General features: G+C 35.7%; 1 protein-coding gene across 1 annotated transcript; it reads right to left on the bottom strand.

Annotated features, from left to right (window-relative positions):
- Positions 1-22,808: 22,808 nt before the first annotated feature.
- LOC121424985 (NK1 transcription factor-related protein 2-like) lies at positions 22,809-41,297 on the bottom strand. The gene is made up of 2 exons (XM_041620898.1): positions 40,302-41,297; positions 22,809-24,444 (listed from the first exon to the last, which is right to left on the bottom strand). The coding sequence occupies exons 1-2, from the start codon at positions 40,939-40,941 to the stop codon at positions 23,777-23,779; spliced, it is 1,308 nt and encodes a 435-aa protein (XP_041476832.1). The 5' UTR covers positions 40,942-41,297; the 3' UTR covers positions 22,809-23,776.
- Positions 41,298-72,089: the final 30,792 nt, after the last annotated feature.

The raw sequence follows: 72,089 nt of genomic DNA, 5'->3' as shown, positions 1-72,089 counted from the left end.
AGAACAAATGCGTAAGCTCTTGGCTTATTGAGTTTCTTATGATTAGAAAAAAAAATACATTCCACATTTATGGCAAAACTCTAAAATAAAGAAATAGTTTCGAGATAAGAAAATTTAATTGCTTTTATATAGCCCTTAATGCATTGAAATGACTCGAACGCTCAACAATATTGCCACAAAATTCCTTTATAGGTAACTTTATACATGCAAGCATTGCAGCATTGATTGTTCTGAGTTTCAGTGTGGTTAAATGACAGAAAACACGAAATAGAATTTTAAACGAATGAAATTTGCAAGTATAGGAAACAGTAAAATTATTTACGAGGATAATCGACATCAATGGAAGCCTACCATTAAAATGAAAAGCACACTGATAATGCTTAAGATGAAATAAAGAAATATTAAAACCAAACAATAAAACATGATGTAAGAGATAACTGCTTTTAGAAGGATTCTCTTTGGAAAAAAAGTGCACGAATATGGGGCACGAGAATGAATTTGAAATATACTTAAAGAGAGAAAATGAGAGAAGATAGATAAAGAGATTTATTGGATATAGGAAAAGAGATAAGGAGAGAGAAAGAAAAAAGGAGAATCAAACACTTGCTTTATGTCAATGCCTTATAACATGTAGTTTCACAAATGAAATGCGTAATTTAGACGATATCGCGCTATTACATTGATAATGCATGATATAGGTATCCAAAAGATGATGAAAGAATCTAAAAATTTATCAATAATGATATCAAAGTCTGTAATATGATTTATATATGTTAAATATTGTAATGTGACTTGGACAAACTTATACACCCAATGATATCATACACCAACAATTGAAAAAATTGAAGATTTGTCATCTTACAATTGAATTCATCCGCTAATGATTTAGTATACATTCCGTAATTCACAGACGATATGAACAATAGATGACCGCGATAAGTATTAAGATCGTTGAGTTATATAGCTTTGCATCAGTGCAGTTGAAATTTAATAAGATATTCTGCATAATAACCTGTGCGCAATATATAGTGGATTTCCCAAATCACCTGTTTTTTATCCGGTCCAATGAAACACAAGCAGTAAATACACACACATACACACCACACACACACATCCTAAATCAGCCTCTCTCGAACAAACAACACACCTACACATACGCACTCCCTCATGCCAATGAGACAAAAAAATTACAAAATAATTAAAATGTTGATAAATTCACAGAGAAGTATTCAAAAGATTTTGAAATACCAAAGGTAATTTCATCAGTTCAGTTTGACCTTTTTTTATCAAACAGTCATTAAAAAACAAAGAACAAAACGATAGCTATATAGCTGCATTGTTTCAACGAGGCCAATGAACCACACTCATCCTTTTAATCGTCGTTTGGTGATTAGGACCTGGTCTCTTTATGGAGTCCCTAGTCCTCCCGAGAGTACAACTTCAAACAGAACTACTATACGAGTCTCGGTTTAAATCAGAATAATATCCTAAAATCATTGTAATGACATGAATGGCAGTATATTTCGTGAGTTAAAAATCATTAAAAGAAGGCGACAAAATTTCTTTTAGGACATGTAGAATTGCATCCATAAATTATTTGTTCCTGATTTTGGAGGCACGATATTGTATTCTCGACTTATCATGGTTAACATCATTTTGGATATATCAATTAAATTCAATTCTTTATTCATTCAAATTCAAATAGGTTTAAAAATATATATGTACAAGGCAAACCATTAGAAATGCATAAAATAATACAGAGTAAAACATATCATGAATAAACAAAACATATGCACAGTATATTTCGGCATATTTCTGTATATTCTCATATTTGCGAATACATTTTAATGTATATTTTTGTCGTATACATAGAAAACGCGGTTTAAAATTTTATACAACGCAATTTATGAACCAGCAAAAACAACCATACTTACTCTATTGAGAATTAAAAATTGAAATGTGTTTAAGATTTTTAATACTTGTTTCAGCCGTTTAACAGTTTGAATAACTTTTACAGTAAACAGTGTTGTTTAAAGAAATTTAAAAACTGTTTTACTGTGTACTCGGCATACAACACCGTACTACATACTTAAATGTTGCACTCTAAAAACATTGCATAAAATTTTACCCAATATAGGGTAGAAAGGGAACATGCATGTTTGTTGGGTATTTCTTTTTACCCCATATTGGACTATTTCAACGCAACATTGGGTAAAATTTACAAAATATTTCTTACCCAACCAACATGTATGTTCCCATTTTACCCAACACTGGGTAAACCTTTTTTTTAGAGTGAAAGGAAACACAAGTAGTGTGCTTTTATTCATTACAAATGTTAAGCATGTTTTTTTTTTCGAAACTAGAACTTCTAGGACCCCAAGGAAGAACAGCAGTATTTTGCAAATACAGCTGAATTGGGTGATCCTCCTTTATTGTATGTATCTCTCTTGTATATTGTATATATTTTTTATCTAATTTCGGAAATAAAACAAACAAACAAACATCAATTTAAAATGGAAAAGGGCGTACGCCACATGGCCCAGTCCCCATATCTCAAATCCGGTGATGGATATGTTGTGTGTGTTTGTCTACCCTCTAAACATGTTGGATATAAATCCATGGTCTAAAAAAGAAATAGAAAATGAGCCTGTGTTATAATGAAGTTAGATATAATAGCATCACGGTAGTTTTTGCATCTTTATGAATAAATGAATATCTTGGACTCTTACCGTATGTTTCATCGCCGTTTTTTATTTTCTCACTGCGATGTATAGTAGGGAGAGTCTTTCCCCAAACCCCATTAGCCGTTTAATGTAGATCGGGGCTTTGAAATCACTAACTCATCCATGTCCTATGAATATCATCTCACTTTTAGTCTATGAAAATATGGGAATAATTTACGCAATTTGCTCCAGGGCTGATTTAGTACACATATGTGTGGCATGCTTACCAATTCAGGCAAAAACCTTGCCAACCCCATACTCTTAATACTCATCTTATACCACTCCTACTCTCCAATCTCCTTGCTCATTTTCTCTCCATCTACTTATCTAATCCTATGCTGCCATCATTACCATGAACATTCGTTCAGCACCATTCCCCTTCTCCCTTTCTTTCTCTCTTCACTTACACACACACAAGCACTCGCACAAATTCATCCCACACACACTCTCTCTGTTTCCCCTACATGAGATTTATCATTATATAATTGTTCTACTATATAGTTAAGACTGTTAGATGCGTGTGACAAAATATTCTACTCTCTTGATCTGGTCAACTTGAAAACGACAAGAGCAACGGCAATGCTACCGCGGCAAAATATACCATCTATTTACCATGTCTGCGCACAGCTTGCCAAAAACGGCATAGCAACTACAAAAGGGCCAGACCGTCAGCAAAATACATAAAAATCCCTTTACGAATGCACAATTCTCTCAAAAGGTGAAGGGTATGTGGGAAAATTAAAAAGCAAGATTGATACAAAAAATAAAAATGCATCAAAGTTGGCAATCTACATGTAATATTTCTAGATGTAATATTTGTATATGGGTCTGAATGGTGTGCTTACCAAGTGTGAGTAAAGATTAATCTGAAAATTTTCAAGACCTTCTAAAACAGTTACAGCCCTTCTGCAGAGGTCGACAACCTGGATATTTGATATTTGTTTTTTTTCTGCATTTAGATAATCACGATAATTGTACAATGCTTGCACTAAATCTGTTTGTATATACGATGCTTCGTTATGAACAGGGATGTCCAAAATACAGTTAACTATTCATGTCACTACACTCAAGGTGTCCTATAGAGGACCACACATCCAAATGTGTTACAGTTTACCAATGAGTGTAAAATTGACAACCAACGGTGTTGTATTAACACCCATTGCTGCTAACTAACACCGCAAATCTAACTCCGAATTGAAATGCCTATTGTGGTCGTCTATGTATTAAAACCACAGTTATGGCTGTGTTGTGAGAGAGGACAGGGATGGCAAATTAAATTCATTCCGATTGATATTCCTAGCAAACTCGCAATTTCCTTGCAAACTTCTCCTCATCAACAACAACAAAAAAAGAGAAAAAGAATATCATTGCCGAGAAGAATATCACCAATAAAATAGGATTGTCTTCAAAAGAAAAAAAAAGAATCATAATTCCAGGCTCAAAATGTGATGAAAGAATACCGCAAACATTACCAGATATCTAAATGTAAATCTCTCTTCAAAATGCCAGAACAATTACTGGATTTTGATGAACGCTGAATATAACTGTATTTCGTCGGCGTAGGATTTGTAAGCTATACAGGACATTAAAGCAAATCCTATGATGAAGCTCAACAAGTCGGATAAAAGGAAAGTATTAGCTATTGTTTTTAGAGTCTTTACCATTGTGAAAGGGAAAGTAATACCCTGAGGCATCAACGCATATAACTTGACTATCGTGTGTAACAGATGACATGCTTGTCATTTGAGATCCATTTTAACACTTTATAAGTAGATTTGGAAATAATCATTATTATTCGTGACTCTTTTATTCCAATGACGATATCTGTTCTATGAAAAACTTATCTTTTTTGTTGTTTTACTTTTGTATAACTTTACAAATCAACGATTTGTTTTATCTTTGTGTTTTATTTGACAAATCCACATTGAATGTTTATAGGGTATCACTTTGGTTTACAATGCGTTGGAAGTTTTTTTTATTCAATTCAATTCAATTCTTTTATTTCATTTCCATTCAAAACATAATACAGAGTAATATAAAGTAATACAAATCAAGTACAATTTTTCAGAAGGGCATTCTTACTTCGTAAAAAAAAAAACCCCAGTATAATATAGAGTATAAACGGAAATGAGGGGGATCCACTAAAAAGCAAAGCTTGTAAAGTGTAGATCCCCCTTGGACTCATGAAGAAAGTATAGTCGACTTATCCTTATATGCGTACATGTATGTATTACAGGAAAGAAAAAGAGAACAAAAGAAATCATTTTGATGCAAACATAATTACTAAACAAATGCAAAGCTTTTCACACACAGATATTCATAGATATTTGCTGGGAATAACACTTGCCCATTGGCTTGAATTGATTTGACCGTATCTATTTCATCTCAGTATGCATATAAAAAATCAAATTCAACTGAAAGATACAATTTGCTAAATTACGTTTCGAATATACCGACCTTCAGTTTCCAAGTTCATGAATATATATCTTATATAACGAGACATCGAAATTTAACTAAAACCGGCGTAAAAATCGAACAGAGTAGAACAGTGGACTGATTTCAATCAGTTGTGTAATCATTCAAAATTTTGAGGGGCCAAATATGACGAAAGGAGCAAAATCTCCGAAATGATACGAGCAAGTGAAGCGAGAGAGCATATTTTTCTTAATACAAAATTCTAGTTTTTAAATAGATTTCGACATGATCTTCATAGAATATTAATATTCTCTCTTTTCCTTTCCATTTCTTTCTTTCCATGTTTTTTTCATGGTCTTGAGACTTAGGGGGGGGGGTGTATGGCTCCCAAGAGCCAAGCCCCCTGTCTGTACGCCAGTGATGCCCCTTAGGGTCATAAGTTAAATCTTTGTCGAATTTCATCATGTCCAACGTACATCTATTTAAGACTTACTTCGTGGTTTAAATATTGCAATGTGGAACGGTTATACGCCACAATTAACAACACTGCTAATACATGTAAGTTGACTACAGATAAAGTTTACTACTAACCGCTGCTATAAAAACCTGAGCACGTGATATATTTCAGCCAATCACTTGATGAGGACCATATCAATATTCATATTGTGAAACACAGCTTGCATTATACCTGTCACATCTTTTATTAGTCTGTGAGATATTTTATGAATGGAAATGCAAATATTTGCGCAAAATCTACTATTAACATCTCGTTTGGGTCATAGCAGCATAATGAGGGATTTTAATGCATGAGTAAAGTGCAAAGTTCCGTATTTCGTGAAACATAAAATATACAGAATTTAGATAAATGAAAAAAGACATAAACATGCAAGTGTTTATGACGGAATATTATAGATGTAACGTAATATAACATTTCTTTTAAATTCAAGCTGTAGTATAGGCTACACTTGCACAAAAGTTTAGAGGTCAGATAACTTGTAAACCTGCCCCCCCCCTGTAAAATTAGTGAGAGTCAAATAAAACTGGTAAAATAGCGCACAAAAAGGAGTCGAATGACGTATTGAACACTTTGACACACCGATCAAGTCACAATTTGGGGGCGATTTTACTAATATTAATCATAGAATTAAAGGGTCACGTGGCGGACAAATTATTAATTACATAATCAAGTGTGTAACTTGACCTGTGAGAGTTATTATGTGTTGTTTTCTATGCATGTTTGCATTATAAACGTATTTATAAGAAGATAAATTAACGTTTTAGCTCTCTGGCCTCTTATCATAGATTATACAGTTATTTGAAATATCATGGACTTGGATAAACATAGTCTAGTACATTAGAAGAATGATAAGGTAATATCGACAATATGATTTCTGCTTAGACACGACCAACCCAGACTTAATGCCTATAATGTCGACATTTTCAACTTCAGACAGAAAACCCCTCCCACCCCTCCCCGTCTCACTTCTAGCTTGAAGCCTATCACTATATATTAGTCTTCCTCCAGGTAAAATGGCCTCTCACTACTATGATCAGTCTGTCGACAAATGTGGTTTGAATATGATTTCTGGTTATTTCAAGTTGATTGTTGATACGGAGCGTTGTGGCCCAGTGGATTAGTCTTCGGACTTTGAAACAGAGGGTCGTGGGTTCGAATCCCAGCCATGGCGTAATTTCCTTCGGCAAGAAACTGATCCACAATGTACTGCACTCAACCCAGGTGAGGTAAATGGGTACCGGTTGGAAGTGATTCCTTAAAAAACTGTGTGCGCTATGAACGCCTACCATAGCCGGGTAATATAGGAGCGCCTTGAGCACCTAACAAGGTGGATATGTGCGCAATATAAATACCCTATATTATTATTATTATTATTATAACAGAAAAACATGTTACGATTAACTATATCATTTATCTTCCTCTTGCTATTTCTAGCAACCAACAGCAGTACTTATATGCATTACATCTTTATTTAATGTTTCTACGGTACGACATCCATCGAACAAGAAATAAGGAAATTTTGAAACTACGGGTGGGTGCCCTGATGGAAGTTAAGTGAGTCATAATTTGGGGCTTAGTTTTATCTTGACATGCATTAACAGATTAATGTATTGTCCTAATCCTGATCAAGCTATACCGCTAATGGAATATTTAGCGTAGGGAAATTGGAAGACTTTGCGACTGTTTTGCCTGCGGTCAGACACTTCAAAATCCCTATAGGTATTATGTGATGACAACTATGACAACCGATGATGATGATAATGATGATGATGAAGATGGGGATGATGATGATGATGAGGATTATGATGGTAATGATAATGATAAAGAAGAAGAAGGAGAAGAAGAAGATAAAGAAGAAGAAGAAGATGAAGAAGGAGATGGTGATTAAATTCATTCGGCAAAAGTTAAGTTTCAAATTACACACAATCGCTGATGGCGTTTTTAATGATATTCATAGCATAAATATTGGACACGTGACTTGGAAACGAAGTAATGTTGATGAAATATCCTAAATGCAAATTTACGATTTTAAATGGATGACGATGCTAATGTAATTTTGTTTTTCGGGTTTCAAACTTTAATTGATTTTATTTCCTGATCATTCACTCCTTAATTTCTTTTAAGATTAATGCCGGGAAGTCGGTGAGATTTATATGAAAAGTTAAACTGTAAAAAAAAATCATCGATATCACGTTTGAATTATAGATTTAAAATAGTTTTAACTACACCAAGAAATAAAAATATCACCAACAGGCTAAAGAAATACCAAATCTTGCCTAAATGTCAAGTCTATTCTCAACACACACACAAAAATAAATGTCAAAGTTTATTATCTTACATTCGATTTTGATGAAATTTTCAACCTCATTCTCATCGATTTGTCTGTACTTATGCAAATAATTTTTAGGGTTGGTCTTGACCTTTATCATACCAAGTTTCTAAGAAATGGACATGTTACCTGAAATCACACTTTAATGACTTTATTTAATGTTAAAATGAGTTTACTTTGTTCTAGGGACATAAACAGCTTAAAGAAATCAATAGCCCCTATGAGAAACTTGAGAAATCGAAGATATAGAAATAAACGAAATACATGTATAATGATGGAAATAAAAGAAAAAATAATGCTGACAGAGTTCTGAACATTAAGGAGTTTATCAATTATTGATGAAAAGCTTCAACATGTTCAAAGGTGATTTTTAGCTGGGGAAAGCCCCCACATTGTCACCAAAGGATTATTTGAATCACCATGGCTTTCTAAAACATCACGACATTTTCAAAAATATGGTGACAAAGATAACTTTTTACCACCTTGACAGGATAAGAAATCCATACTGAAATCCGATTCTAACCGATGAATTAATTAACCACCCCTCTCCTTTCGAATAGCTTATCATATGATACAAAAAGTTCGATTTTTAGTATTAATTGCCGAATTAAATCAATGATATTTAAGTTTTCCTTTTTAATAATGATTTATCAGATCCCCGAAATACTTGCTGAAGAGACACGTGACAAACCCAAGATGGAAGATGATTAGAGCATTCGCAAGAAGAAAAAAAAAACACCGAAAAACAATTAAAAATCTATTGTGTTGGGAGGAATACGAGGCAGGCATACTCCTCTGTCTCTTGGGAGCTAACATCAAAGGATTTGAATAACTGCGAACGTTTAAAAGACACTTAAAATAAACAATAGCATTAAGAGTCTTTTGCGCTGGGAGAGGATTTCTTCTTTACAGTCGATAGCGCACGGTTTTGTGTAAAATCCATCAGTGTTTATTAGCCCGGCAAAGCGAGAAGTAAGACTTCAATAAATAAGAAAGAAACGTATTCGTAGTTAATCCGACACTTTGTAATCGAAGGAATAGAACTAATGAAGGTTGGTCTTTTTAACCATCTTTACGGTCAATAGTGGCAGTTGAAGCAAGGCATATATCTCCACGTTGGTCATACTTCTCGGTGAACAAAAATCGATGGTATTCCCGAATTCATGACTTTCAAGGAATGGCACTTTGGTATACTCCACTGCAAGGCTCGTCTTTTTAAACAATCTTACATGCAAACAAACTTTTATATTAGATGAATCATACATTTATTAAAAAGTATTGGTGTGGTTTATTTAATATTTCCACAATTGCAAACATTTTTTTTATCAGTTTAACCTATTCCATTCCTTGATTTCCTTTTCTTCTCATAATCTTCACTCCAGATTTTCATGGCTGGGGAAAGTTTATAATAAAATACAAGTTGATGAATGTTATCTAATAATGTGCAGATCTGTAGTGCGGTTAAAGTAGGTCAGGGATTAGCTCAAATCAGTTATAAGAATTGACAAGAAACCCTTTTTGAATATGCGTTTGTCTACCGGGCAAATCCCATAGACTAAAAGAAAATTCTTCCCTTCTAAAAATGTTATGTTTTAGCCTATTTATTCAGACTGCGCTGGGCCGCTGCAGCAAAGACATAAATCCGTTAAATACAGACAAAGTGGATCGGTTCGTCTTTTACCAGCATATTAGTTCAACAAAACTCTCAAAATACTTGTTAAAATGATACAATGAGAGTAATTATGCATGCAATTCGGCGGGTATTCGTCATTGTGCAATGTTTTCACCAAAATTGTATTTCCAACTCTTAAGGATTACTGTACATTTCTGACCTAAATTGGATATTATGTATTGAAGTTCAGCTCCCTCGAAAGGCGGAATTCATGGCAGTTTTTTTTTTGTTCAGGCCTGTTTCCAGTAGGCCCTATTCAGACTTTGAAAACATGAACCAGGTCCAGCACGTTACCCTTGCTGTTATGCTTCGATCGCCGAAGTTACAAAACACACATACACACACACCCTCACACACATTATTTTAGTAAAATGATTACAATTTCCTACCATTTTCATCGTGGCCAATTCCGATTCCAATTCATCGTCGGTATTGTTTGCCCAAAGGGGACATAGACATTTCGCTATTTATCGCTAAATCATGCCTATAGCCAAAATTGCTGAAAATATATTTTGTATATATATATATATATATATATATATATATATAACACACACACACACACACAACACACACACACACATAATTTAGTTACTGACAAATAAAATGTAATCCTTAGCCTTTTGAAGTGTGTTAAACCCTAAACGCTAACAATGACTGAATAGCCAAAATAAAAATAAAAATCTTACAATGCCAGCTTCAATAACCTTCTAATGAGTTTATAATTGCTTAGGATACCCCCTTGTCGGCCTTCGAAACATTCGGTCAAGTTTTTGAAAAGTTCAGAAGACCAAATATCTCAGGTTGTCATCTACACTGAGAATTCGACTTCTTGAAACCATTTTTTCTATAACAATTTATCAATACATGTACATAGAATAACTAGCCAAAGAATGCATTTGATATTGAAGTCATTATACGTTTCAATTACATTTAAGCCAACACATAGACTTGATTAAACTATTTTTGCATAAGTCTCATACTACATGTAAGATTATTTTCTTTATTCCCTTGTTTGTACATCTCATGAATGACTGTTTTTCTAAAACACTTCCTCTTTCCATAATTCATCTTTATCTCTCTTCCATATCGCAAATCAATCTTCTCTTCTCGTAATCATCAAAATCGCTCAAATTTGTCCCCTATGATTTGGGTTTTGATGTAAATAGAAGGCTTAATGTCAAGGTACATGTCAATGCAGTCATCCGAAGTTTATGTAGTATGAAATTGGAAGGGACTTGGGTTACAAGGCGTAATAACTACAATGAGGAAAGAACGATAGAGGGGGCAGAGATGCCAAAACATGTGTAAAACGGTGGTGACATGTTCCGGAAGTAATAAGAAAATATTAGGAATAAACCCTTAAACTGTTCAAAGGGCACCGGAAAGAGTTTTTAAGGTACGCTATATGGTAAAATGTACATTATGTAGAGAAAAAAAAAATCAGGTATGTATGTACACTTTTAACATTTAAGAAAATAATTTCCTTAAAAATACATAGATGAATAATGCTGAGCCAGTATGTATGCGTAAATATTCTATATTTTTTTTCTCTCAATTCATAGTACTGTGAAAATATTCAGTAATGTTTACAATCAAGTTGATAATGTGACTTTGTGTAGTTATCATTGGTAAAATCGTATTACAAAATGATATAAGTGCTATCTCGTTTTCAAACGATTTATATCAGTTCGTGATAAGCATTTTGTTTTGGGGTTTTGTCAATAGTGTTTTTCGGTCCTTAGAAAGTCTGATCCTGTCAAATTTTATCTACAATAATTCATAAGTAATCCCTTATAAAATTGACGAAATAATTTTCACCTTTATGTCAAAATGACGTTCGTATAATGCATTGTACATGTGCAGTGGTAGTGTATATGCATACTCAAGCGTTGGCGAATTAATGTGTGTGTGTGTGTACGCGCGTGTGTGTGCGTGTGTTCGCATATATTTGTTTGCGTGCGTGAGGGATGTGGGTGTGAGTTTGCGTTTCAACCATTTTTATAACTGATTTCATTGTTTCTCCTTTAAGTTATATATGATTTATGCTTGTATTAAGTTAGTGAAAAAAGTCCAAATATGAAATGTGAAATATTATGTGTTTTGAAATGTTAAATTGAAATGTTATATATTTTTGTTCATGGAATCAGAATAAAACAATATGAAAAAAAAAGTGTATGTGCGACTTGCACAACAAGAAAGAGAAAATGTTCCTTAGTATAGTTAATTTGCTCTTAATTACATTAAAACGCACATTTCTCTTTGGCTTTTATAGCCAATATCATCGCTTTCAATCCGTCCTCCTTTATTCAACATTTTCCTGCCGCCACCAGACTATATGTCAATTTCTTTTACAAAAATCATTCTTTCATCCACGACTAGAAAATTGTGGTGTTGTCAAGAGAGCAACCCTGTTTTCATCATCTCCCTTGTAGAAAGTTTCTTTTCCAAAGTACTCTGGTGTTTTGGGGACCAGTTTAGCTGACAGACAGATGAAGAGATATTTGATGATAAGGTATTCATACGCACCCCGTCCTCTTTCCTCGTCGTACTCATTTTCAAAATGGTGACAGATTTTCTTTGTAAATAAATGTCTGACAGTTGTTTCCTGTTCAAATGGCTTAAAGGTATTATAGTAACGATAGTAACAAGAATGATGATTATAATAACAATTATACTATTAAGAATAAGAAGAAGAATTTACAACTATACAACAATGCTTGTTATCATGATAATGATAATAAAGATGATTAAACAATAGTATCAATAAGTGAAAGAGAATTATAGAACATAAGGCAGATGAATTATTTGGTGTGACTATGCACTTTATATATAAAACTCTATATACATGTATAAAAAGATCAGAAAGTGTAGGAGAATGCCATGAAGTGGTGAAATGTCTTTAATGATTTAATAATGCATCGCATGAATCTAATTACATCAGCTTTTAAGGATATCATCATTAGTTGTCATTTCAACCGTTTATGTTGAAAAAATGGCAACACACACTTAAACTTCCCCATTTATCTAAAAATGGACCAATTTTCTAAAAATATATTCATTTTGAATTTTGTAGTAATATAAAACTGTACGTCTTCGGATGGGATTTTACGAAAAACAGGAAACAGAAATGATTATCTGATTTGTCGTATTTATAGAAGGAAAAAAGGGTAATTTCATATAAAGAAGCAATTATCATTCTGTTTAGTACTTATATTTACAATTTCAGTCGGAACAAATCTAAAAGATAAGGAGTGCTCTGATCAAAGGGATTTCACATGTAGAGATTTTTGCAATTATCGTAGGGGGAATTTGCATGCCATTAAAAGGGGTTTGCTTTATAACTTTATTTCCCACTCTTAGATCCTCTCACTAACAGATATGATGAAAATCAATCGTAGTTATGAGTTAAGCAATAAAGATTATCACATTTTGACGGCTTCTTCTGTTTAAAAATGAGAAAATGTTACGGATTAAAAATAAATCAATTTTTACGAATATTTATGTACTGCAAACTGACACATTTCACGCATTTAATGACTTCATATTGAAACAAAAATTAAAACCGCACGTACTGATCAAATAAGGATTTCAATTTTTTTTAGCAGACATGGTTTCGGTAAATGATTCGTTTTACAGCTTTTCCCCTCCCCAAGTCGCCTTTATCCTGGTAAAGATTGTCAATGAATATTTACAGCGCTTACTGACTATCGCAAAAGAATCGAAATTGGTGTTATTATCGCAGTAACACAATGCAGACGATGCATTCTATCGTGCTCCCGACACCTATCGCCATAATCACTTAATTTATACCACCACAAAGTTGGCGCCTTTTCTGACAGGGATTTTGCTGGTGAGAAGGTGATTTGAATAGATGGGCTTATAGGATGTCAAACTGTTATCAGAAAAAAGAAAAGCAGGATGGAAAATGAAGGCGACAGGAAGAAAGTTTCATAATAATACTTTGGCAAGGAGAAACAGTTTCCTCTTTATACCTGACGACCTTCTAGGATCATTTTCGCTTCTTTATACCGCCTTTGGCATAAGCCATGTCAGGAATAAGCAACTCAGTGCAGATATTATAGAGATCAATTACCCAAAACTTGTCACATTTGTCAGCCGTTCTATTCTTAAGCGGGCATTCAAATCAATTTCATTTAATGATATCTGTAGGATGGACGTCACAATGGGTGGATTAGTCCAGCTCAAGCCCTTCTACTCTATTCACACAATCGGTCCTTCCCTTATGGAAAAAATAATAATAAACCCCCTCACACAAATGTGATTTATCACCGCACGTCATGACCAGCCAACCAACAGTTGACCATTCATAGGCCAAGCAAAATAATCGATTTTAAAGTGACAGTTTGATTGGGGGTTAATGAATGTGGGTTTTTGAAAAAGTTCCGAACATTTTCACCAACATTCATTGTATTGATCAGTATTAATGTTAAGATAACGAGTTGATTCTCGGTCAATTGTTGGATTCGCGAGTATACTGACTGGAAAGCTGAGGGTACTTAAGATGTATGATCGATAAGGTAGACAAAATCTTAGGGTGAAGAACCTCTGGGACTTTGGTCAGAGTTTACTTCGGCGAAAGCGATTATGATAACATTTCATATGAATACAAAGTTCGCTAACAATAAGTTTCAATTTTCAAGCAATCATTCTTTACCACAATCCACATGGATAGTGTTAAACACTTAATTATCAATATCCCTTATTATAGAAACGCCTATAATTTTTCAAGGATCGCTCATGAAACAAGAGCTTTGTTGAATACTTCTGGAAGTAAAGTAGAAAAAATGAAATCCAACAAATGATATCCTTGCAAAATACAGATTGAGAACTGCAGAAGGACTGATAACGATTCTGATCAAATAATTGGTAGAGTATATAGTGTGTATGTCATCAGACATTTATTTTATTCAACGCACAATTGTACTTATATGACCCTTAATTTCCGGAGAAAAAAATGAAGTGTTATAAGTGGTCATTTATCGAGATAAGCCTCCCCCTCCCCCCGTGATTTTTTTAATACTTTTTTTTGTAATTTAATAAACTGTGATGCTTTTCTGTTTTACGTCTTTGTGGAAGCATTCATAAAATAATGAATGAAGCTTTTCATTATGATAATGAAAAGCTTTTATTCCGAGATATCATTTCTGATCACGATGACTTTTAAAAAATGACTTTATAATAATGAAAAAAAACTATTATTCCGAGATGTTATTTCTGATCATGGCATCGGGATGGGTAGTATTTTAAAATGATAACCAATAATTCGGAAAATAAAATAATATACATCGAAGTAATATAAGTTTGAATATGACTTAGCATATTTTATAACTAATATTTCATCCATAATATAACATATTATAATATGTATATATATATATATATGTGTGTGTATGTGTGTGTGTGTGGGTGTGTGTGGGTGTTGTGTGTGTGTATATATATGTATACATAACGATATCACATAGATGATGTTAATGTGGTAAAGTGGTAATGCATTGTACTTAGTTCCAACTGAGTTTATTTCAGTTTTTGTCACTGTGAGCTTTCTTGTATCCATGAAGAAGACGTGTGTTTAACGTCAAAAATTTGGACTTCAAAATAAACTCAGTTGGAACTATGTACAATACATATTATATATATATATATATATATATATATATATATATATATTTAGAATACATACATATTTAACCAATCATAATGTAACATGCAATAAAAGAATATGGATCATGGTGTAACGAGCGCGTTTTTTTATTGGCCTTTTGAAAAAAGAGTGAGATGGAGAAACAGAAAAATTGAAAAAAAAAAATAAAAGAGGGCGGTCAAGCTAAAGAAGCACAAGGAACCTTCCTCTAATTAACCTTTATAATAATCTTTTCTTCTTTTTTTAAATTCTTGTACAATTATCATGTGCAAAAGAGATTATTTCTATTCTGTTCAATATTTTGTCGATTGATATGGGGTTTTTCCCTCTGCTTTCACATTGTTATAGAAGAGAAATTTTGCAGTTTAACTTCATTTGTAATCATTCTAAAAATATTTGTAATCTCATTGATATTGATATATTTATTTGGTTGTTTATTGATTGTATACATGCAAAGAATCTTTATTAATATGAATTGTGATTGTGAAATTATTAATTTGAAAGAGGAAGAAAGAAAATAAAATATTATTTTAAAAAAGGTAGAGCGAGGTAAAGATTTAAAGAGCGAGATAAATTGACACTGGTTAATCATGTTAATGTTCCTCTCTCATTGGTAGATTATAATTTTACACTTTAGTATCAAATTGTAGTCGGTAAGAAATCAAATATTTGAAGTATGTCTTCCATCCATGTTGTGCTTTCAAAGCATGTTTTATATACCGCATTCTGCGGAAGAACCAACGTGACTTGTACAGCGTAGGAATATACTGATCATCATGCTGCCAGAAGCCACACAGAGCGCGTTCGGCGCGGCGCCACAACCCGATGGAGCAATGTACTGTCCGAAATGATCGGAAAGCTATTTTACAGTCGTGTAGCCCTATATAAACTCCTCTTCTAGATTAGGAAACCAAAATATTCCATTGCAAATTACTGTTTTATGTAATTTTGTTAACTTTGTGGGCCTTTTAATTCAGTTCAAATATTGAACAGAGAATAAAGAAAAAGAAATGCATGTTAATGTTTTACTTTGGGGATTGATTATACAAAAATGTATGTTAACATGCAATGTGGCTTTATCTTTATGTTTGTTGAGGGATATAAAACTAGTCCATTTTAACTCTTTAGTAAATAGTTTGTAATAAAATGAAATTGGTTTTGTATAATGTTGCATGGCAGATATACATTGAATAGACTCCTTGATCATTAACTACAATAACCGTCATTATATTGGTAATGATCATGTAAACGGAACTTGTTTTGTTTCGTTAGTTTGATTTTTTTTACCAAGTTTTGTAAACTTATGTAGATCAATCGTATATTTGGCGAATAATGCAATATGTTCTGACCGTTTGTCTTTCTGGCCAAACTTTTACTTTTGAACGGTTTATATATATTATTCTTTTTACATCTAAACTCTGTCGCTTACATCCACATACAGTTTGAGTGGAAAGAAAAGTAATGTTTATATGAAATGAACGAAATAAATAAATTATATCAGCTTAATTTCCAATTTCCAAGATGTCACTTTTTTCTAAAATGTATTCGATTTTCATCGTAATATTTAGTATTAGATAAAAAAAAATTACAAAAAACCTTGTTTCGGAACTTAAAAAATAATAAACTGACCATTCAATACAATCGGGTATGTTGAAGGCTGAAATCATTTTGGCAGTTATTAGACACTATGAAATAATTTTACTTGATTTGCATCTCGTAATTACTGAAGACCCCCCCCCCCTCTTAAATAAAGAATTTGTTATAAAATCTGCCACTCTTAGCCTATGTTCTACTTAAACATATGAAAAGCGACGATCAAAATTGATGCCATTTTATGTTACTCTCTAAAATAGAGATTAAATTATGTAACTAGTGACCCCTCGACCCTTAATCTTTAGGTTATTCACCTCATGTTTCGAATACTTATCTATGCATCTAATGATCATACTTCGTTCCTTTACATTTTCTCCCCCTTTATCTTTTTTCCCTCAAGTCTACTTATCTCCAGATCAAAATGATCTGCCTTTACAAACTATTCTCCTCCTTTGAAATGAACATTAAACCATGCACATGCTTACAATCCAAATCAGGGCAAATCGAGGCGAGTACAAAACCCCCCCCCCCCTTTCCCCCTTTTCTTTTCCCTGTGTCACGTGACGCGGTAAATAAATTAAACTGACAACCAGCAACTGCTCACTTCGGTGCAGAAAGTCGATTTGATTGGATGATTGTATATACGGCATTCATTTTACCATTAATGGGTTACCCAATGTGCAGAGGTCATACACCCGCAAACTTTTACAATGCCTATTCAGCTCCCCTAAGAGAAACGCATCAATACATAGAAATTGAAACTTACTCGAACAAAGCGAAAGCGACGAGCTAAATTGCTTTTTACAAAGCCTTTTGTTAACGCTGTAAGGGATGAGGCCGTCGACGCATCACGTGGATTGGAATAAAAACATAATTGACGATTTTGAGACAATTCCAGGGCGATTCAATCGCTGTACTTACTTCACAGTGTAATGAACGCGGATACAGCCGTGCAATCGACAATTCGATAGTCACTTTTATTAATGGGTGGTCTATTAAATCGCGATAAATTACAAGAGACTTGTCAGATGAAGAGGGAAAAAAATCCGAAAATCGCAGGAGTGAGGTAATTTTGTTGATCGCTATTTTGTACAAAGAAGAAAGAAAATTGTGGAACAAATTCTTGAGGCTCACTGAGCTGCTCGTATAAGCAACCGTTATTAACTCGGTAATATCACAATAATCAGAAATTCCATAGGTATATCATATAAAACCAACACTGTCGATAATAATACTCACCTGCCTGTGTGTTATTAGCTTGAAAATACCTATTTCTTTCAATGCTATTGAATCTACTCTTCGGGGGGGGGAGGGTATTGTGCTTTTAAGGAAAAAGCAAATTGTTCAGGGATATATAGTTTACACTCTAAAAACAGAGAGTAAGAATTTACCCAATATTGGGTAGAAAGGAACATGCATGTTTGCTGGATCCCGCCCCCCCCCCCCCAATATTGGACAAAATGCATGTTTGAATGATAGAGTTCAACGCAACATTGCTAAAAATTTACAAAATATTTTGTATCTTTTTATCCGTCAAACATGCATATTCCCATTTTACACAATATAGGGTTAACCGTTTTTTTACAGTGCAACAATATAGTCCTATTATGTTATCATGATTCGTTATAGGAAGCCTATCGTTTTCGAGAGATATTATTGGAAAGTTGGAAAGAATTTGGTAACTGTTAGCTATTTTATTTATTTTAAAAACATGCAAATTTAAAAAAATTCAAATTAAAAAAAATCGGGAACATAAGCTTCTTGAATAAACGCCACTATTTTTTTTCAACCTCGATCATGGTGATTTTGTAGCCTACATCTTAATAATAACACTAGAGGTTGGGGATAGTTTCTTTTAATCACTATATTAATAATAATAATAATAATAGACAGTTCTTGTATAGCGCATAACACATTATAAATAACGTCTCTATGCGCTTCCAAATGACTTGGATATTATTACCCTGGATTTAGCCCCGCAGCCTTTTACAGCGCTGGGGCATTTCAAGGAATAAATTCCTGCCAGGTACCCATTCACCTCACCTGGGTTGAGTGCAGCACAATGTGGATGAATTTCTTGCTGAAGGAAACTACGCCATGGCTGGGATTTGAACCCACGACCCTCTGTTTCAAAGTCCGGAGACTAATCCACTGGGCCGCAACGCTCCACATATTAGTTTGGGGTTTACTGCTTTTCTCATGCTCAAGGGTAAGGATTCTTCGGGATTTATTTTCAAAGTTTTATCTGAAAATATTACATGTCTTTGCCATTTTTCATAGAATGTAGTGTACATTATAAAGTTACCCAAATCCCCAACCTCACTCCCTCTCTCCCTCACCCTCCTTCACATCCCTCATTCTCCCCCCTCTTCTCCTTTGTCCCTCTCTCATTCTCTCTCTCCCCATGCCCCTATCCACATAAGTGCTGGAAAATAATAAAGAAAACTCGCCGCAAACGCACCCTTTATTGGCTATAACTTTTGTTTTATATTTTTGAACGATCGAAAAGAAGTAAATTGTGAAGAAATATTTCACAGAGGTACCCCGAACTTGTTGAAAGTTTGATGACTATATTTTTTGCATGCATGCATGAAGCACCCATCATGTCCATGCATCCATAATGGCGTTCCTTTCCGTTACCACAAAATATCATTCACACATTAGCCAAGTTTTCAATAATAAACGGTCACGAGGAATCATTACAAAGCGAACAAAATCTAGTGAATTTTCATCATCATTTTATTAAACACGTACAACTTTCATGTGTTATACACACCGGTGGATTTAAAAGATATAGCACACAAGCTTGATTTAATAAACAATGCATGTATAACATATTACATGGATATTACAATATTCATTTAAGTTTCAACATTTATAGCAGTGATAGTAACATGACTTTCACAATGAAATGAAAAATAAGTACACGAGGCATATAAATAATGTATGTCAAAGGTTTAAGGTGTAACATCCATAACGCGTAACACCAACACCGAAATAATACACCGGTGTTTAAGTGATGAGCGGTGAAGCTAAAATAGATCTGGGCCCCGTCTTACAAAGAGTTGCGTTTGATCCGATCAACCACAACTATGGAAAGCCAGCTACGTCAATATCTAACAGTGCAGGTATATTCAAAATATTTTCTAGACCTTATGTATTTCATACATTCATCATTTTCTTGAATTTTCAATGTGCTTCTCCGTGTTCACAAAGTACATTGTGTGCAAATTTCCTGTAGGAGAAAATTCTGACAACGATGGATTTCCATATAGTTGAGGTTGATCGAATAAATCCTAATTCTTTGTACGACGGGCCTGAGGTGAGAGAGAACAGTACTTATATATGTGATAGTACTATGATTTTGACACCAAGCTAAAACACCTTCCATCATTACATAAATAAAAAATAATGATAATAAAATGCTGATACTCGAGCTAGGAGTCAACACCCTCACACATCTTTGTGTTTAAAAAATTGTAGTTTTTGTCTTGTTTGTCAACCAAGAGTTTGGCTGAACTTTGCTCAATATTTGGTATGCTAGAGTTTCACAATTTCCCTCTGCAGGTCATGCAGATGATTAAATATTTGTTTAGTCGCATGACACAATTCTATTCAATAAGAACAAAATCATAGGGAAATGGTTTGTATAAGTACTTTTCCAAAACAATAACTTAAACTTATTTAATCTGATAAAAGTAGTACCGATGTCAGTTGCAAAAAAGAGATATATTTAGGCCTAACTCTGAAATCAAACTCAAATGGATTTTAACCAATTAAGAGTCTGTATTACAAAGTCAGTACAAGTTAGACGGACCATCACAAAGTTCGAAACGCATAATATATACCAAGTTAATGGATCGAGTACTGCAGGATAAAGTTTGTGTTATATTTTGATTCCATTAATTCTGTAATATACACGTTTTCGGTGAAATAAAGAAGATTTAAGGTGATCATTGTGACCTCAACTTGTTTCTGTAGAGAAATAATGAAATTAAATGAGATACAACGAATCTTTGTTAACGCAGTACATGGTAAATTAAATAACAATAATCAGGCTTTTTTAAAACTAGTTTGCGATCTAATGAACCATTCCACGAATTGAGGTGAATTTGTCGAAATGTATGTTTGAATAAGAAGTTATTCTATTCATAAGGTATTTTAAAATGTATTATACGCATTGCTTTTTACATTAAGACGGCACTGAAAATGTCATTCCCCAGTGTATTCAATTTCCCAAGCGTGTCTTGAATAGAGGGACCATGATATTAAATAGGCTTCGTCTTCTCGTATTCATTAAGTCGATCAGACGATTAAATATATCCTTCATATGACATTCCCTACACAATACACTGTATTACGTCGTGTCTGAAATTCTTGGGCTACATACAAGCTTCCTGAAACCTACTTAACTCCAACTGAATGGATAAGAAAATGGCAAAGCGTAACTATAACATGAAATGTCCAGTTAGACTCGTTCGTTAAATGCAAACCTATCTTTCAAAGATATAAATCAAATTAATTTCAGGAAGAGGTATCTTTGCCTGCTCCGGCAATTTGAAGAACTTGAATTTCCTCTGCATTAATGTATGAATTACATATGCCTCTATTTACAGTGCTTATCTCTTCTTTATCACTCATTCACATTTGCATTTAATTATATTCATCTCTTTCCTGTGCATATCACGCAATGATAATGATGTAGACTAATTCTTAGAATGAGTAAATTGATTACTCATTATTAAGTGCGTTTATGGGTCTGTCCTATTTCATTTATTGATATTACCATAATCAACTATCTTTTGTAATATTTTTTATGAGAGAGAAGGCAATGACAGGTAAAGGTTTATTCCACTTCTAAATCACTTCGCCTTGTAGAATTCAGGACATCAATTCAATCCAAATTGTCATTATCAATTACATGGAATCTAATCTCCCCCTTCTCGAAAGCTATCCAAGTTTAGACAATCGTTTTAACTACCGTAACACCTGTTCCAAAAGCATGACAAAAGGGTAATGGTGTGATTGAATAAGGCAAACTATACACTTATGAGTCAAAAACCATCCTAAACATTAAGCATCAGTGGAAAACAATCTCTATGTATATATAGGCCTACTAAGAATTCAATATCCATTTAAAGGTCAAGTCCACCTCAGAAAACTTTTGATTTGATTCAATAGAGAAAAATCAGACAAGCACAATGCTGAAAATTTCATCAAAATCGGATGTAAAATAAGAAAGTTATAACATTTCAAAGTTTCGCTTATTTTCAACAAAATAGTTATATGAACGAGCCAGTTACATCCATATGAGAGAGTCGATGATGTCACTCACTCACTATTTCTTTTGTTTTTTATTGTTTGAATTATACAATATTTCAATTTTTACAAATTTGACGATTAGGACCTCCTTGCCTGAAGCACAAAATGTTAAAACAATGGAATTCCACGTGTTCAGGGAGGGAATGAAACTTCATTTCACATGACAATGACGAGAAAATAAAAATATTTCATATTTCATATAATAAAATACAAAAGAAATAGTGAGTGATGTCATCAACTCTCTCATTTGGATGTAACTGGCTCGTTCATAAAACTATTTTGTTGAAAATAAGCGAAACTTTAAAATGCCATAACTTTCTTATTTTACATCCGATTTTAAAGAAATTTTTAGTGTTATGCTTGTTGAATTTTTCTCTTTTTATTTAAATCAATTTTTTGTTGGGGTGGACTTGTCCTTTAAATGATTACAGATTTGAACACAAGTGTCGTATAATAATAAAACTTGACCAACCCCATGAAATGTCAATCCCCCTAAAATACTACGTTTCCATTGGAAATTTTAATATCAAATGATATCAAAGAAGTGTTTGAACATTCAAAATTCATATCGCCTATTTTTTAGCATGGGAATTACAACCAAATTCAACGTAAAAACGAGAAAAAATAAACAAAGAGATTGTTTGGTGGGACATTATTTGAGAAAAGCACCCAATATATTTTGGATACAATAGTACGTATGTCAGTACCAAGACAAAGAGGGCAGAGTTTTTGAAACTTGAAACTGTCTTGGGTATAACTTCAGGAAGTCTATTCGGGGAAATCATTGAAAATAATGTAAACTTACAGATAACATTAACTGATGTCAGAGTTTGAAAGGCTTAAATCGTGATGGATAATAGTATGTAAACGTAAAACTTTAACAAAGAGAAATGGCGGTTGACAAATATTAATATATAACTGCTCGTATTTATACAGACAGACAAGTGGTTGTGTTCAACAGTGATGTTCTCACCACTCTTATTCATTTCCAACGATATAATGTCTCTCTCACAATTTATGTCTTTGTGCTTTGAAATACCATGTTTGTGTATTAATAGTTAGGCTATACGAATGTCGTAAGATATTTACACAAATTGCATCATTCATTGTCAATGTTTTTTCGATCACTTACTGCCATTGGTGCTACTGTGACATGTACGTATAGAGAGAATGAGTGTTGCAACTCATCCATTCACTAAAAAATAGTATCGACTGATAATTTCCAGCCGGTTCCCCATTCTACAATTACCACAGGTTATAGGCCTACATGGTAGGTCTTTTCTGCTTTGATTAAAAGATGTTGGCGTTGAATGTGTTACATAAAATGCAAGAGGAAAAATTCGGTCTTGCTTTGGCATGGCTAACTTACTGTGTTCGAATACATGGCCACTTTTATGTACATGGTGATTATGGTGATAGGTGAAAACAGTCATGAAGTGTGTGGCAAGCGAATGGCATGTGTCAAGCTTTACACCAGCAACATAAAAGTTTGAGATAAGTCCACTCGGACTACAGGGCGAGGCGCCACGTTTTAACGGGGCTATACATGACCCGAGTGCGAAAAGTAATGATGACCATGCATGTGAGTGAACATAGGCGAGCCCATGACGTAGGGCATAGCAGCTCCCGCGGCGTGTAATGGCGAGTGGTATGTTAGATGCGAACCATACATGAGTCCTGGGCCGTAGGCAGCGGCATGGAGACCCGCTGCGGACAGGGGTGGGGATGGTTGTGTCGCAGTCACAGACGTGGTCGTTGGTGCGTTAGGATCCATACCAGGATTCTGCTTCTTCCATTTCGTGCGTCGATTTTGAAACCAGATCTTGACTTGGGTTTCGGTCAAGCTCAGAGACAGAGCGAGATTGAGACGTTCACATACGCTGAGGTATCTCGTCGTTTTGAATTTATTTTCCAACGCGACTAGTTGTTCGTAGGTAAAAGCAGTCCTGGCCCGTCGAGGCTTGCTAGACTTGGCACTATTGTTGTTACTGTCACTGTCTGATCTCTTTCTCTTTTTACCTGGAACGTCATCATCTTTATCATCGCAGTCGTCGTCACTCACGCGATCGTCCATATCATGGTCTTTTAAGTCCCGATCATCGTCGAGATGGCTGCAGTCATCATCGTCATGTTCACTGATGTCGATGTGATCAGCTGGTGGCGACATCGAGTCTTTGATATGATCGTCGACAAGGGAGTGGTCGGAATCTGAAAGAAATAAAAATAATAACATTATTAAAATTATTCAAAATTCAAATATAAGACTTTCCAAATAAAAAAAATGTTTAGAGCCAAATCCAATACGAACATTTAAATTATATGAGAGCAATACCACTTTACACATTACAATGTGTTCATAAACTTCTCTGATTGGTTAAAATAAGGTCACATGTCATTCAATATTTAGGAATATAAACCCACTTCGGCTTTAAGAAAAGGTCTGAGTTATGAATAAGACCCTGCAATAAGAAATTTCAATAGATAGACATCGCGATAAGCACTGCCATATTCGATGGAACCATGATTATTTGTAAACATGTTGTTTAGGACGTACGTTTCAGTTCATTTAGCCGAAAGGTAGGGGAAATTAAATAATATGGTAACTTCTCAAACGAAATTCTGCCTGTCATTGCGATCGACGGCCGTTGCAACTTGCAACCATAATCCATAATCTATGTCCATAGAAAAAGTCATGCAATGAAATTAAGATCAATGAAATTATCCCCAGGACGAAGGAGCTAACCAAAAGAAAACAAGAAAGAACGACCCCAAGTGCTCCAACCGAATCACCAAGATCACATTTTAATTGGCAACGTCAAACAAGCGTCGGCCAAATTTAGTCGCTGTGTTCAGCTTCATCACGTATCCATCTAATGGCATAAAACAGTGATGATAATCTCCCCATCATTTTCACTTTTCGACGCTCTCTTTCTTCACAGTGATGAAGACGGTGTCTTTCTTAATAGCATGGGGAGTTCCCGATTGCTTGACAAGATAGACATTCGGAGAGAGACGGGCAAACAAAATGCATTCGAGATGACTCGGTATAATCTTCAATTTCATTATACAAATTATGGCGAGGAATTTATCAACCAAGCGAAATGGAAGGTAAATTGTGTTTTCAGCTGCTTCCAAGTAGACTCACTAATATTGCCATTTCCGCCTAGTATATTTGTTCAATCTGACAGCCTAATTTTTCGAGAAAATGAGCATCAAATAAGGTCAGACAAATCTTTCCGAGTTATGATTATGAAAAGGAAATGAGATAAACTAAAAATCTTAAAAGCCAGTGAAGGTATTCATTTCCAATTTGCCTGAAGCAAATTGAAATACATGCATTTAGAAAAAAGAAGTGTTATTTTTACAATCTTCAAGTACATTTGGTACTTATTTTCCCCTTTTCTATGGAACGCTGCAATGAAAATGCTTACATTGTTGATTATATATGAATGTAAGATATTAAAACAGCCCCCCCAAAAAAAAAAAAATATGACAATGGAGACAATTATAACCAAGTGCGAAAGTGATTGAAAATGAACACGTAAAAAAAAGAAAATAAATTGGATCCCAGAATCACCAATTTGCCTGTGCCAATGCTTCCCCTCCACATCCAAATAATATGCCCGTCAGTTGTCACCATGACCCTGGTATTGTTTAATTACGTGAGATATGTGTCACCTGGTAATTGAATACATTTGAAGAATGGAATAGAATCGAATGTACAAACCAAGAAATGAGAAAGTCGTTTTCAAAATATGACATTTTCCGAAGAAAGATTATGTAATATCAAAGCGAAATGATGGTGTCGCACCCCCACTGTCTATTTCTTTATCCAATCTGGTTCAATCTTGTTTATTGAATATTTCACATAACATCATCTGCCTCATAATTATTAAGAAACAGCAGTGATGATCTTATTTATGTAATGACGACATGTACGCTTCACACTGTTTTGCCGAAAATTGCAACAAGTCGAATTCATTTTCTATTCGATTTCGATGAGATTCCCAGTGTTTTGCTTGAACAATTTATATTCTGTTTATTTTTCCGGCCAGAGTACCTGTTTGATATGGCGTACAATTCCAAAAGACATGGGGCCGATTGCACGAAATGGTCTTTCCAAGGACCGTCTTTCGTGTCACCCATCTTTTATGATACGCTATAAGCGGGGTGTTTCTGAAATTTATGATAAAGAATAAGATTCGTAAGCTTGCTTTTAAATCAAAATTTATACAATTTCATGATATATCACATCATTTTATAAACAAATATTTTGTTTATTTTAATGGACGAATGAAATTTGTTTGCAGATGATTTATTTAAAATGCGTTTCACATGGCGCATCATAAAAGATGGGCGACACGAAAGACGGTCCTTGCAAAGACTCTTTCGTGCAATCGGCCCAAGGTTTCCATAGAGACAGGTATAGAAAATGCACCAGTATTTAGTGGCAGGTTCATGGATTATAGAAATGTAAGGTGTATTTTTTAATATGTTTATTTGTACAGAGAGGGCCCATCGGTATAGAACAATACATGTAATTGTAATTTAAAAGACTACTGTGTATAACGGAGACCAAATAGATATGTAAATAAATCAATCTGATATAGGCAATGAATCAGTTGCCTTTGGTAGAGAGTAACATTGCCTGCGATGAACCACAATAATAAAAGAATATGACTCATAATGGCCTAATGTATTGGGAATTTTTTTCATCATCTGATCATAAAATATCACTTTCTATTTCATCTTAACTTATATAGAAAGACTCCACTTTCAAATCGTTCAAATTCGTAACTAGTACGGTTCCCATAAAACAACTATCGTTAGCATGTACCCCAATGTCAACATGCCCGGTCAACGTGGTCAAGTTTAATGAGTGGAAAAAACTCACTTCGTCAAACTAATGTGTGAGATTTATTTACTATTCATTCCAAGTGCATGCTCGCGGACGAAGCAGAAAATTAACACTGCATACTGATGGGAAAAAAGTATGAACATGATTTTAATTAATATCGGACAATATTATTATTTCTATGATTTAAGAAAAGGCGGAATGAAATCATTAACGTTCCCAATTTCAAATGCGATGAGCTATATGAGAACAAACTCCATTTTCATTTATTCAATAATTAAAGAGACAATGTAAGCAAACTTAAGATAGCAATGGCGTCAATACCCATAAGGTTAACAGTTCTCCGATCCCGTAGGATTTTTAAAGCAAGTCTTTGCTGGCAACGTTCTTGGATTATTTCCGTTGTTCGACAAATGGAATAGTTGGGTCCTTCGATGACCGCACTCATATAAGTTCGAGCATGTTGAGGGCCCATAATGCTTAATTACCCCCGCTATACACCGATACAGAACAAATAGGAGCGTTAAAAGCCAACCAATAACTTAACGAGATTAAAATGAACGGAGGTGTTTAATTAAAAGAGTATCACCATGGGCGGAAGCTAATAGAAAAATCGAGACATGGCAATGTCGTAAATGTAACTCCCTTATTTTATTGGTGGATCAATTATTCAGGGGGTGCTTAGTTAGTGATTCATTTTAAGGTATCACCGTATGGGGGTGTTAAAATCCAATTGATTGGTACACCTGAGAGAATTATGGGGTGCAGATGAAAGAGACCGGTGCCCTGTTTGACGCTTTTAGCCCCCATCGATTCGCGATGGATAGAGAATATATTCTTGGCATGGGGAGTGTGAATGAGAAGAAATGGGGGTATTGCGTTGTCGATGATGTTCAATTAGGGAAAATGTTTAGGTTTTTAATGCATTCGGTTACGCACTTTTTCTGCTAATCTATTCGTCAATCAATTAACATTAAGCGGTGTTCCCCTGTGAGGGTTAATAACCTCTTCTACTTTTTCAGAACAGGTGGTGTATTGGGTCATGGGTTATTAATTGGGGTATTAATTAGTCTTTGTTTTAAGTGACTGGCATGGAGCTTAAATGGGAATAATTACGATAACACCTCTCTTTTGAACGGTTACCGTCATTTTTCTGAAAGTATACTGATGATTAGTTGATCTGAATTGAATATTTTCGCAGAATATCTTATAATGTGTAAGGAATTCGAAATATGTTTTTGGCCTATCAATATTCTTGTAAGATGTATTCTGTACCATATCAATGTCAGTTGTAAATTTATTTCAAAATGATTTTCTCCACGCTCGATCTCGCAAAGTCTTTATTGTCGGGGTATAGCACCGATTGAACATATTTGAATTTTTCAAATCATTATTGTTTTTGTTTATGATCTAATGAACTAATCAATACAAACAATGAATCAGTCACGATGACAAAGATTCGTTTTCTAAGAGTGATTATCTCTTCTGTTTAATGCACTTTCGCGATATCATCCTGTATTTTTTACGGAATAAAAAAAAAGCTAATTACCATCTCTGATGGCTGATAATACCATTGGTTGAAGCAGACGACATTAGCTAATCTTCTGACATTTACAATTCGACATGGACAGATATTTATGGGCAAACATCAGGTGTGCCGAGTTCCCGCCAAATCATATCCCAATCACCGTTTCCTTTCCTAATTTCTCCGATATCATAATTAGATGCACCCATTAACCCTTTTCTCATAGTATCCGCGGGGCATTATCACTGTCTAGATGTTCGCAAAACTGCAACAACTGCAGTTATGCGATTACAGTTCAATTTCTATGACCCTGGCCAAGAGGTATTTGAGATGGGGGCAAGACATTACACCCCTGCAGTAACTCACCCCGTTTGACTATTACCGAAGCAATTTCATAGCGATTCACAGACGATCTGCCCCAATCCTTTCTCGGTAATTATCTCTCAAGCACCGACAAAATTGGCGCTCAAGCTTAGCGTGAAGGCAAATTAATCTCTCGGAATTATGGTATTAATCGCAATCTTAAGATTTTTTTTCATCGGTGACACGCACTTGTTTTTGATAAATATATCGTTATAGTTTAGCACTAAAAAGTCTGAAGTCGTCAGATATACGGAGTCATGAAGCGTAGAAAGCGCCTAAACTTTGAAGAATTAGAATTGAGGTGGGGTTATGGACCCGATTCATTGGAGAGGTATCCCGCTGGTAGAGCAGAATAAAGTCGGTTTAAAGCGGTCTCTTTGAACTATGTTATCTCCGTGAAAGGAGGGGTCGCTAACGACGTCCAATGGGCCGAGTAGACGCTAAAATTGGCGTGCTAAGTACAAGCGCGGCATGGAAAGCTAGACCAGGTGTTTGGTTCAATTGATACGTTTTCGTTCTAAACCAAGACTAATATAAAAGTTCCTACATTCTGCAGCCACAAAGAAAGTAAGAAACCGCCTTCGCCCAGCGCAGAAACTACAATTTGCCTTCTATGTCTTTTATATATACATTTTTTTCCAATTGCGTAGGAATAAAGTTAGTTTTAGGGCGTTAAAGGACAGCTATATAGAAACCCATTTCACGGCTAAGTTGGCATAATTTTGAGTAATTGATCGTGACTTTCTAAAGGGGATCGGTTACTTTGCCGACTTTTCTCTCTCATCTCAAACTTACCCCAGCAGAAAAAATTGGGTATGAGAACAGTACGTTACGCTCTTTCCCATGATGCATTTCACGTCATTCAACTTTCATCACATTTCAACTGCTATTCAAGTGTTATTTATCAAAGGAACCCAATATGTCCACTAGTATGACTAGCAAGCTGACAGACTATTGCTTTTCATTTCGCGACTGCTGAATCCAGAATGTTAAAAGAGAAACACCACTTCTTCGAAAAAAATAAAAATGCATTAGTTTTAAATCCCATCAAATCAAGTATGCATTGCTGCACTATAGATGTGGTTTAACATCATGACAAATTAATGTGAAGTATTTATTTGAATTTCCGATCATTAAATCTAATACTTACATTACCCGAAGATTGAGTTTCAAATTTAAAAAATCATTTAATCAGTCATTTAATCTAGGAAAGTGTATTTTCGATCCATGAGGATAAGCCCTGTAAATTTGAAATATCTATTAATTATACAAACATGACAGATTGACTCCACCTAGCTTCGAAATGCTTGAACGACCTCAGAGCTTGTATAAATCTATTCCCTTGCAAATTGCTCACTTGTCCACACTGTTAGAAAATTTATCCTTAAAATAAAAGAAATTCCTGCAGCAGAGTCTCGAGAACACCAGTAATCTTACCAGATTGCGTAATCTTACATTATATCATGTGAAATTACAGGAGATTGGTACATGGTGTATGGAACCTTACAGATTTCCTTAAATAAAACACCCTTTCCTCCTGTATAAACAGTCCTGTTCTGTTAAATTGAAGAAAATTCCTGTTTAATGAATTTACAGATTGATTCCGTTATTGCTTTCTGCAAAATCTTGTTTTTTCTGTAAAATCAATTTTTTACAGTGCATCAACCGATTGCTAAAATATCTCCACTAACTTTATAAGCTCATGCGGAGATGTATTGATAGTTGGACTTTATCGAACAACTGCACTGTGAAAACTACCAAATTTCAAAGCTATTCTACTTTTCTGCACCGAGCGAGTATTAGAAGTGTGGCCTTAAAATAATTATTTATCTGCGGTACATAAGTTCGAAATAAAACGAATGAAATAAAAAACAATGAAGGAAATATGTGATTATATACGCAGCTCTTCATAAACACCGATTTGATTTAAAACTAAAAACAAGACACATAATCTACAATATGTTAATTTTAATATGATTCTTTAGTCGTTTTTTTCAGGTTAAGTATATTCAGAAGCATTAAACATTCCCATCCCTTGATTCTTATGATATTCATGCTGAATTGAAAACAGAGAATTAAATGATTATTGTGATATTTATGAGGGGGTTTACCTCTGTTGGGAACGTTCCTTTAAGCTATACAGGTGGATTTCATCTAATTCATGCTTAACGTTGATACTCTGTGGAAACACTCACAATCCATGCCAAAGGGATAAAGCTGAAATTATGTTGTATTGCAAAGAAATTTCAAAATATTCCTCAGGACAATTTACTTCGCCAACAAACCCGAGGAAATTTGCCATAAATAGCCCCCCCCCCACGCACCCTTTACACACAGTATATCCCCTAAAGAAAGCTACATACTTAAAATGTTGGGCAACATACTAGTACTGTCCATTTTGTTGGGTATTAATGTTTGTTGCTAAGAAAATATACATATCTTTTGGGCAATTATCATCCAATTGAGAAAAACTATTACCCAATTATTAGTTTTTATTACCAAATTTGCACAGATTTTAATCAATAATTGTGTGGACAGTACGTTGCCCAGGATTGGTTTTAACATGTTTAAGAGTGTGTGGTTAGGAGAGGAGCCTTAAAATGTATCACTCAATTTCATATAGACCAAGCCATGAAATCAACCGGCACATTATTATTACCAGTAATAAATTTACAAATACAAGGAAGGGAAAGAATTTCTTTAGAATGCCGCAAACAGCGAATAAACTTGTCGTCTCAACGTAATATTACAGGAAGATATTAAGAGCTGCCTTGAAAACCAGTCCGACTGGCTTGAACGGGATGTACCAACCCTGTTTTTTCCTCAGAAAATGTGAATAATGCGAAGAACTTAGTAATATCAATCTGTGAAGAAATATGCCATTAAATAGTGTTAAATTTCCTTAAATAAAGATTAAGACTTGTGTTTACAAAAATGAATTTAGAAATATATTGTGCATCTTCTCTCTCTTCCTCTCCCTTTCTCTCTCCGAAACCCCCCCCCCGAATGATTGAAAACGGGTAGGAAAAATCCTGGGTTGTCCTCGTGAAATCTTTGTATGAGATGCCGCTAGGCGGGTTCTGTTACCTGCTAATAGTGAATTGGACACGGCCAATTGCCCCCGAAGATCGAGCTCTCCTACCGGACGAGCAGGCGTGGTTAACCCAAACCCGATGAATGACACCTCAGCGACAACAAACTATGATATTGCAACACCAACCAAAACGTTTATAAAAAAAATGGTGTCCATTTCACAGACTCGACATCATCAGTTGCCCCCCCCCCACCGTATTCCCTGTATCTCTCATCCATATTTCCCTACTTCTCTGTAAATCTCTCCGCATTTCTTTTTTCAATTACACTCTTTCTACGTTTACTTCCCTATTTTATCCCTCTCCCGCCTGGGCTCTCTCATGTTTCTTTGTCTTTTCATTTCCATCCTACCCCATTTCTCTACACAGAATCACAACTTTACATAGGCCTATAACTTACATCTACGTCATGTCAATTGCCACCTGAAGAATCTAGACTGTTTTCATGAAGTAAACTTTCAATGGAATTCGAGTGTATTTGATTATGATTTGTTGCAAAACCATTGAGACATTCAGTCATGTCCTAAAAAATTATAACATCCGGTCGGAGAGAGAGAGAGAAAAGCGAACGAGCAAAATATGTTCAGAATAAGTTGAACTCTTTTATAGATTCTCATATTTTAGTCATGCACTAATATCGCCATCCTTCTTCCTCATTTAGTGGTCTAAAGAATATGCTGATAGAAACACATCATATCCAAATCATTCTGCAGCTCTATTTATTGCTGTTAATATCAAATGATTTGTAAAAAATATACTTTGATTTTTTTTATTAACGGTATCGCTTAAAATTTCTACACAGGTAAACAGAAACGCAAAGTTGAGGTTACTTTCATTACTATAGTATTGCAACTTAGATTCAACAAAAATCATAAATGCAAAGGGAAAAAGCAAGCGAACATGCAGTCTCTTTGTTTTCTTTTTGATTTTTTTTCATATTTTACTCTTCTTTCTTTTCTGTTTTTTTTTTCTGGAGGGAATATCACTTTTGATAGAGAATGAGAATAGAGAATTTCTGAAATGAGTTTTTTTTTGGCGATGGCGGACAATTCTACGATACATATATGAAAAAAATATGAGAGTAAACAATTACCCAGTTTTGACTTTTTTTGAGGTTTTATGCTATATTCGAATCTTTCATCGTCTCATCGTACTCTGCGTAGCCAATGTGTACAATAAAATGAAAATATTCGTGTGGTAAATCAAATCACATAAATCATTGTCATTATGGGTATCGGTCGGCCATCACGCCCATCATCATAGTGTCTCATTCAACCTAAAATTACCTTTTAAATAGTGATGAATTTTATCAGAAATGAGATCAAGATAATTAGCAATACCAATCAAAGACTCAGACATGATTAACCCACTGACAGAACGAAAGGAGTGAGAACAATTTCGAAATAAGTATTTCTCCGAGTGCGGAGGTGGTACTTATTAATGAAGTAATTGAAAAGGGTTTTTTAGCTGTAGTAGATCTACTTGTAGATAAAGATCTACCTCTCAAGAAATAACATTTATGACCTTAAATTATTTGTCCGACATGTGGGCTAGCTATAAATATTCATATATTATGCGGGAACTTCGCGTTATGTGCTACACAGACTTTAAATTAAATCCTATATTATGATAATTTGAGAAAAGTAAAATCCCCCTAATCAACGAAAGTGGGACATGTATTTACTCATGATAACATAATTCAAATTCATATTGGAAAACTTCACTGAAGCCAAGGTAATGATAAAGACGAATGATGGGAAGGTGCAGATTTTAGCCATCTTTTATTTATTTTTTTAAACCAAAAACGAACACCAGTATGAGACAATGGAAACCTTGCCAGTGTGGGGTTCGCTGCTAAATATGTAGTGTTGGAGAATTTGTTCACACTGGCCTACAGATGAGATGACTTGAGGGCATGGACCCCCCCCCCAAAAAAAAAAAAAATAACAATAAGATAAATAACTACATAATTCAATGAATTTTAATGATCAGAAAAAGGGAGATAAGGAAAAAAGTGGTTGAAATATGATATAATTTTCTTAACACTTTGTCAAAATCCATCACAATTTTTTTTGTATTATCAAGACATTTTTTTTTGCTCTCTGAAAGCTTTTTATATTTTATGCCCCATACGCCATGTACCCCCCCCCCTTAATTTATATTGCTCACTACGCAATACTGTTTGACCAAATACTACAGGTTAGTTGCTGGACTAATTTCCAGCATGTTCAGTAGCGTAATGGGTCACAAATTTTTACGAGTTTTTTTTATACAGCACACTGCAAAACTGCGAATTTTATCGAACGAACAAATTATTGATAAATAAATAATTTGTTCATATATTTGGTACAAAAAGGTTCAAGGAGGGAAGGGCGTAGTTGAGGCAGCTCTATTACTGACAAGAATAAGAAGAGCAATATTGTCACCTGACTGAATTATGAAAATCATACAAATAATAGAAAATTTCTTTTATACGTTGTTTGAATTATTTTTAATACTTCTTTCTCATTTTGACGGTTTCACAGAATTCGTATATGACGGTTATTTCTCAATTCCCATTACTCTTCATCGATACGTATTTCTAACGGGGAGAAACGTGGGGGAAAGGCAATTTAAGAGCATGTCTGTTTTACATGAAATCATTACATTTCTAAATTGGTTTGATCACTATAATGGAGTAAGATTCGGAGGAAGAAATCTATCTTAAACTTTTAAAGGTCGGGCAATCAAGGCTTGATTGAATAAATCCATTCCGAATATCCACAATTTTAGCAGCTTAGGGAGCTTAACGTCTACATCCATCGGGCAATGTGTGCAAGCTTTTAGCGAGTAGTCAGTGGAGAGGATGGTCTTCAAAGAATACAAAAAAATGATAAGCTCAAATTATACCCAATTAATAACGATTCCTTTTAATGAGAATGATAATGACGAATGTCAATATATTCGTTCCAAAAAGCTTTATAGAGAAAAATCGGCTGAAATAGCTCAAAATTAAACTCGTGGCTTTATTTTCGTTCTCAGTAGTATTTCGTCAAATTAATGAAGATTTGCAACGTTCGTTTCTCTCTCTCTGTATGAAATATCTAATGTCGTTCGGTACTATGTCAAAAGAAAACTGATTATAATATTTTCTTCTTTTTTTCTATGAGTTTTATACGATCACAAAAAACTTTTTTTTTCAAGTGCGTGTTTCCAAACTATTCTCTAAACACGGCATAATGTATCGCATCAAGATAATAACGGGGAATTCCTTTATGTATGTTCACTTCGTATTGGGATTCATTCTTTTTTATTCAATATTGAATATTCCCCCTTATAAAGAAGATGCTTGTACATATAAAGATTTGAGCCCAATCCAATATCTAAAACGACGAGTCTGATTGGTAGATGACGGGTATGTTGAAGAAATAATGCGCACGCAACATTGATTTCGTGTCTCATACTGAACAAATTACTCATTTTTTAACATATAATATTCATAACATGATATGATTATAATGATAATAATAATAAAAATAATCACAATAATGATAATGAAAATAATCATAATAGTAACAATAATAGTAATAATCATAATAATAACACTGATGATAATAATAATAACAATGATAATAACAATAATAAAACAATGATCAATAATTATAATAATTATCATGAAGGTATCGAAAATCAATTTTCACGATTATTCTGCTGACTATCCCCCTTCGTTTAAAAAAGAATAGCAAGGGCATTGACTGTTCTGGAAAAGTTCCTTGTTTTGATTTGAACCTTTCATTATCTTCAACATGAGTTTTCCAGAGACTTGAAAGAACAATCATTTCATGACAACAATACTCCTACTACTTAATAATAATAATAATAATAAATAATAACAATAATGTTAATACTTCTTCTGATAATAATTATTTAATCTCATATTATTTCGTTCAGATTTCAATGATTTTTCACTTTAATGAATGAATGAATATACTTTGTCATTATAACTATAATAAAAATAAAAATTAGTTATAATATTAATAGTAATGATAACAGCAGCAACAACAACAATAATAATTATAATAATATTTTATCTCATTTTACTACCATTGGGATTTCAATAATTCTCATTTCAATGAATGAATACACTTTGTCATTAAAATTATAATAGTCGTGCAAAATATTGTTTAATGTAACTGAGATGAGTGATTATAAATTCCATAATTGCATTGTAATTGTTTTATTTATTATCATTTTTATCAGATCTTAAAATATTCTCTCTTCAGTTGTAATCCACATTAATATCTATAGAAAATAAAATTGTTAATTAACGCGCATATATTACAGAACAAAATAAATAATTTTGATAGTTTAGTGGCGATTAAACAATAAAATAATTATCATGTATAAGTCAGGTACAACCATGACAACGAAGTTATACATGTAAGCTGCACTGATAATATTTTATCTCATTTTACTACCATTGGGATTTCAATAATTCTCATTTCAATGAATGAATACACTTTGTCATTAAAATTATAATAGTCGTGCAAAATATTGTTTAATGTAACTGAGATGAGTGATTATAAATTCCATAATTGCATTGTAATTGTTTTATTTATTATCATTTTAATCAGATCTTATTCTCTCTTCAGTTGTAATCCACATTAATATCTATAGAAAATAAAATTGTTAATTAACGCGCATATATTACAGAACAAAATAAATAATTTTGATAGTTTAGTGGCGATTAAACAATAAAATGATTATCATGTATAAGTCAGGTACAACGAAGTTATACATGTAAGCTGCACTGATGAGGAAAATGTAATGTAATCATCTAGCATGTGAGGTAGTATAGTGTGTATCTATTTTGCAATCCAGAATTACAACTTCATGATGTATTATTGTACGAATCAAAATAGGGCTAGCAGAACAGACCCTCTCTCCGAAAAAATACATAATTAAAATAATAATAATGATAATAGTAATTACAACAAGGATAATTGAATTGAAATCTCGCAGTCACTTAAGAACAAAAATGATAAGTAAAAATTTAAAAAATGAATAAGAAATTGTAAATGAACGAGAAAAGAATAAACAATTATATAACATAATTGTTTCGTACCAATTTAATATCTTCTTTTACGTGAAATATGTGTCCGTTTCATCATGCTTAATAAATCAATCATTTTGTTCTCCACGAATCTGTTCAAATGTACCTTTTACATTTCGATTGCATTATTGTTTAAATCGATATCTATACCATAATATTTTCTAATCATCTATTGCGTAACTTCAAACTTGACCAACTTCAATATATACCTCGATAAAGCTTAACAAATAGTTCAAGTCTGCAAGTTCATTGGCAGTGGTAATAAGTTCATAAAAAGAGACCCTTTTTCTGAACCAGCATAATAGTTTCACCACTCTTGCCCACCTACAGATAATAATTCACGCCTAATATTATTGTGAAAATGAAGGGATAGAGAAGATTTGTGACTGCGAGCATAATTCGCTTGTCATGTCTGTAGCCCGAGGAAGTCACAGTGAGTCTGCGCGGGGAAAAAACACAAAACGCCCTACTTAACTCAATATACAAACCTCGATATGAAAATATGAAAGAACGCGTGTCGATTTGCGTATCAGTACAATCTCATACAGTACAGGGACATATGGCGTCAATTTATTTCTTTATTTCCACACGACTTCATAACATCCTGGCTGCGTGTACGACATTTTAGTTCTCACGCTTTTATGAAAGAAGAGTGCATGATTACATATTCAACCTTATTGTACATTTTAACATTCAACTCCGGATGATTTTAAGGAAGATATATTAGAACATTTAGGAAGAGGATTCGATTTCTCTTCATGCTCATTTACACCGTGATCTCATATCTTCCACAACTACAACTCAATTCCCGCCCCCCCCCCCTAAAAAAGGGAGAGAATACCTTGCATATTTTCGATCAATTGATTTTTACACACTTTATAAAACTCCTGAGAGTAACTTTACTAATTTTGTAATGCCGGATGACGATTTTGACGCCTCACTGAATCTCCATGATTTAAACTTTATAAAACAAAATGGCATCATTATCAAATTGTCAAGAATAACTCTCGGAAATCGGAAACAAAAATCTCCCAGCCTCTCTTTGGTTTTCCTTTACTCTTTTTCTAGATTTTGTAAATCTTTCACCTAAGGGGAATTATTCGCGCCTTTCTGGAAAGGGGAGTATGCATTAATCTAAAATAATTTTGTTGTTGTTGATGATGGTACCCTACACTTTTCTGCGATACAAAATTCTTTGAGAATCGTCTGTCTCGTTTTCTGTTGTATCCCCTTAAAATCCCTTGAAAATGGATCAATCGCCTGCTGCCGACTGTTTACAAGTTTCTCTAAAGAGTTTAAACAGTTTAACTGTTGACTCTGATGTTTGTCTTCCGAGCTCGGTAAGACTCGGTACTGTGAAAATATAAATAGACAGACACCAATAGCTTGTATAGCTATATTATGCTGTTGTAGCAAATCGAGGATCAACCGAAGAAAGAGAAACACCGATACTCAACCGCAAAACAACCATGAATAAAATGTTTAATAAGCATGGTATTTGAATCAAATTCATTGATTTCAAAACCTATTTGATGAATGATTCGAAGCGTGATTTTATGTACATTTATCGACAGCAACGAATTGCCTTTCCTTCTCGTTCTCCCCGAAGACAGTATCTTACAATCACAATCGTCATTACGATCTCACAAAACACAGTATATCATGGAGAAAGCTTCGAAGACAATAAGGTAATTTTTGTTATGTCCTAAAATAATTCAAATTAATATCATCAGTCAGAAATCCTAACATGTTTATAGTCGAGAGTGTTTGGTTTAGCACAAATATTCAAATTTATCTTTTACACGTCACCGTTGTATATTGATAAAGCTGGCCACTCCGATATATTTGCCAATGCATTCGGACGCACACCGCCAAGAAGTTTAACTTTAGCTTCATTATGAATATAGACTTTCTTCGATTGAAATACAGTATCTAGGTCATTGATATTGAAAACATTGCATGCATCATTGCCAACAATGAATAATCCTAGACAAGCTTAAAACTATTGTTATACACCCGTCCTGTTCATGAAACTGACGCAAACGATTTGTTTCAACACTGCATATTTCACAATCACCTTTTCGTAAATTAAAAGCCTGTGTAAAAGATGGACACCGACCACGACACTACAACGTGAAGAAATGCAGTTTGCATTCGTTATTCAAATTTTGGGAGAAGAGACGGAAAAAATGGAAGAGATAAAGTTCACTATCCTCTGCGTTATCCAAAACCGACTTGAAATTACTGATTTATTTTATTATAAACATTTATTTTATTATAAACATATTCAGTACGTAAACATGGTTAAGGTGAGAGCATTACGTCTTGCATCTTGCATGAATAATATACATTGAAAAATGCTGAATTTGATTTGTTGTATATATTCAATTTGAAAACTTCTGATTTTGAAACGAACCACCATATCCGATATAATGATAATAAACATAATGATCATTGTTTTCCTTTACCATCTTTTAATTATAGCCAAGTTGAGTCCCCGTGCCCAAAGTGAGGAAACTTCTGCACAACAAATTTCCAAAAAATTAAGTAATGAATATAATTAATTTTGGTTTGAAATATCCCAACCTTTTGAAATTTCGCTGTTCTAGCTTTTGCTCTTTTCTTCTGGAGTATCAATATACTGTTTCATGTAATAATTATCAAACTAGAAAAGGTTACGATTTCGAAATCTGGAAATAATTATTTTATTCAATTATCCGCAAGCGAGTGATTTCTGTAGCATGCTGCTGAGGCGCATCAAATAATTATGTGATTTGAGGAAAGACAAGGCCCATATACAACAATAAATCTTGTCAAGGAAATATAGGATTGGTGATGTCTTTCGACTAGGTAGGGAAACATTGGAATTGACTTTCATACAGACCTGACATTTCCATTTTGTTCAAGTAATCTCAAATCCCAATCAGAGAGGAAGGTGGCAAGTAATTTTAGTTTTCTTTCCCAGTTTGCGCTCGACCAGCAACCAACGTTTAGGTTATGCGTTTCGAAACCATTAAAGAAACCATAATCAAGTCTGGAATGAAGTGATTATGATCAGGAAGTTCGGTGTTAATTGCATGTCCCCAGAGTAAGGGGGAGGTGATAATGGATAAAACCATAGTAATTAGTAAACCTCACCTGCGCCGCAATTGTCGCTGTCGTGTGGTACGCCGGGAGATGAGCGGGGGCGCACGGCTAGCAACCGACCCGGTGTCCGATGAGAAAAGAACGGAGAGGCGGTGGATACTGCATGATGAGCCAGGGAGAAGTCAGGCGACAATCGTTCATCTTGATCATCATTCGGGGACGAAAGACAGTCCGAATCACGGCCCATTACTGATGGCGATTTCGTGAATTTGTTCGGGTCTAAAATGTCCAAAACAGAGAATGACGTGAGCTTTGGAGGTCGTGTAGGGGATTGTTCTTGACGTTCCATTCTCCGCATGACTGGCGGGCTGGGCTGGGGATGGTGACGGGCTCTCATAGCGTTACGATTTAGGTTTTCCTTGGGAGGCTGGCATGTATGGATAGCTGCTGCTGTCGGGTCTGGTGAGGGTGGCGTCGCCCGGGGGCTCGAGGCGGGGCTTGAATCTGAGGTCCCGGTGGGCGATCGAGCTCCAGTCGAATAACTACGTTGTTCATCCCCTCGACCAGGGCTCCTTGTTGCCTCCTCCATCTCCATTGGTTGCATTATCTCCTTTCTCGATTCTATATTTCTCTTTTCCTTCTCTGCTGGTAAATCACCAATGTTACGCGGGGGAGGGGTTAAAACCAGCATGGAGAATTCTTCAACTGCTTGGTAACGCTGATTAAACCAGACTTCCCATACGCCTCTTTTTTTCAAAATCTAAAATCAAATGGTATGCACAATATAAATCAGTGGAAGGAGACTTGTAATTCTACGCGTGGTAATGATGTCACACTAATGAATAGATGGTTGTATCTATAGCAGACGATAGTCGTTTATACCCCCACCTCAAATGCTCTCTGTGTCAAACTGAAGCAGGAGTGCGCGCGAGACACTGACCTCACTTACCAGCTGGAAACCAATGCAAAGTCATCTCACTGCGCAGGCGCAATGCCATTCATTACCACTAATCATGGCATTGGAATGGAGTTTGCTGGAGTCGTGATCGTTTTATCAAGGAGCTTGGTTTTATACCCAATCATTTTTACTGATAATTCTATAGTCTCATTAGCAATGAACGTTTTAATTGGTTCCTCCTTCAACCAAGCAGTATCATTTCAATGCATAAGTACCTGTCGACCCCCCCCCCACCTCCCCTTTCACCCCGAAGCAATTAACAGCATAAACACCCCCCTTGAATAGATTTGAGATCGTTTGACCATCTCAAATACTGCCGACAAGAATGAAAATCGACAATATAGCGTTTAAACACAGTGGCTATTTGGTCACCTTTAAAAGGAAAGAGGGAGGTATATATCGCACCCCTTTAACGGGACCTTTCCCCAGATCCTCGCCAAAATAATTGAGCAATAAAAGTTTACAAGGAGCTATGAATTGGCGGACACAGATCAAAGGGTGCCGACGCTAGGTAATATCTTTTTCTTTTCCGTTCTGTTGAATTCTTGGAGGGCTATTTCAACGACGATCAATGACGCATGTTTATTGTGAATCCGCATGTTTAGCTCGCTCAACGGGACCTTTTGGGGTTGTAAACAACGGTGTGTAGCCTCGACTAGAATACTAAAATCAGATCCACCGTACACCCCCCCCCCCCCCCCCTCCTCCTCCTCCATCCCAGTCTCTCCATGCTGTTGATACGCGAAGGGAAATGAATTGGCTTCAGTGTACTACGACTAATAACAGAAAACAGACGAACCAAGATGGAAGCAATGGCAAGCCATTGCTGGGTTAACGTTTATGACAGGCGAGTAGACCTGCACCCGAACCACCTGTGGTCAAGATCATCCTATTAAAACCTCAATTCTTGGCTCTTAAAACCACCATATCAGCCCAAATTATCGTCTATCAACCCTACACTCACGGTCGAAAATCGCTCGTAAAACAGGAAGAAAAGCGCCGAGGAATATTAAATGATTTTTTGATGGCACTTGTGAATGAGAGGGTTCTTTTTATGTGGGCCACACCGACAGAGATGGTCGTTGTAGAAGGGCTATAGCAGAGGGGCTACAAGGCTTTTTACAAATGAGAAAACTCTTAAGAAAAAAGGAAAATGGTTGAATGGTTAATATCTGATGAGAAGGGCATGGAGGTTTATAGTAATTCCATGGAGCTCTGTATTTTAATAGCTCCATGATATTTCCTACCGCCTTGTGTAGTGTTTAGAATGGTCTAGATGGAAAAGTGATATTTGATTTCGTACGGAAGTTATTTTATTTGGAAAAAAGTACTAGATAGAACCAAAGAAAAAGACATTGGGATTAGTGGTATTACTCCTTTCAATATATCAAAAACCTCTGATGAATAAAGGGAAATATTAATAGACAAAACAACATTCATAGTTAGGGAGGGGTATTCCTAATTCGACATTTGTAAGACTTTGACTATCCATAGGGTCGTTGATTCTTTCTTATTCTTTTTTTTTAAATCATTTGGTTCACCTGCAGAATGTATATCTATTCAGATTATCGACCGATATGATACCTTGATGGGTCTTGTGTAGTTTGATAGTACGGGAAAACAACGGCTTATACCCCTTATTCGGACCTTAAATGAATTTTCACAACTCAGGGAATTTACACAAAAAGACCCACTTCATTTTGATTGCTCCTGGTATAGATATACCGTAAGCTGATTTGGGTGTGATTGGGGGGTAGAGAAAGGAGGTTTCTTTACGGTGCCAATCGGGTAAATGTCATGGATAGGGGTAATCTTATTGTTCGTTTCGCACCCAGATGGCTGGATGAGGCACGCGGTCGACACCCGTACATCGCAACAAAAGGGGTTCGATACCAAAGAACAATGTGGCTTCACCCCCTTCCCCCTTTATCCCAAATCCCCGCCCCGCTAACCCGTGTCTAACCATGGTCTAAACATTGCCGCAATGTAATTAGGAAATATCCAGGTGACACTTCCCTGTGTTTTGGTACATTGAACTAAACCCCACCACATAAAGGCATTGATAGGACTAATGAGAATATTATAGAGGCAGGGATATAATTTTCACACATATTTACCAGATTAATCCTCCGAATATCCAATTAAGCCTCGGGGTGCAAATCGCATTGGCTAACAGGGTGGGCTTTAATGAATATCGAACGCGCTTTTTAAAAGGCGGTTGTATTTTGTTTGGGATTAAATGGGTCAAATCTTCGTACAGTCTTTTCTAATCGGCATGAAATCAGACCCGACGTCCGCATAATTATGACAATGAGTTATGAATTAAATTCATATTACGATGGCAATAATCCTCGGCTATCAGTATCAATAAAGATGATTGTTTTCGCAGGGGAAATTGGTGCAGTTTTGAAACCATTTACTTTATGAAAATACTGGCCATTCTAATCAAAATAAGCCATTATATGAACCAGATTTATAGTGAAAAGTGATGACACGCTTTCTTGGATCTAAATTTCATTTTAGTTCTCGGAGTATAGATCCAATAAAGTACGTGTAATCATACTTTGTAAGAAGAACGTACGAGGAAGGCGGGGTAAGTTGTGACACTATTTGCATTTTGAATGTTAGAATTGATATAACTAATAATTAAAAAATAAGTACAATATTGTTAGTCCATACAGGTATGCATTCTCATTCTTGTTATAGTATATTACATGATGGATGCATACGAAATGTGTGGATGTGAAAATATCGCGTTAAGTTCGGAATGGGGAAATATGTGCCAGCAAACATGTGGGGCAAGTTGAGCCATGGTAATTATTATGGTAGTGTATAATAATTAAAAAAAACTTTTAAAAGCCATTGGTATGCATGCAGAAAGGGGCAAATTAACATGGCAGTTCTTTTACTTTTAGAGAATGTTAGTATTTATCGAGAATTAGCGAGTCATAATACTTTAAATTAAAAAAAATTGACATGCTGGTTCTTCCCGCATACATTTGTACATCTTTTTGTGGCTCAACTTACCCCAGAAGGTGGCACAACTTACCCCACAGATGGGGCAAGTTGAGCCATTTGACATCCTTTTTTTAAAGGTCACAATGAATTTCAGTGTGGGGAAGAAAGCTATATATAGGTGAAAAATATTCCCCAACAATCAAATTCAAAGGCAAGGTACTTAATACTACAATATTATATTTAAAGACGTGTGTGGGTAAAAAACACTGATCTAATTTCATACTTTTTTTTTTCTTTTTTGGCTGCAATCTGTATTTTTCCCTCTAAAAAAGTACTTTTTGTTTCAAAGTTGAAAACAATATGGTGGGGTTATGGGTTATGTAATGGGTCATCAATGCATGACACCACCACAATGTCTGACTCTCTCATTATTGGCCTGGGGTTGGTGGCTCAACTTGCCCCTATGCTCAACTTACACCGCCTTCCCCTATATGACTATACAGCAAAGCTTGGTGCTATATGAACATTACTTTGGCAAGCCAACATAACATAAAAACAAAAATATCTGATTTGTTTCATATGATTTCATGCAAATAAATGCCTCAATCTAAAAAAAATCAAATGTGTTTTAAAAAAAATTCATTAATCTGTTGAGATGTGGTGAAGTTGTGTATTGCTTTACAGACAAATATAAGAAGTTTGACTAAATTTAGGAGAAAAGATTTTCATATTTTCACGTCTTACTGATAATTTTAATGACCCAAATTTCAAAATAACCAAAAAGTAGAATGGTGTTTTTGCTGGTCATTTACAATCAATCATGCAAATATGCGAATGCATTATGATAAATGGATTGTTACTTTTTCCAGAACAAACAAAAAATAGAGATAATTTGGCCCGAGGGGCAGAAGAGCAACCGCCCATTTTGAATTTTCTTGTATAGTGAAAATGGAGATGAGAAAGGAAACAAAAGAAAGAAAGAAGAGTTTAGAATTCTGGTCCGGGTAACTCAATAATTCACATTAACATTTTATTAAATTGAGAAGAAATGACACCACTTTTATGTCGTCTTACCCTTCTATCAAAATTTCATGTCGCCGCTCCTAAGTTTGACCAAAGTCAGAGAGAGAGAGAGAGAGAAAAAAAGGTTATGAATTTCTAAAATTGTAATCTTGTCATGGGATTGACAATCAAGCACATGCATGCATTCACTGTGAGAAAGAAAGTTTTGCAGCTTAAAATATACCAACATAATATCACACTGGGACAGGGAGCTCCTTTAAAAGGTGCTTTTTGTAGCATGGAGCGCCTGTATTGATACAACTTGGGGGATTTGAGACCATAAACGTGAAGATGCAAGGCTAGAAAACGTTTTTCATTGTGGCAGTACATTGTTTCAAAAAGTGCTGATCGAGGATATGGACCATGCAGATTTAAATTTTGCTCAAATACGCAATGCGACTGAAATGTCATCCATTAAGAATATTTTTTTCTACCCAGAATTGCGTTTTTTCTAACGGGAACACACAGTAAACTATTTCTGTTTTGTAGGGGAGTAGTGGAGAAAATAGCACTGTGAAAATATTGGATAAATTTTAACCAGCACGAGGGTAATTATGTATCCAACCAATTTGGGACAGTATTTTACCCAATGCGGGAAGTATTATTGTCCAGTAAGGTTAAATTTTCATCACACTGGATAAATGAAACGCCAAAAATAAATGCCCCAAATTGGTTGGATACATAATTACCCTCATGGATCATTTTTACCAAATATAATTTAGAGTGATAATTTTCTTGCTCGGCCGCGTCGCTCCCTAACACACTACTCCCCAATTATTCAGTGTTGGGGGTTCAACATTGTTAAGTTTTACTCGTGAAAACATACAACGATTTTTCACTTCAGTGTGCTATTTCATGTGATGTGAGTTCAGAGTGTTTAGTTTACCGTAGGAAACAGAAAATTGACTTGCTGGGTCTATATGCTCGCTCGCAAGCAAAATTAATGCCTCCTTTCCCGAATTTCTTATTCTTCAAAATGCCTAATTTAATTGGCAGATACAGTAACATGTCTTACTCAGCCCGTAAATGCTCCTCAACGCTCAATCACCCCTTCACCACTCCGAAATCTTTTACATGGTTTAAAATACGAAGATTTTTTTTTTTTTGGTGAAGAGGGTTAATTTTCCTGCTTGGTCATTCGCAATCTCGCTTGTTTTCGGTGGGTGTTGTTACTAGACTCGTCTGTTACCCTAATGTTATACGTGACCACAGTCCCACCAATAAAACCGGCTCCCGATTGGTCAAAGCGATATTAATGTCAAATTTTGAGTCGATTTCGTTGGTATAATCGTGTCCACGGGATTCAAATTATCATGCAGTGCACGAATGCTTAAAACCATGGAATCACGTAGCTACCCTTCCAAACTTGCATTTGCCAGTCAATCGCTTCTCTCCCTCGACTTGCCCGCCTCCACCCCCCCTCCCAACAACCCTAAAAGTTACAACTCCTTGGTAGAATCCGGGGTAGAATATGGCATTTGTATATGCTTTTGGTTTCAGCATGGACCTATTGAATGCGCTCGGCCTGCGAGTGTGAACAAGAGTAAAAAATCTGTCACGTCGCCCTCTACGAGCATCTCACAAGTCTAGTACTCGTGATCTCACACTAGATAAGTGAAGCAAACACACTTGAGGCAAATACTAATGATTTAAAAAAGTCGAGAACGTTTGCCCACATTAAACTGTGTGTTTTACTCTTACATGTTCGCTTTTTTAAGAAAGCATATTTATTGAGATTAGTCGGAGCATGTTCTGTAAAATGTTTAAGATCTAGTATTCTAGTATGTAAGATATGAGAAAAATATCTTAAATTTTATTTAATTATTTTAATATCAGTATGATATTCAATGAATAAAAAATTAACTTCTCAGAAGTGCTTGTACAAAAATGTATATTTTAACGAATCGTTGGTATGGGGTATATATTTCATGATGGGCATATTCTATTGTTTTTTGTAAGAAAACATGAAATTTATTCTGCATGGCAATACTTATCTTAGCACAAATAATATATTTTCATCAGGTAATGACATAATGATTATAAGGAATGAATATAATTTAACAAAAATATAAACAAAATAATTAGTACAAAGCATAAGAAGAACATGAGAAAATGGTACTAATAAGAAGCTAGGCTTGTCTAACGGTAGTCTTTGTCTGCTTAAATACTTCAATAGCAAAATTACGAATAAAATTATTTTCAATAAAATCATATGAGAGCAAACTGAATATGAGAACACGTGATAAGGAAAAGAACAAAAATAATGAAAATTACGTCCCGAAGCAACAGATGATATATCCGGTGGATCTTCTGATAGATGACAATCACCGAATCTCGTTAAAGTGACCTAATCTCTCAGATTAACGTCTTGCTCTCTTATAATGGTAATGCATTATTACTATAGCTAAACATAAGAAACCCTGTGTGTTGAGATATAATCAGCTTTATGTCACTGTCAATGCAATTTCCTATCAATTTCATGATTCCTTTATGCACAATATTCATCATTCCCCATAATTTCATGTCGACCTCGGCCATTTTTTTTTCTCTTTCATTTCCTTTCATAATCTCCAATTTGTTAACTGTCACTAAAATTAATTTATCTCTCATTGAACTTTTGTCTAAACCTTCATCTCCCCATTTCCTCTTTTATATTTTTTGATTCCCATCCTCGTTTCATACATTCAGATCAGTACATGTCAAAAAGTGATTAAGTGATTTCTTGTTTATTATATTTCCGTTTTTTTTATGGGGGGGGGGCAATCGCTTGAGGCCCTGTCACATATTTCTTTGCCAGTTACACGGGTGAGTTATGTGGGAGGACTTTCCAAGAAGTACGTGACAACATTTCTGAGTGCATTTTTGCTTGCGTCTTACCTGCGGGTTGCGTACTACTTACTGTCTACTATAGCATGTATTAAGTGAAACCTACGTGTGTTGTGCGTGAGAGCATGGACACGGATCCACGGTTAGAAAAGGACGCGCTGCAAGGTACATGCGTCACAACTGTGTGTCATCTGCGTGCGAGTTGCGTGCAAGGTGCGAACCGTGGTAATATGACAAAGGTTCTCAAAGAACATAAATACGTTTTTGCTCCGCGACGTACGGAGGATTCAAAACACAGTAAATGTATTGAAAATGCCCATCAAGTGTAAATTAACAGCTAGAAGGTCTAGGACGAAACTGCTGATTCACCAATTTTCGACAAAGACTTCTTGATTGCACTTTGTCATGAATGTATATATATTTTTTCTTTTCTTTAACCTCGGCAGCTAACTTTCAACTAACCAGCAGAAAATCAACAACTCGTCCTCAATAATGCACGCGATTTGCTCGCTCCAAGCCCGAAGAACTCGCTAGCAACACGTATGTTGGCAGTAAGAACACCTTTCATTTCCAGGAATTCACCCGTAGAATGCACCAGTGTTGTAGTGCCTTGATGCTTGGCCTTGGCCTTAAGGCGCCTTAAGGCCTATTTTTTTCAAAGCCTTGGCCTTGAGAGGGCCTTGGCCTTGAAGATTTTGAGCCTTGAAATGTCAAGGCATTTTATATTTTGTACTTTCATTTGTTTTATATAAGTAATTATAAATGTTTCAATGTTCTGTATATCTCATGACACTAAATACTACCAGTCAGCAGTAGCAGCAGCAGAAGCAGTAAGTGTACTTAGCAGTGCCATCAATTGCAATTATCATCACATAATTATGTAACAAAGAGAAGTGATGAAAGTTAATATTATTTTTTGGTAATATGATGTAATCATAACTAATAAGGATAATGACAATATCAAAAATAATGATAATAATTATGATTAGGATTGTAGTCAGTGGCGTAACTACAGGGGGGGCATGGGGGCATGTGCCCCCCAATCGGCTGACTAAAAAAAAGGAGGAAAAGAGGGAGAAAGGAAGAGAAACGTAGTGGGAAAGAAGACATTAATGTTCATTATAATGTTATAATTATGTTATGTTACATTACATAAGAAACATTTTTTTCATATAAATGAAACATAATTTGCTCAGGGCATATGTCTTCATTGTTCCTGGTGCTCCCATTGTCTGTTTACCGAGATATATAATCCTGTTATACTAAAACCTCCCGTTTTCAAGTCAATATACACCAAACTACCAAATATATTTCCTCGCACTTCGAGTTATTCTTTTACAGGTACAATAGTATGCTTCTTTTTCATGAATACTTTAAGTGATTGTCCCATTTTAAGGTCTTAATATAAAACATTTCCTGTCCGTGCTTACGTTCGCAGTAGTGGATTGGTGGGTTAAAGATGTTTGCTCTCCATCAATTCCTAGAATGAGTCCTTAAAATGTCCCTTTTTCTGTTTTCTGATCTGAATATCTAAAATTTTCAGCTCCCGCTCGCATCATTTGGTTAGTGAACTACGTAAGGTCTTCTTGAATTCCTACAAACAAGCCTTAAAATGCTCCTCTTCAGGTCTGAATTTCCGAAATTTTCAGCTCGCGCTTCGCGCTCGCAAGATTTGATTAGTGAGATGTAATTCTAACAAAATCAGCAAGCGCTTATTGGCACTCCCATTAGATGACTATGGTGAGATGTGTATAATCTTAAAAGATAAGAGATTCCTAAAATATAGTCCTTAAAATCTTCCTATTTGGGGTCAATATTTACAAAAATTTCAGTTCGCGCTTCGCGCTCGCATTATTTAGCGAGACAGGTACGTATCATGATTACAAAAGATTGATTGTAATGTCCCTTTTTAGGTTTGAATATCAAAAATTTTAAGCTCGCGCTTCGCCCTCGCATTATTTGACTAGTGAGATACATGTCCGTTTATTGGCACCATCCTTATAAAAATATCTCTATAATGCCGTGACCCACGGTACGCCACTGATTATAGTGATTTTATGGCAGGAATGATTCTGTCAGATCTGACTGCAATTTTGACAACATTTTTCATACTTTAAAAATAGCTTACTCTAAAGAATGAAAACAAGGTTGATTTCTATTCCATTAGGTTTTCCTTGTATTATTTTCTTTGACCAACAAGAATGTTTTACCTGTAAGTCTTAATGATATTCTGAAAAGATTCGGTAAACTTGAACACAAACTTAAATTTCGTCATTTCAAAATGGGCTATGGCATCAATGGCATGATGAGCCAAAAATTTTGAGGGGCCAAGCATGGCATACAGAGCAAAATTTTAGGTTTCAAAATCAACAAATTTTGGATTGTGCTTGCATAAATTATTGTTAAGTAAGGTTCGCATTCAATTTACTCCAAAAAATGCTTAGAATGTCTAGTTTTTAGGTCGGAAAAGTACAAATTTTTGAGATCGCGCTTTGCGCTCGCATTATTTGATTGGTGAGTTATGTATCCTCATTATGAAAAATTTCTGCCTAAACGAGACAGAAAATCGTGTACAACTCTTGAACGCACACACAGGTCACGGAATGACCCTGAGTGCAAACAGCTGACTGTGTTACAACTTAGGGGTGATACATTTTCACAATAGGGGTGATCAAACTCACTGGAGGGACTTTAATTCACTTATAACATAGAAATGTGTACTACAGTACTCCTGTTGAATGCTCTGATGAAAATTATATGAGTTTCACATTCATTTGAACGAGAGGACAAGATTATTGTATATATCGAGTGCATTATGCGTAAATCATACTACCATTGCGACCCCTGCCAGGCCTATGGTTCAGGCATGACGATCCTGAGTGACGTCACCGATAGAGACCTTAAATGCCAGGAGAGCCTATCTAAAAACACGTATTGAAGATAACATCCAATGGGGAAATGACTTCCATTTTCGTGAAATATACATTTCATTCTTCAATAAATCTTTCACCCCGTCGTTAACTGCCCATTCATTCTCGAGCAATGGGGGAATGAATACAGAGTGTCTCAAAGTTTGTGTGAAAAAAGGTGCATTTTCCATAGAACTTCTGCCAAAAAGCAATGCGTAAGGGAAAGATTGGCCCCAAAACACGAATAGATGAGTTAATCAAATGGGATGAATCATAAAAATCAGTGAAATATAGTTTCTCCTGTACTCATTACTGAATACCCCGACTCGATACGATTAATTTTTCCCCCTCTCCATCAACTTTTAAGAAAAAGGGTGCATATTTTCATAAAAATATCATGTGTTATATCGACGGACGCCCGTGCGTACGAGCAAGAGGAAGCCAAATGTCTCGTATTTTTCATGTTTATGAGTCACTAAATGCAGTCCAGAACAGCTTCCTTTTCTGGTCAGTAAAATTTCAGCTTGTGTTTTGTGCTCGCGTTAATTTGTTTAGTAAGATGCACACCTTTTCATGATTACAAAAACAGCTCTAAATATTTAAATTTCATTTCTTATTACATCTCATTACAACATCTCGCAAGGATGCCCTTTTAACAGTGATTAGCACCATTATTGACCCAAAATCGAGTTTTACAACTTCAAAATTGATTTTTTTTTTCAAAACCACTTGCTCGCCATGCTTTCTATAGCGGGAAATTAAAGCCTAAATCAAAATATCTGTCTTATCAATTAGAAATCACTTAAAAAAGCTTTGCTGAACTTAATTTCCACAAAACACACAACTTCTTCACAGAGTTGATAATCTCATTTTGAAAATATCTGTTTGCACCAAAATTCTCACTTTGGCTTATACTGTAAGTGCATTTTTGGCTTTGACCCCCCCCAAAAAAAAAATATATATATATATACATTCTGCCTCCCCTGTCCCAGATAGAGGAGAAAGACATATGTTGAGAATGGGCATGCCAGGATCAGATCACCTTGGTAATAATAATTATTGCAATGTGAATCGCCTAGAACAATAATTAAATGTACAAAGGTAACTATATATTTATTTTAATTTTATGTCTAAATCTACATGATCTATCATGAAATTATTTTCGTTTTAAATGTACAAGGGTCAAAAATTTTGCTCGCTCACACCTTTTATACATTTGGTCCTGTGTGTCATGTATGCCGCCTAAGCATTGTTGTCTAATTTTTTTCCATATATTGTACAATTGAAATGCCTTGGCCTTGGCCTTGGGTTTCCATGCCTTGGCCTCAGCCTTGGTTATTGAAGCCTTGGCCTTGGCCTTTGCCTTGGAGGTTTGAGCCTTGACTACAACACTGGAATGCACGTAAAACAGTTGTTGGTAAGTGGGTGCGAGATACGTGGTGAATAATTTGCGGGTGGCTTGCGGATAGTAAAATTTATCATACGCAAGTCATACACGAGGCTTGCACGGAAAGATGTGACAGGGCTATTACGAACGTAGCGAATATGATGTGATTTCGCCAAGGCTCGTAAAAGAATAAATGTTCGTAAAAGTTTGCAAGAATGTTCGTAAATAGCTGTGAATCTATTTCCCCAAACAGTTATTGCGTTTGTAAAATCTTCATAAGTCTTTGAAAAGCTGTTATTTGATTCTCCATTGCTAGTGACCACTCGACCCGTATAAAATCGAAGCAGAGAGAAAGAAATATGAGTCGAATGTTAGCTATTATAATCGTTTCAAAACGGATTAAAGAAAAAATCCTACGCGTTTGCAACACTCCTCAAAAAAGTTGGCGAATCCAATCCGCGCAATGTGTAGTCGCAAGAATTCGTTCATCGGTGAGAATGTTTGATTGCGACATCAAAACCTTGTGGCGAATGGTTTTGAAAAGGACATTCGTATGTTCGCAAACATCCCGAGTGATTTTATGTCAGTATGTCGACTTTTCATAAACATGATTAAGGTTTTGATATCGTTGGCGTATCACGAAGAACTTGCCAAGGCAAAGGCTTACGAATGTCATGTTAACACTTAATTGTAACACAGATTTGTAAACAAATTTTGATCATGCTCGAAATTTCTCTTTTACACAAAACTGTACTCGACTAATGAGACTGTGTACATTATTGCAATCTTTTATGAACATTTTGATACCTTTTACGAACCTCACGAAATCTCAAATGCGGTTTACATTCGGGAGCATTTACCCCTTCAGTTGTGAAGATATCTGTAAGTGTATAATGATGTACGATTGGTTAAAAGTAATTCACGTGATCAAATACAGTATGGTATGGTCTGGCACTCTAACCATGATGGTGTTGCGGACTTCGCGCTCCTTCAATGACCCTATACTATACATGTACTGTAAGCCATTGGTTTCGCTATGTCTCCTGAAATGTGATGCTAGAAATTTAAGTAACTGAGAATATGAATGACCAAAGACATCTTCGAGTCGTTCATAAAACCATTCGTAACTTCCGAAAGATTTAATTTACCGGTCAAGATAAATCCCGGATCCCCTTCACTATCAGTATCCTAGCTCGATTTGAAGAAGAATGAAACCTTTGGAACCAGATAGCTTGTGTAAAAACAGAACAATCAAAGAAACAGATCAACGAAAGTTTGAGAAAAATCGGACAAATAATGAGAAAGTTATGAGCATTTGAATAGTACGATCACTAATGCTATGGAGATCCTCACATTGGAAATGCGACAAAGGTGTGTGATGTCACTTGTAGTATATACTTTAGTATATATTTCACTTAAACTGCCTCTTTTATCACATCTTTCAGTAGATCATGACTTGTGTTCTCTCTTTAGGAGGGCATGTAATATGTATTTCTAAAGAATACATCATGGATAAAGAGTTTGAATCACCGTTAAAAAAAAGCAAAAAGAGACATTTTGGGGGTATTTTATAGTCCATCATGCAAAGGGAAAGTTGTTCACATGTGACATCACACATTCTTGTCGCATTGCCAGTTGGAGGATCTCCATAGCATTAGTGATCGTAATATTCAAATGCTCATAATTTTATCATTATTTGTCCGATTTTTCTCAAACTTTCTTTGTTCTTATTCTTTGATTTGTCTGTTTCGACATAAGCCTACTTGTTTCAAAGGTTTCATTCCCCTTTAATGCTTGTTTACGAATGCGTCATAAGAGCTTCAGAGATAAGAAACGTTTTATTTTAATCAGTTTTCTTTCTTTGAGGTTGGTAGATAAATTGCATTAATTAAAACGATGCAACCTTAGTATTCATATTTTAGATGCCATTATTTATATCGCCTTGAAATGAACTTTGATGAAAAATAAATCTGCTCTTTTGAAGAGGTATTAAGATTATGGACAATAAGATCATCGAAAAAAATCTTTGTATTCAGTTTTCTTTATAAGGTTGGCAACGTTTGATAGATGACAACTGCCAAATCAGGTAAAGGTAACTTAGCGTCTTTCCGAAGGAATATCTGATGAAAATGGAAATTAAATTCGGTTATGATGAGAGTTTTGTTGAAAAGTGAGATGATTGATTTTTTCACTCAAAGAGATAGCAAAAAATACCCAGTATTGAAAATCCAAGAAAATCCAAGTTATTATCACAAGCAGCAGGTGTTTTCTGCAAAGTACATTTTACAAGAAACAGGGCGGTCATCGATGAAAGTATAGCAACGATCCCAAGAAACGACCCTTGCCGAGTCTATAGGGCCGTCTGCACCATCCCGAGTTTTCAAATTAGCGCGCTATTTCTGATCCGGCAAATTATCCCGATCTGAAAAATCTCGAGACTGTTTGTAATGCAGACGCAATTATCGCGCTAGTTCGTAGGATTAATCTCGAGATTGCAATCCCAAGTCAACTCGGGTTTATTTGCAAAATAGCGCGCTATTTACGAATTATCGCGCTAATTCGTAGGTGCAGACGCACTCGGGTTTGGACTCGGGTTAATTTATTCATGACCTTCAGTCCATAATGCAATTCGCGTTCCATTTCCGCCTTGGTAAAAACATAAACAGCGATTATACCGAACGCATGCGAAAGTCAACTTTATCATAGCGTTCATCAATTCCCCAATCAGCAACGATGGTGTCAAGCCCCCCGTGAATGGATTTTGGGAGAGACCAGACCGATGGGGGAGGCGCTCATTATCGACGATGGCATAGTCAATAACAATACTGACAGCATTGTCGTCTTATTCCTTCGCAAAATGTGAGCAAATAGCATTTCTTTCCTCCCCTCTCTCTCTCTCCCCCTCTGTCGTTGCCTCGGAGTCCGCCATCATATTAAACGAAGAAAACTTCACTCGCTTATAATTATAGCGCGGCTGAGCTGAGAGGATTGTTGCATAACAACGGTCGAATTCGGCGAAAGAGTACATGGACTTGATTGCATATCGCGGGAAGTTATTCAAAAGCGCGGGCCGTTGAAACTCCAAGATCGAAAGTGCGCATGCTCGGAATATCGGGCTTGTTGCCTCGCTCGAGCAAGAATCGCTGTTCGTGCGATGGTGGAGACGGGGTTTCTTGAATCTCGAGATTAATCGCGAAGAGGGCTGATCGGGCTAAAATCTCGAGATTGAGCAAACTCGGGATGGTGCAGCACCGCCTTATGACTTGAAGGAGCGCGGCGATGAACTCATTTAGTAATTGCCTGATTATACGGAAAATCTCGAATTTGTCTCTACGGACCTCGCCCGCGATTCATTATCCCACCTAGATCTATGGCTGAGTGTGTTTGAAATTGCCGTCAATTGATTTGCCATTGCAATAAACTAAATTATATCGCACTTTTAGATGTACTTACGCTCAATAACCGAGTCCCGCCGAGCGCGCAATCATATTAAGCAATGCTATCTTTGCTTGTATGAGAGGTTGGAGGAGAGAGGAAAAAAACACACACACGCAATAGTGTTGCATGAAGATAAGATGGCACGCATCAACGGGTTCCCATCTCACGCTTAGTTTGCTGGTGGAATCATGACACTGTGTCCATTAACGGGAAACACCAATTTATCATCCAGATCCCAGAAGACATGATTCCTACCGCCACCATTCTCCAATCTTCTACACCTTCTATCACCGTCTTCCTATAGTCTTTATCATCCACATCATATCCTCTCTCTCTCTCACCGTCTCTCTACAGAGGAACATTAACCCTCCTAATTTGTCAATATGTCGGGCAATTCTCCGAGGAGGGCTTCCTTTCTTGTAGTGTTTTGTTTTATAAGTGGGTATTTTTTGTGGAAGAATTAAGAAATGGCTTGCATCCGAGCAAGGAGCAAAGTTTTTCTTTGCCTATATTAGACTGTCAAGGGTCTGCCTTGGATGTATTCATCAAGGTGTTTCTTGGGTACATTGTCCTATTAAACCGTTCAATAACCGCACCATATCCTGGGGCTGCATGGCTAGTCGGTTTTGAACCAGTATCAGTAGCTAAACGTTATACAACAAGCATGTTTCCCTGATTCATCCTTTCTAAAAGCATGAGAAATCCCGGGTCAATATAGTTTTCAGTCTTCTGCTCACGTCCACTATCTTTTTTTTTTGAAAGACATCATTAACATGATCAAGAGCCTCATATTTTGTTCATTTCATAAATGGCTTTTTTTTAGTAATATTTTTGTTTATCAATCTCTAAAGAAGACCTTTACTCTGTTGCATTCATGACGTAGACTTTCGTTGCCATCGAGCATGTCGTGTATATCTAAAGTCAATCAAATTCTAGTTAGTATTTAATCAATAATGAATGACGATGAAAAAAAAGAGATAATAATGACTGCATGGACACGGATGATCTATAGATATAAAGATAGATAGATAGATAGGGTAAATTTTATTTTATAAAAAAATAGATAGATAATTTTTTTTTTTTACACGGTAAAAAACCCAAACAGACACAGAGGCTGATTTACATTGGGGCCGTGCCATTAATGAAATATACAAAGTATATGTTTTTTACATTACAACAAATTCAGAACATAATACAATGTGGTACTAGTAGCACTCTGCTCATGCGCTGATGATCATTGATCAATGGGCAAACTGGATTCTGTCACATATCTGACCGTTCAAGATACAGCAATAACTTTTCAAAACCTATATACTGGCGTGCAGACGGGGGCATGAACCCTCAAAATTTTCACGACCAAGGGGGAGGGGGGGGGGAGGAAAGACAAGGAAATGAAAAGCGGGAAGCACATGTAAATTATGTAGATTATGTTACGTCGGAAGTTATCTCTCAAAATTAGATTTTGTATTAAAAGGTCAATAATCTTGGTCGCCCGCTTCGCTCACTCGCAGCTTGTTAGAAATTTCGCCCTTGATACGCTATTTCCGGGTCCCTCACTTTTGTTTTAGCTTATTCCTTCACTGCTTTATATAACGTTGTTTATGACAACTGTATATTGTTTTATCTTTTTATATTTCAATTTGTTCGAATTTTTATATTACTTTAGAGATTGAACACTGCTGATTAATTTTTCAACGATTTGTTTATTTTTTTCAAACAATATTGATGACGTCATCACAATCAATCAGGTTGTATAAGATTTTTTTTTAATGATTATTTTTGTGATTTTTTTGTAATCATTTTGAAATGTATTTGGAATGAGTTAATGTTACTGGGAGCTAATTATATAATTGAAAAAAATAACACTCCAATGGTTTAGATGAAGGTTGTGCGTTCGCAATATTCAACCACTACTTGCAGGCAACACTAACCATTTGACTACCAAATTCTGTAATTTCAATTGACTTTTAACATTCACCATCAGGTTCTAGAAGACGCACTCTTTCCATAGTCACTGTGGATAAATAACCAGCAAATATAACAATATTTAGATGTAAGCTTTATTGTATGTGCCTATTAATACACAAAGCACCACCAATGCTATGTGCTATAAAGTGGTTGGTATCAATTCCCATTTATTAATAGTTTTTCTTTCATTCAGTATGGGGGTATGGATGTTTAGTCATTCAAAATAATAATAATAATGCTAATTAAATAAATCCATAATTTATTGTTCGAAATAGACGTGAAATGAAATACTCCGAAAATTTGCTTTGCCCAATTGATCGTGGGCCCGGCAGCCGCATTGTGCAGCGCCAGATCGACGAGGCTCTATCCCTTTAATTATTGAACGCCAAACAGGGTAGCAGCAACTCCCATCTTTTAACGTCTTTTGGTCTGACGCGGCCGGGGTTTGAACCCCCGAATTCCCGGACGCTCTACCAACTGAGCCATCACACCGGTTGCCATTTAATTGCAATTTATTAGGCGCCATAACCATCTCACAAGGCGCACAAGTGAAAGGGGAGCAAACAAAATTACATGTAACAAAAAAATCATTGATAAAATAACTTAAAGAGGTAAGTTTTTAGCTTAATCTTCCATGTTTCGACACACTTATCTCGGATCTCCCGTGGGAGGGAATTCCATAGCGAGGGACCCGCAGAGATGAAGAATGCCCTGTTTTCCATTTTGTAACTGTAATTATACTTGCTTATTGGCGCTTAATACTTACTTTGTAAGAAGTCTTTAAGCGCTCTACAGTATATGCAGCATAATTACCCTGGCTTTAGCAGTGCAGCTATTACGCGCGCTGCGTTTCAAGGAATAAATTCCTGCCAGGTACCCATTTACCTCACCTGGGTTGAGTGCAGCACATTGTGGATCAATTTCGTGCCGAAGGAAATTACGCCATGGTTGGGATTCGAACCCACGACCCTCTGTTTCAAAGTCCAGAGACTAATCCACTGGGCCACAACGCTCCAATTTACTGTAAGAAGACCGGAGTCACTGGAGAGTAGAAGCCGAGATGGTGTGTAGGTGTTGATGAGAGCAGTTATGTACTGGTTTACTGACGGTTGGTCTAATATCACTTGGTCTAATCTTCAGATGGGCTAACAACATTCGGGTTAAACCCACTTAGTCCAATTTTCATTTGGTCTAGTGACCACTTGGTCTAATAGCTATTTGGTCTAATGCCCACTTGGCCTTATCGTAACTCGGTCTAATTTTCATTTGGTCTAATTGCCATTTTCGTCTAATGCATTTTATTGTCACTTGGTCTAATTGCATTTGGTCTAATACTAGTTCGTCTAATTGTCGGTTAGTCTAATACTAGTTGGTCTAATACCAGTTCATCTAATCCTCAGTTGGTCTATTATTAATTAGGTCTATATTGCAGTTGGTCGATTTACATTTCGGCTAACTTCGACTAGGTCCAATTTCCACTTCGAATAATTTTCATGTCGTATAATTTCCAAATAGTCTAACATTCATTTCGTCTACATGCCATTTGGTCTAATTTCCAATTTGTCTAATTTCAATGGTTTGTTGGGCTATTCCCATTGGGCCATCCTACATACAGTTTATTCATGTTATTTGTGTTTTTCTTTTTCATTTTTGAACTTGAACACTAGAAATTAAATATTGCATTTCATGTTGTCTGCTCTAGGCCTCATATTAGACCTATCCATTTTCTTAAATATATGAGAAATATGAGGGGATATGGAAGGAATGAAGAATAAGAACAAGCGAAAAATGAATTAAAAGGAAGTGAGAATGATAAAGAAAAAAAAAACAGTATGATAAGATGAGATGAATGACTACCAACACAATATTCAAAACAAAATTACATGACTTAATGGTTTTGCAATTTTTGGAATCCCCAAAACTGCTTAACTATTTTCTGTTAAGTTCAAGTGTATATATCGTCCGTAACGTTGCATAACAATGATGATAAAAGAGTTATAAACATGTTTACCAGATACGTATCCACACAATCAGTTTCTGATGAATCCTCCGCCATTCGACCATTATTACTACAAGGTCCCCAACCTATTGTTCACCCAATATCTGTAAATGTGCATGCATGCGGTAATGAAATGATTATGAGTGAGATATATACTTTTCAGCATCATAAATATAATCGATATAGGCATAATTATAAGAATGATATTTGATTAATTCAATTCGATGAGCGACTCTATCTCGTCATCGGTAGTCCTTCACAGACATGACAGAGAGGTTTTTAGTCCGCCACCAGCCCTTCCCCGGCTCCACCCCTCCGGATCCTGGCGACATGTATTTATCTATGTATCCATGACCATATTTGTTAATTTTAGATGAAATAAATCATCATGAGTGATTTTATATTAGACTAAATGGACATAAGACCAAGTGTGAATTAGACCAAACAATCATTAGACCATATGACAATTAGACGAAATGAAAATTAGACCAATTTACTATTACCCCAACTGGTCTATAGACCATTTGGCGATTAGACCAAGTGGTAATTAGACCAATATTAGACCAAGTGGAAATCATACTCTGGAAACAAGACCAAGTATAAATTAGACCAAAAGGTCATAGACCATACCATAAATATGCTACAAGGATTAAAAATGCATGCTGATCAATTATATCTCCCAATATGCAGAACCACACAGGGCCAGTTTTCAATTTCTTTCATGGGATCAAAAATTTTGAATTGTATACCAAATTACATAAAGGAAAGGAGATCAAGGAACACTTTCAGAAAGGAATTATTTGCTTACCTAAATACAACCAATTTTTTTGTTAGATTATCAATATTGGAAACTGTGAATGGGATCTTAAAAATTGTTAAAACATTTGTTTTAGGTTTATACACGCACGTCACATTTTATGTATTCAGATTTATCGTTTGTATTCTCATTTTATCATTTATAATGTTAGAAATTACATCTGTATACTATAATAGTTACGTTTGTGCTGTGATGTTAACACATTGCTATCGTTATTGTTATTGTTGTTAATTAAATAAACTCAACTCAACTCAGGACGAAATGAAAATTAGACCAAGTGGTGTTACACCAACTGGAAATTAGGGTAAATGGTTTTAGCCCAACTGCTCATCAGACGAATTGGATATTAGACCAAGTGGGAATTAGATGAATTGGATACAAGACCAAGAGAGAATTTGTCCCCAACTGGTCGTTAGACCAAATGGGAATCAGACGAATAGGATATTAGATCAAGCGGGAATTAGACGAATTGGATAACAGACGAACAGGTTGTAGACGAAATGGGTTTAGAATATGTGAATTTGGACGAACTGATAAGTAGACCCAGTGGTGTTAGACCATCTGATAATTCACCGTTGTACTGTGGAGCAGAGCCATGAACTAACCACCCTTTCACACGGAAAAAAATCGTAATTTGAATGATGATTCCAGTGGAAAATAAGGCTAATGACGAATATTTAGAACGTGTGAAACCAATCTCGAATATGATTAGAATTACGAACGCTAATCACAGTCAAGATTGCAATAGCCATCATAATTACAATGATGATTCAAGATTCACGTGTGAAAAGTCCCTGAGTGACATACCAGCAAAAGGATTTTGAATATGACACGTTCACTCATGGGCAACCAATGTAAAGTTTTAAAAACAGGTGTGATATGGGCAAATTTATTATGAAGGTTCACTAGTCGAGCAGCAGAATTCTGTAGTTTTTCTAAACAAGTAATCAAAGTTGGGACTGGTAGATTAAATAACCGCCATTTCACACGGTAAAAAAAATCGTAATATGAATGATGATTCCAGTGAAAAAGAAGGCTTATGACGAATTTTTAGCACGTTTGAAACCTAACTAGAATCATCACAATAACGAATTCAAATTCTACTCTGGAGGTGAATTCCAGAGAAGTTTCACTCAAATTACGGTACGAATTTTGCTGTGAAAGGCGTTACCTCCAAAGTATCTTTTTGGGGCGGAGTTACGTGACCTTTCAAGCACTTCCGTAGATACTACAATTGTCATGCATTCATCGTAGTTTGTATTTGCGATGCAGTACTTTGATTGACAAGTCACCGCTCAGGAATTCGAATTCAAATCACAGTTTTCGAGTGAGTGTGTGAAAGGTCCGATAATTCTAAAGACGAATCGCAATTATCATTACAATGATGATTAAAGATTCACATGTAAAAAGGCACTAAGAGCATGAAGAGTGCATTGCAGAAATCATGCCGAGATGAGATCAATGAATGAACAATTTTCTCTGTTCCGTCGAGAGTCAAGTATTTGCGTATGAACCCAAGATTGCGTAATTGATACCATAATAGTCAGGTCCAGATTTTGATAAATGTGCTCAGAAAAAAGTTCTTTAGGCATTTTGTGTTAATGCTGATTTATCAATCGTTTTAAGGTAATTCAGGGGTGCTGAATCCAAAATTGCTGTTTGCCAAACTTGATTCCGACGTTTTCATCGTCAAATCGGCAAAAAACAAAATGGTGGCATTTTGAATGCTGTTTCCCCTATTAAACAATTTCTACAGGTGATTATATTTCAGAAATTTGGGTCTATGATATTTTTGATACCCAGGGTTGCAAGCATAAAGCATCCGGGTGTAAGTATCTATTTCATGAGACTTAGGGTTAAACAAATCTATTGAGACAGGTTATAGTTTAAAAAATGTTGTCCAGGGTACCTGGAAATCCAAGATGGCGTCCAAAACGGCAGTCGTTGTACTTTCAACTCCAAAAACTAAACTAAATAATCTATTGCTTGCTACAGCGTCAACAAAATATTAAAAAGCTTTCAAGGCAAAAATGCATTGGTACACGTTTACAATAGTCAGTGTGTCAGTGAATCCAAGATGACCTTCCAAAATGGCGTCAATAAAGGACATTGTAACTTTTAAATGGTCTAAAATGATATAATATCCACCTGGTAAACATAATTTTGGGGTCTACCAAAAATGAAAGAAAAAATAATGGTTCCAAGGGAAAAATATTCATTCATTCGTTTATTTCCATTTTGAACAATTACAGTTTCTTCTGTACATGTTGACATATATAAATGACAAAAGATATTTCAAATATTCCTGTACAGAAAATATGCATTGGAATATGTTTGTCAGTGGTGCAGATTGTCAAAAAATGCATGATGACTTCAAAATTTGTTGCTGTGTATTAAAAAAAATGGATGCAAAGTGCATATGCTGTCTACCCAGAGACATTTTGTATCTTTTGTATGATTTCAAGGGTCAAATTATATAGGCTAACTTCGAATTGCAAGGATACGCTGTTGTCCAAAAATTTAAGAAGGCTCGCATAATTGCATTCATATTGGCCACCATTGATACAAAAATGGCAATGCTTCATAATTTGTATTATCCCATGTAGAACCATTATTTTGGTGTCCCTGTTATGTTTTAAGGTTCATAGAAATAAGTGTTACAAAGTACAAAATTAGGCGGTGGTGCAACAATATGTAAAAACCCGAAAAAAATAAACATTAAAAATGGGGTACACTTTTACCTAAAAAATACCGTTAAAAAGCTGATAAATACATGTACTTCAAGACACGTCATATTAGTGCTTAGAACTATAAGGGAACAACAGTCATTTTTACGCAATTTTAGGAGTCACCTTGAATTAAAAAAAAAAGAACATTGACCATCCTTGTTACTTGTCCCGATGTATTATTTGAGCCTTCAAACCACAATAGCGTAGACACCAAATATATATTTTTTTCACATAGCTATGAATATTTTTAACTTAATGGGACCCATTTTCGACGCATTTCTTAATCCATCTTTGAGGTTTTAGGCAAAATGGACTGCTTCATACCACTGTAAATACCACCAAAAGAATTATTTAACCATTGAAACCATAGGGTTGACACCAAAATCATATCTCCCAGTTGGATTTTAAATGACGTATGTCCATTATTAAGTAACAACAGCCATCTTTGACTCCTTTTTCTGAAGCCATCTTGGATTTTAGGACATACAGGACCACTGGCTGTCCTTGTAACTTATCCTAATTAATTTACATGATATATTGCTTGACCCTTTAAACAAAAGGTTAGACAACATAATCATATACCCCACGCAAATATTAAACAAACAATTTCAATTTTTAGGTAACAACAACCCTATTAGACTCCATTTTGGGGAAACCATCTTTAATTTTTGAAAATGGTGGACCACTGACTGTCTTTGCAACTTGCCCTAATATTACTTGACCCTTTTAACCAAAATCATATTCCCCAGGCAGATATGAAACAATCTATGTCAATTGGTGACAACAGTAATTGTAAACTCCAATTTTGGAAGCCATCTTGGATTTTTGAACATACTGGAACCACTGACTGTCCTTGTAACTTTTCCCAATGTAGTATTTGACCCTTCGAAACACAGGTTATACACCAAAATCATATTCTCTAGGCAGTTATTAAACAAACTGTGTCGGTTTTGATTTAACAACGGACATTTGAGACTCCGTTTTTAGAAACCATCTTGGATTTTTGGACAAACAGGACCACTAACTGTCCTTGTAACTTGTCCCAATGAATTACTTGACCATTTAAACCATGGATTAGACAATAATATCATATACCCCAGGCAGATATTAAACAAACCATGTCAGTTATTTGGTAATAACAGTCATTGTAAACTCCAAATTTGGAAGCCATCTTTGATTTTTTTAACATACTGGAACCACTGACTGTCCTTGTAACTTGTCCCAATGTAATATTTGACCCTTCGTAACACAGGTTATACACCAAAATCATATTCTCTAGGCAGTTATTAAACAAACTGTGTCGGTTTTAACTTAACAACGGACATTTGAGACTCCGGTTTTGGAAACCTTCTTTGATTTATTTGACATAAGGACCACTGACTGTCCTTGTGAATTGTCCCAACGTATTACTTGACCATTTAAACCATGGAGTAGACACCAATATCATATTTCCCAGGCGGATATTAAACAAACTATGTCGGTTTTTAGGGACTTTAGATAACAAGAGCCATTCTTGGCTCGGATTATGGAAGCCATCTTGGATTTTTTGGACAAAGTGGATGGCTGACTCTATTTGTAACTTACCCCAATTTACTACTCGACCCTTAAAACCACCATTGAATAAACCCAAATTAAAGACACTAAAATAGGTAATAGATAAATTGTGAAATTTTAGGCTATTGTAGCCATTTTGGACGCCATCTTGGATTTCCAGGTACCCTGGCGTGCTTATTTTCACGCTACCTATATACTTTTTACCCCCTACACCATTGACTGTGCATCGAAAATAGATGTCTAAGGTGGATAAAGAGTTGGTTATGTTCATTTTTAGTGAATGGCGGCCCATCTTAGACGCCATTTTGAAAATAACCACTTTTCCGGATCCGGATTTCGATAGATTTTTAGTATGTTATTCCTGAGATCAAATAGTACCAAAAACAATTGAAAAGAATTTTTTTGCAAGTTTTTGGGTCAAAATAGAGCAAAAAGGGTGTAGGATGGCGGCCATATTGTTTTTGCCATTTTGACGATTTTAAAGCCTGTGTATAGCTTTGGTAAAGGGTCAATAATGTGATTGATAATCGAATATCATCTAATATGACAGCCTTACTGAAGCGTAGAGACCGTTAGATATTTTTCCAACTGCACTTCTCTGAGAAAATTTCAAATATTCAAATCTTGGATATATAGCGCCCTCTCTCGGCGATGCTTGTTTTAAATTAAAAAATGGGCATTCAAGCACTTATGTTATAAATTTAGTGATTAGATATCCAAAAGTTACAGACAAAGAACATATCTTGAAAGTTTCAGCCCATTCCATGATTTGGAATATGATTTAATTGAAAGACAAAAACACACAGATATTTTAATTTGATCGGGTGACCCGATCAAGTTAAATTTCCATGTAAAATCGCAAAATTTATCCTGTAAAACACATTTTCATTTCATATCCTCCACATCATAACTGTTATAGGGCATATCCATTCATATTAGCTAGCAATGAATTGGAATATTGATAGGTGCATTTTGGTGGATTTACAAAAACTATACACAAGCTTTAACATTAAATTCAAGGTTGACAAACAACATATTTGGACTCAGCGCCCTTGAATTATGTTAACCACTACTTAATTCAGCATTAATACGATTTGCCTAAGGCAGTCTACTTTTCTCAAATCTGGACCTGACTACAACGATTTATTGGATATGAGTACCCATCATGATCATGATAGCATTAGGCCTACTAAGTGTTCTCTCTTTTCTTCACAAAAAAAAACGGCAGAAGGTTTGTTTTTAAAGTGTTCCTTTAAAATTATATTATTCCTACATGTGTAGTAGCTGCGTTTGAAGCAAGAATGTACAAAGAAAATGACTATAAAGAACGATGAATGGTCACGTTGGTGGTAATATCTGCACGCACGAATTTAAAGAAAATACGTCATGCGTGAGGTTTACTAATCGTGCATAAAACGGAAGTTTAAGTGGACGGAACGAAATTAATTATAACTACAATTGAAATAAGATTCAATTATCCCATCAAGCTGAATTGATTACTCGTAATTGGTGCCATGAACAATATTTTGTCTTCATTAGTAAGACTTCTTATTACCCGGCTATAATAGCAAATTGTAGACCGATTAAGTCGCTTTTGCCCAACGACTTTACGTAGATGTTTAAACATTGACGTACAAATTCTAATCCAGTTTATATTAATTGCCAGACTCTGATGTATATAGTTTACACAGTACGTAAACTCCAAACGGTTTAGTGTATTCGGCCATGGACGGGATGGGGGCTTCGGTATTTAACCGTGAACCGTGGTTCAGTGGTAGAGCGTCCGCCTCATCAACGGGAGGTCATGGGTTCGATCCCTGGTCGAGTCATACCTAAGACTTATAAAGACAGGACCTTCTGCCTTCTTGCTAACCGCTCGGCATTTAGACTGGAAGGTTAATAATAAATTATTATGTTGCAGAGCCCGCTGGTAGAGCACTTCCCCAAGTGAAGTGGCTACCCTGGGTAAATAAAACATTATTGTTATTATTATTATTATTATGATCCCAACCACGACACGGAATATACACCAGGGAATATAAACACAGTCTTGATACTTTCTCATATTAATTTGGACTAGGCTTCATATCCATGCGATTACCCATCTCTATCAAATTCTTCTTTTCTATATTCGTGATATTGTTTGAAAAGAACCCTTCTAACAAAAACCCCGTGATTGTTAAAATAACATTCCATTTTAGATTTCTCTAAACGCTTCTCCACACCCTTCTATGTAAAGAAAAAATTATATACACAACCTCGCTTTGTTAATATTTTGTGATTTTCCTGCCTTTTGTCGACTTTCTTCAGTTGGATTAATTTGACTCTCGAAAGCCAAGTTTAGAATGAATTTCTATATATTTTATCATCTTGAATAAGTCACAGGAGCAACAGTTAGCTCACCGGTTTTGCTCGTGGAGGGAGGGAGGGGGAGCAGGTTCCCCCTGCCCATGCATGCTCTAACCCCCCTCTTGATATTGTGCTTCGAGGACAAAATTAGAACAGAGAAATGCAGTGGGTCGTTCAGAGGCCAATCGTTCGGATGCCCCCTCCTAGCATTCTAGAACGCTCTTAATTAAAGAGGCTCAAAACAGATTCAGTTGTAAATTGTCACAGTACTTGACCTATCAATGTGTTTTCATCCCGGGATTATTACGAGGTATTATGATGTCAGTTTCTCATGGAGTAGAAGGGGCAACTTACCCCTCATACACAATTGCACCTGTATGTAACTGCGGTGTAGATGTATCTCGCTATAATTAGTAGAGATTTTAGATATCATGAATGAATAGCTACATTCCAATAATTTGATTACTTGAAATGCTCCCGGTAATTATCTTGCATGAATATCATGAATATAAAGTGAAGTAATAATAACTAACAGAAAGGTATATTGTATTAAACTCCTCCACACCACGGAGGAACGTGGTGAGCTCATTTCACAGCAATTCATGATTCATCGTTACAGGATGGCGGGTTGTAACAAGGCAATGGATTCTCTAAAAATTTGACTTGTCTGGATCAAAACACAACGATGGGCGATATTCGGTTCCTAAATATTAAATAAACTCTGCCCTAACTTCCAATACCATAATGATTTTACCCCCCCACCCCCGCCACCACCCTCCCCCTTTCGACGCTCCCAAACTTACCCTTGAGGACTTTACACTCCCCTTGAACCTTGAAGAGTGTAAAAGGTTGAAGATGGGTGCCACATAGGGGGTCTAAAGAATATAGCATACCGGAATGTTGTTTTCAACTAAGTGACAGGCAGCTTTAAAGACACGGGTATGGCGATGGCATCCAAGATTCCTTTAAAGACAAATGTCCGTTATCACTGTTTAAATCTTGATTCAAATAAAAATATTTCATAAGAAGTCCATACCATCTTTGATGAGGGGCAAATAAATGCGATACTTAATTGTTTAATATCTTCATTAGACGAAGCAATATCCGAAAGTCGGTCAGATCATCAATCCTGCTTTTATTCATCTCAAGTTATTGTTAAGAAGGGCAATTATCTTTACCCCGTCGCCTCTTCGATAATTATCTTGCATATAATTTGCCACGAAATTAACAATATGTCCTTGAAGAGTAAATAACTTGATAACAACCTCAGGTCTTCTGTTTTGAATATTTTAATTTCGGCTAATCAACCTTAATCATTGTTAGCCACAGCGATTTAATTTGGCCAAGCCTGGCTACATAATGTTGGGCTTTTAAGTGCACTTAGTAACGATCTGTGGACCCCGCTCATTAAACCGTTAAATCTTTTCCGGCCCATTTCGGTTATGACACACCCATGGGGGCGCCCTAGCCGTGTGCGTCATGCCCAAAGAATCTATTAGGAAGTTAATTCCTCCTGTTTTCGAAACCAATCGATTCTATGCCGGTGGTTTTTTAATATGGCGGTAACATTAGCATGATTTGTAGACACGACCTCTTGTGTTCAGGCGACGATTAATTAATGGTCAGGGTTGCACAGATAATCAAGTCATTAGGATTCGTTACGACTTCATAAAGTCAGATCTTCTTTCTTCGTTAATGATTTTAAATAGCTATAGACTTAGATTAAAATATTTCGTGAATGGTTGCTGCATTCTATTTATCGCAATTCACTTTCCATGACATTTCCATGTATAGTACCAGAATCAGGGCTGAGGATCTTTGTATAGTACTGTATTATGGTATCTGAGCTAATGCTAGGGCCGCGTAAACGGGGGGGGGGGGGGGGGGGGGGGGGGGTGGGTGGGCTTCAGCCCCCACTATTTTTTCCAAAAACATGTACAAAAAAAGTAAAAATTGCCATCTTGTTGTAGTTTTGTGCATGGTCAACCCCCCCCCCCCCACTTTAAAACACGTTCCGCGCCCATGTATTGTACTATATACACACTGCGTGTAATGTACAAACGAAGTAATATTGCTCAATAATTAGAGCAGAAAAATATTTTAATCACCTATATAATTGATTGAGGTGCACGGAAAATTGCATGGACATAGCGATGGTAGGTCCAAGTCGAATCAAGGATTCCCTAAAATCTCCCTACCCCCCCCCCCCCCCCGAAACGTGCAGTTTGCGAGAAGCGATGGACTTTTTCCTATGGTGGGAGGCATTGGTCTTGACCGTTTTCGTGACATTTGTAAGATTAAAAGCGTCCTACTAAAATTTAATAGGAAAAAAAAATCCATGACGTCATTATGGGATTCTCCCTCGGTCCCTCTGTCTGATATTATATATATGATTTAAAAGACTGGGCCAATGGTAGTCCATTCAAATCAAAACAATTTTCCTTTGATGATCATTCTGGACTAATTAAGCCATTTTTGGATATTGATTTCCTCATATCAATAGCAGAAATCCTGAGGCAACTCGTCTACGTTTACTTCCCCTCTTTTCATTCGCCCCACAGGCGTCCGTCGATAAACAAAAGCCATTGACCCCGTTAGAAGTACACAGGAATTACGACTTAAAATCTCAAAGATATTGGTCAAATTGTCATGGCAATTAGCAAGTGAAGCACGTGAAAATATGGATTTGTCTGAGATCTCAGAAATTAATTTACTAGGTCGCCATGCTTTGTATTTCAAGAGAGAAAACTGCGAAAGCTAACACCCGGCCACGTTGTTGATTTTGTCTTCTGTGTTGGATAATCACTAGCAATCAATAGCCATATTTGCCACCATTGTGGAAATATTTTACGCGTTTTTAATCTGACTATTACGCCTATTCATAATAACGTCTTTATGATCATTTCCGAAATATTGATCGGATCATTTTGGGTCAGTGATCCCGTGCGGGTTGCATTGTTACACACCAACAATACGACAGAGTCTTGCGGTCAGGTGCCGCCAGCAAACAGAGCAGTCAGCGCACGAGCGCATTGGGACCTTCCCTGGCTCGGCACCCCGGGGGAGCTCCGGGGTTCGAGCGGCATTCGTTTGAGCCTCACCAAATATGACAATATCGCAACGGTTTAGGTGTTCAACAGGCTGGAAGAATTATTTGCGACGAATAAAAAAACTGATCAAGATCTCTGCAGGCTTTTTGATCCGCTATTAAGCTGGATATCAATAACTCCCTGATTTTTCTCGATTTTGTACTTGCTCAATAGTTCTGCCACCTCTCTACATATCCGACAAGACTTCTAAAAGGACAAATCGGCATGATAATTACCTCAAAGACGATATCCCCAAGAACCCCGCTGGATATACAACCAGCTATCATTCTACTTTGACGCCTTTTAATAAGAAAAACCTGAATGCCTTTGACATTTAATCGCCGTAAATGCAATTACAAATGATTCCGACCATGTTTGTCTCTTTGCGGCAACCCCAGACGTCAAACTTGTATGTTTTCAACGGTGGGAAAACTAAACAAACTCATTATCAGTATCTTATACCTATCTTCTTCCCTATTTCCACTTGTACTTTTCGATGGGGATATGAACCCTGATGTGCGAATAAATAAACAAGAATATTGAAATCATGCTTCAAAGCATTCACTGTAACAGATTTTAAAAATGAAAGCAAAGGCGGCAAAACGTCAAAAGAAAACAATGCCAATATTCACAATATTTACAGAGCAAAAATCATTCACAGAAACAGACATTGTGATTCATGAACCGTTATTTATTGCTCTTTTCTTGTGTATGGTGACTTGAACATTACGACCAAGAGCAAATCGTACCCGGGCCGCCAGTATTGCTTACTATCCCAGCTGCAAATGAGATTTTCATCCATACTCAATAATCACAAACATGAGTCTTATTCTAGAATAACAAATAATGATCGAGCCATTCCCTTAAGTCTGTTAATGCAGGCTTATAATGAGAAAGGAAATTTAGAACCGAATTGAAGAATCCATGGAACACTCCTCTTAATTTGACAAATAAATCTACCGCTGAACCAGGAAATTTAATCTATATACCTTCACATGCAAATGTGAATTATCTGTGATAAGAAATCGTGCATCCTTTCAAATTTAGTTTTAGATTCTGTGTACGTAACATACATCATAAACAGGGCCTATATTAAATCCGTATGCTGAGCACTTTAACTGTCGAGTGCGCGTATACAGTTTTCGCTTTAATAGGCATGCAGTGCTAACCATGATTTCAGCTTTTTCTGGCACATGGCTAACTATGGAAGCTTAAAGGTACTACCCGGTTGTTCAGATAATAATCTTGTTACGTCTTCATCCCTAAGAAAAATGACCAGATGACGCGATCTAGGTTCTCGTTATGTCTACATCCAGTGGGAGAGATGATGAGATGACGATATCTTGGATCTCATCATGTCTACATCCTGTGGAGGAGATGATCAGATGACAAGATCTTGGATCCATGATCATGCTATCTTATCATCTCTTCTAAAAGATACATGGCGAGTTACGAGATCATGACATATGATCATCTCTTCCACTGGATGTAGACATGACGAGATCTAAGATCTTGTCATCTGATCATCTCTTCCACGGATGTAGACTGACGAGATCCAAGATCTTATCATGTGATCATCTCTTCCACGGGATGTAGACATGAAGAGATCCAAGATCTTGTCATCTGATCATCTCTTTCATGGATGAAGGCATGACGAGATCTAAGATCTTGTCATCTGATTATTTCTTCCACGGATGTAGACATGACGAGATCCAAGATCTTGTCATCTGATCATCTCTTCCACGGATGTAGACATGACGAGATCCAAGATCTTGTCATCTGATCATCTCTTCCAC

This window comes from Lytechinus variegatus, chromosome 12 (genome assembly GCF_018143015.1).
Source record: "Lytechinus variegatus isolate NC3 chromosome 12, Lvar_3.0, whole genome shotgun sequence".
Taxonomy (NCBI): Eukaryota; Metazoa; Echinodermata; class Echinoidea; order Temnopleuroida; family Toxopneustidae; genus Lytechinus; species Lytechinus variegatus.
The sequence above is the reverse complement of the archived record's forward strand: the minus strand, read 5'-3'. Positions and strand labels throughout refer to the sequence as shown.

What these genes read in the sequence shown, in the direction of transcription:
- LOC121424985 (XM_041620898.1), bottom strand. Translation starts at nt 40,941, where the DNA reads ATGCTGGTTTTAACCCCTCCCCCGCGTAACATTGGTGATTTACCAGCA. An exon ending in CAGCGACAATTGCGGCGCAG is followed by an intron (nt 24,445 to 40,301) that starts GTGAGGTTTACT and finishes TATTTCTTTCAG; the next exon opens with ATTCCGACCACTCCCTTGTC.